This window comes from Galeopterus variegatus, unplaced genomic scaffold (genome assembly GCF_000696425.1).
Source record: "Galeopterus variegatus unplaced genomic scaffold, G_variegatus-3.0.2 Scaffold1819, whole genome shotgun sequence".
NCBI lineage: Eukaryota > Metazoa > Chordata > Mammalia > Dermoptera > Cynocephalidae > Galeopterus > Galeopterus variegatus.
In genome coordinates, this window is record NW_007727930.1 from 165,642 (window position 1) to 230,118 (window position 64,477).

The 64,477-nt window shown below is 48.7% G+C and overlaps 2 protein-coding genes across 3 annotated transcripts; one reads left to right on the forward strand and one right to left on the reverse strand.

Annotated features, from left to right (window-relative positions):
* Positions 1 to 16,969: 16,969 nt before the first annotated feature.
* On the forward strand, positions 16,970 to 27,126 carry PNOC (prepronociceptin). Of its 2 annotated transcripts, none has more exons than XM_008579131.1 (3): positions 16,970 to 17,095; positions 23,630 to 24,008; positions 26,731 to 27,126. In XM_008579131.1, exons 1-3 carry the CDS (start codon positions 16,970 to 16,972, stop codon positions 26,814 to 26,816), a joined length of 591 nt encoding a protein of 196 aa, XP_008577353.1. In that variant the 3' UTR covers positions 26,817 to 27,126. The 2 variants fall into 2 exon arrangements, with proteins under 2 accessions (XP_008577353.1, XP_008577355.1); XM_008579133.1 differs by having other exon boundaries at positions 23,630 to 24,063; positions 26,731 to 26,816.
* Positions 27,127 to 30,532: 3,406 nt separating this feature from the next.
* Positions 30,533 to 43,421, reverse strand: ZNF395 (zinc finger protein 395). Its single transcript, XM_008579134.1, has 9 exons — positions 43,123 to 43,421; positions 41,518 to 41,750; positions 39,425 to 39,534; positions 36,124 to 36,359; positions 35,525 to 35,625; positions 34,500 to 34,800; positions 33,117 to 33,209; positions 32,137 to 32,240; positions 30,533 to 31,856 (listed from the first exon to the last, which is right to left on the reverse strand). Exons 1-9 carry the CDS (start codon positions 43,372 to 43,374, stop codon positions 31,745 to 31,747), a joined length of 1,542 nt encoding a protein of 513 aa, XP_008577356.1. The 5' UTR covers positions 43,375 to 43,421; the 3' UTR covers positions 30,533 to 31,744.
* Positions 43,422 to 64,477: the final 21,056 nt, after the last annotated feature.

The window sequence follows — 64,477 nt, forward strand, 5'->3', positions numbered from 1 at the left end:
CTTTCACTGTAACTGCCTTATACACCTTTTCAAGTTCTTTTGGTTCATCTTCCAATCCAGACTGTAAGCTATTTGATGCAGAAATTTTATTATATTTGATTATATCTCCTGACTATGAATATGTGCTTTTGCATATTGACAAATACATGGTGTGCAACCAATGCACGTGAGATTGATTGACTTCAGCGTGCTTGGTGCTATGCCCAGTGCAGAGAAATAAGAGAGAATATAATTCACTTCCCTTCAGTAGTTTCCAGTCCTCCTGGACAGGCAAGATTTGAAACTAGCCAAGAGCAGTGGAGGTACGTTGCCATGCAAACTGCAGATCTGGAAACAAACAATTGTCCGGAGATTTCTTCCAGAAAAGTGCTGTAAGTTCAGGAAAGGAAACGGCCAGTTTTAATTAGTTATAATATGTGGTTGTGCTTGAGAAGGCCTTGAGGCACAATCATTTTATTTTGCACTTGTCTGGTACCTTATAGTTTTCAAAGCCCTTTCATTGACATGAACTGAATAAATTGTCATACTGCTGTCATTAGGTATTATTATGCCCATTTTAAAAAATAAGAATCCAAGACCCCCAAAGCAGGAGTGATTTGGCCAAAGTCACATGGCAGGCACGGGGCTAAGCTGGGACTCAAACACTGGTCTTTAGTGTTCAGGTCCAGTGGGCTACACGGGGCACCAAAGCTTCTTCCAATTCTATCCTCCTCGGCCTTTAAACTAAAATTTTGGAGCAAGGTATTAGAGCGAAATGAAAACACCATTTAAAAAATAGTAGGCAAGCTGCTGTATACAGGGTAGATTGAAGAGAACATGAGAGCTAGGAGCTCTGACGAATGACAATAAAGATGAATTGATTACATTTGATAACTCCTGAAGACAAAGGATGAGGGAAGGAACAAGGAGAGAAACACTCAGTCTGAAAAACTGAATGACTATGAGAACATTACTGCTGACCCCGGCAACGTGGACAGGGCTTAGCTAACAGGGTTATGACAACATTCTTGTGAGCATCAAGGTGACATCCAACTGAGAACTTTCCAAAGGCACTAGAAATATGGCATTGAAATCCAAGGGGAGACTTGGGCTGGAAGGAGACCTGAGACCCCGCAAGGAGTGGAGTTGTGGACACAAATGAGCTCACGTGCGAGACTCATGACTAGTGTAACAGAGGGACGTACTGAAGACATGGTTGTATCTATAATGTGAAGCACATGCATATTTCTGGAAACCTGTGGAACGTAAAGGATATCAGAGCCCCTTCCCCAGCGTCCACACCAACTGCACCATCCTACGAAACTTTTCGAAGACGGTGACCAGGTTTCAGAAGTGGACAGATGTCTTCTTCTGAGCATAGCACCTCTTATGTTTCTATGATCTTAACATTCGAGTGTCAGGACACAGCTCCCAGTAGAGACAGGACTCTTACAACGTAGCCGTGAGAACCACATGGCGTGACCCAGGCACACTATGACATGGCAAAGGGGGAACACTTTGTCAGCTTGGTTTCTGGGGATGCCCATGCCCGGTTTGGGGGCCTGAAGGGGAAGGAAGACACTGTGCACATCACTCACCCGATGTCCCACATGACCTGAGCTCCCTGACTGTGGTTGCACTCCATTATCTGGTGGGCACAGTTTCATTTTGCCCTGTTATGGGCTGAATTGTTTTCCTCTCCTTCAAATTCCTACGTTGAAGCCCTAACCTCCGGAACCTCAGAACGGGACTGTATCTGGAGACAGAGCCTTTAAAAGGGTAATTAAGGATAAAAGAGGTCTTTAGTGTGGGCCCTAATCCAATATGAATGATGGATGTCCTTATAAGAAGATCAGAACCTCAGAACAGGACTGTATCTGGAGACAGAGCCTTTAAAAGGGTAATTAAGGGTAAAAGAGGTCTTTAGTGTGGGCCCTAATCCAATATGAATGATGGATGTCCTTATAAGAAGAGGACATTAGGACACAGACATGCACAGAGGGACAACCAGGTGAGGACCCAGGGGAAGATGCCATGTACAAGCCAAGGAGAGAAGCCTCAGGAGACCAGCCCTGCCACGCCTCAATCTTGGACTTCTGCCCCCAGACTGAGAGAATAAACACCTGCTGTTGAAGCCACCCGTGTGTGGTGCTTTGTTAGGACAGCCTGAGAGGACTACCACAACCCGTGATGGTGACGCTTGCCCATGCTGAAACCCAGCTGCCACTCTGCTGCCCATTCAGAACCTGCAGTTTGTCCTCAGCATTTTAACATTTCACTCAAAAAATGTGATGAACATCATACCGTCTCTCCCTTCTTGCTCCAAGTTGTCTTTCATTTCCAGCCTGATCTACAATTAGCACCTTAGCAGGTGCTTCCTAATTCCCTAATTGTCTGAGCCCTGTAGTGCCTGCTGTGCTGGTCCCCATTCATTAGCATAGCTCTTGTCCCCAGGCTGGCTTCTGGAGGGTAAGAACACCTTTCTTTCTCACAACCTCCAGCACAGCTCTGGGTAGGTCGTCTGGGCAGTAAAACCTCCACTTGCAAAGGCAGTCAGTCACTGGCTGTTTGTGTTGAAATTGTTCTCACCTGACTCTTCATTTAAAACCTGTCTCTTACGAATCCCTGAGATTCAACTTGCCCTCAAGAGTTCAAAAGACCACCCAGATTTTGATGCAAAGTTGTGGAGAAACGTGTATGTCTCTTTATTTTTAAAATCCATTTGTGTTCTGACTTAAAGGTGTTTTAAAATGTGAAGAGGGTTTGCCCTCTGAAAATAAGAAGCAGTTTTTCCAACCAGGACCCTGTTCATGTGGTTACTAAGGAGACCAAACGGACGTAGGTGCCATCATTAATTGGTAAATTCCAAGCAGCTAAATACCTGGTGGGGAGCAGGTCTTTACTTGCGAGAGGTAAATTGCTGGGTGGGAGGAAGACCGTGGAGTTCCAGGTGGGAGCCCAGCCGCAGCTGCCTCCTTCTCCGGTCTTCTCTACTGAGACTGGCTGACGACTGTCTTCAGAGCTTTCTCAGGCTGCCCCAAAGCTTGCCCATCAGAACTGAATGGGGTCTGATTCTTGCAGCCCCCTAGCTCGGGCCTGTCTGTTGCAAGAGGATGATGAGTTGGTGTGGGCAGGTGTGAACTCTCACCACCCCAAAGGCAGGAGGAATAAGAATGGTGTGGCCGTTCCTCTCCAACTATTTTAGTAAACACTTCTTGTCCATCAGAAAAGCATAGAGCAGCATGCCACACTATGACTGGTTACCATGCTGGAGGGAAGTCCTGGGACCTCAAGGTGGCATTACAAATGCACTTTGCACCCTCTCTAGTTGGCTTCTGCTTTTCTGAGGGGTGAGGTTCTTACACCCCCACCCAGGAGTGGGTGCACCCTATCCTTCCCCACCATCTAGTATGGGAGACAGCCCGACAGACACGCAGCCTCATTCAACCAGAGAACTTCCAGGGCATTGGATTCGACTCTTCCATTTGGTAAATGACAAAAGAAGAGTTCAGAGAAGTTAAGTGACTTTTCACTCTTGCTTCTTCTTTCCCTCAACTGCAAGGAAAGAAAATCATTTAGCTACCCGGATGTTCTAGGAATGACTAGGTACTCAAAGGCAAGTATGTCATGTAAGGTGCTTTTCCACTGGATGTTACAGAAAATCCAAATAAGTGGCTTAAGCAAAACATGGAGAGTTAAAGTTTTTGATGGCTCTGATGAGTGGCCTCTGTAGAGCTGTCCCCTTTTGTCCTGTGGCTTTGCAATCTCCATCCAACCTGGCCCTGGGCAGTCTTGTGACTGGCTTCAGCCACCACATGCAGCAGAAACAGAGGGTGCTGGCTCCACACTTAGGCCTCGGGAGGCTCTGTCTGCTTGTGCTTGTTCCCTTGCAAGACTGTACTGGCTTACACGCACACTGTGGCCTTGCCATGAGACCATGCTAGGCTGGCATGCTGGAGGGACATGAGAGACACATGTAGGATAAGACACATGGTAGAGAACTAATGTGGCCCCCACTGACAGCCAGCCAACCTTCTGAGGCCAACCTGCAATGGACAGCAGACACATGGGACAGCCAAGCTGAGACCAGAAGAACTGCCTTGCCGAGGCCGAGCCTGCATTCCCAATCTGCAGAATCATGAGCCAAATGAGTGGTCTGTTGTTTTAATCCTCTAGCTTTGGTGTTGTGGTTTGTTATGCAGCAACATGTAACTGAACCTTGACTGACATCTAAAATAACGGTTCTGGGTTTTCTTTTAAAAAAGAAGTTGAAGGTTGAAGTCCAGGATTCATATGGGAGCTCCATAGTCATGGGAGACCCAGAATCTTTCTATCTTTATGCTCCATCATCTTTAGCCCATGGCTTCCATCCCGAAAGTTGTCTCATGATCCAAGATAGCTGCTAAAGCTCCAGCCATCACATTTGTGTTCCAGGCAGGAAGGGGGAATGGCAAAGAAGAGGCCTATTCTAGCTGAGTTGGCTCTCATTAAAAGAGCTTCCCTGTAAGCCCCACAAAAGGACTAGAAGCTTGATTCTCTTTGGCTCCCTTTGGCTCCCCAAGGAAGGCTGACAAATGTAGTTTTTTAGCTGAGCACACTGCCACCTAGAATAAAAATCAAGGGTAAGATTTTTAGAAGGGTAAGATGTTAGTAAAGAAGAACTGGGGAATGGGCATTGAATAATTGATGAGCAATATCTGCCACGACATGTGTGAATCAGACACCAGGCCTGGGACCCCAGAGTACATCAGGATGCAAAACTGACCCCATGTTATGCAGTGAACATGCTGATTTCCCAAAGAGTTCATTTCATAGTAGTGGCTTTGACCTGTAGTAACAAAGTGTAAGTTTGGACGAAAGAGATCTAAGTGAGAAATCATGAGTATGCTGGTCTCCTGGGCCCTTTGGCTGTGAACACAGATGGAAGGGGAATCTCATTCTCAAACTTGTTGCTCTTAACCTGGGCAGATGATTTCTTTCTTTTGCTTTCTTTTTATCTATTTTCTTTATATTGAGATAGAATTCACATAACATAAAATTCACCATGTTAAAGCATACAATTTGGTGGGCTTCAGTATGTCCACTATATTGTGCAACCATCTCCATGATCTACTTCCAGAACACTTCCATCACCCCAGAAAGAAACTCTGCACCCATTAGCAGTCAAGACAGACACATTCCTCATCCTTCTCCACCCAGTGCCAGGTGGCCAAGAGAGCCAGACAAGCCACTCGAGTGAGCGCTTGAGTTCCTTGGACAACAGAGACTCAAACCCAGGGATTCTGGAATAGTTTGGATCCTCTTGGGAAAACCAAGGTTGGTGTCATGGTGCGATCCACCCAGGACAAGGAAAGGAGGGACCCCTCAACAATGCTGCAGAATCTAAACTCTCGAGCCTGGGCTGACTTCCTGCAACCCACTCCCCACCTGAGCTTTAGAAGAAATGGAGGCTCTGCAGTGCGGGCAGGGCATCTTCCCCAGGTCCCGAGCCTCCCTCCAAGGTGCTTGGTGGTGACACCCTAAGGTACAGAGCAGCTTTAAAAGCTCTCTGTTGTGACACCAGATGCTGACATGGGATTTCTAGATTCAGGTGGTAGTAATTAGCGTGAAAAGGGGGTGAGGGGAGGGAAGACTACAATGCTAACATCTATTATAGGCCTTGTATGTTCCAGATACAAACAAGATTTCATTTTTCTCCTCACAACCATCCTGGGAGGGATTATACCCATTTTACATAAGGAGGACCTGAGGTTGGCAAAGAGAAGTAATTTGGTTGAGCCAGAATTCAGACATCTGAGTCTCAAGCCTCAGCGTTTTGCATCGTGTCCTGCTGTGGGCACCTGTGGAAATGCCTCCTGACCTGGCCCGTGGCAGATAGAGCCACCCCCTCACGTGGCGTAGTGGTTGCTGCCTGGGGGGCAGTGACATTCAGAGGGGGCTTAGCTTAGCTCAGCTCTGGGCTTCTCTGAGCCGGTGGGAGGCTGGTATGAGCTCCCCTCCCTTCTGCCTGCTTGCTATTCTTCACTCCTCAGCAAAAAGGTTGCTCAAGGAGACTCCAGGATTTGGGGTCTGCCTCGTCACTGTCACCAGGAGTCTTTTTTCTGGCTCACTTGCCAGAGCTCCCCGTCAGTCCTCGCAGCGCCTCTGGAAGCGAAGGGAAGGCAGCTGTGGGATCCTGGCTGAACAGAGCCCAGGTAAAGCAGGCTGCAGAATGATGGATGGGAAGGTTGGATGTCACAGGTCTGATAGCAGAGTGGAGGGGGTGGGAGAACGGCCAGGAAGGGTGGTAGGTTCTGCCGTTTGGTTGATTAAGGGGGCCAGCGTATGCATGTGTCATTGAGGTGGGCAGGGCAGGGGAGGGCTGTGCGTGGGGGGAGGATATATATGCTCATGTGGCTGATACGGCAGCACTGAGCCTCACATCTGAGGGAGCCCTGCCACTGTCAGCGCTCAGGTAGGCAACTGCATGCAGCCCCCGGCCCAGCCGCGGCCACTGGGAGCCCCGGGAGGTCAGGGCAGCAGGGCTGGCTCCTCAGCCTCTCTCCTTTGTCCAGTGTGGCTGCTGCTGGCCTCCTGTGAGATGATTTCTCCATCCGTCTTATGTTCAGCGCTCGGATGGTGGGGACGGGGGAGGGTTGAGTTCTTTTATCTTGAAGGGAGATGCAGAAGGAGAAAGAGCTGAACTTGGAAATGAAGAAAAGTTTTGCTTCACAGTGGTGGCCCCTCCTTGCTGCTGCTGTCTGTTGAGAAGAGGTGGCTGGAGGAGTGAGGTCAGGGGAGGGGCGGGCACGGGAAGGGGGCTTGCCTCTCGGGGCGGCCCCCCGGGAAGCCCCTGCACCCCTCATGAGGGTTTTCTCTCTGTGGCTTCCTTTCCTTCCCTGGTGTTGTGTGCAGGCTGGTTCTCCACGTATCGCCGAACTTGGTGCTGTTTGCATGTGAGTTTGCAATCCAGAGGGAACCTTTCTCTCTTCCGCCCAGAATAGACACTGTCCCTACTGATGTGGTGACGAGCCAGACCCCGCTGATGCGGCGGGTTGTGCTCCACCCATACACATTGCTGACTGCGGTGTGAACTGCACAGAGATTTCTGGGGCATGACCTTGGTCTGCCAGGTCCTGAGTCACTTTGAGGTCTCCTGTCTTTCTGGGCATCTCTTCCCCGCCTGCCTCCGTTTTTGCCCAGGTCGTGCGGGCTGCGCGCTCACGAGTCACAGCATCCAAAGTCTCTCTCCTCCTGGCTTTGTGCGCCCGGCTCCGCGTGTCCCGCTCCCCCTCCCCGCATCTCACTCTGAACATGGGCAAGTTCTGGGGAAATTTCAAGTAGGCAGGATGATTTGGGAAATGGACTATTTAAAGCAAGCTGCTTTGGACCTGAATATCCCGATCCTGGGCTTAAACATCTGTGTGTAGCTTCCTCGAGCAGCCGAAAATTGCTCCAATTATAACCAATAACGTTGTTCGGCAGACTAACAAAAGACGAGCTCTGCACGCCGGCGTTTGCCAGCAAGCCCAAGCCGGAGTTTTCAACACAGAGGGGAAAAGTGAGTGCCTGGCTCCTAATCAAAACCTCCCGAAGAAAATGCTGCTCCATCTCGCTGCCTGTGGGTGGCTGCCGCATGCACCCTCCTTTTTCCCGTGTGTCAAGTGTGGCAGGGAAATATTGTACAAGCTTCTGTTGATGTGCTACCTTTAACAAAAAAGGATGAGTGCTCCTTTGGGCTTGCGGAGTCTTCTGCAGGAAAGGTCCTTGGAAAGACTGTCCCCAACCACCACCTCAGTAAGAGCAGCAGCTTGTACCTTTCCATGTGTGCCTGTCAAGGGCACTGTGGTGCAGCTGGGGCTGGTTCAGAGGTACGGGTCTGTTCCCTGCCAGGTGACAGCCCCTGCTTTACCTGCTGAAAACTGAGGGGTACTTAAGGATTTAGAAAATGCGGGAGATTTTGCATTGTCAATGAAAGGAGTAATTGCAGGATCAGGCGCAAACCCCTGCTCCCTGGAGCTTATGACAGGTGCTATCACCAAGCTATTCCATATTCAATCGATCAGGTATTTATCGTCTACACTCCAGCAGGCAGGGGCGGCAGGCGGGGATGCAACAGAGGTGATAATAACAGCAGTTTATATTCACGTGATGATTTCCGGCACGTTCACACCCATTATCCCGGCACCAGCCCGTGAGGAGGTGTCATTATCTCCGCGTTGCAGCTGAGGCAGCTGAAGCTGAAAGATGAAATGACTCGTGCGGCGGCAGCAGCTGCAGGAACGAGCCCTGCCTTCCCGGCCCCAGTGCATCTCCCCAGTATGGTCGGGGGTGCTCATAAACTCACAGTGGAGGGTGGGGACACAACACGAAATCATGTGAAATAACGAAGTTGTCAATTGTGTGGTCCAGAGACCAAGTGCTGGAAGAATTGGCGGGGAAGAGCGCTTCTTGCAGGGGTTCTGGAAATTCGAGCTGGACGGGGAAGTGGGTTGAATTTGGATGGGTCAAGGGTTTTGAAGAGGGAGCAGCAGCCAGGAAAAATGCACAAAAGGAGGGCACAGGAATGAACATTTCTTGAAACCTACTAGGCACTAAGAGAGCTAAAGTTGTCTACATGCTTATTTCTTGCTATTACACACACATACATGAACGGCAGGAGTATGAGGTTTCAGGTGAGCAGTCTACGATTGCATTGACACGGATCATTGATCCTTCACTCGCCAGATCCACAGCCCCAAAAACCCAGGAAGGAACCCTTGAAATCTCATGCGTTCTGGGTCTGGTGGGGCTTTTCGTCAGGCATCTTATGAAAGCAATGAGCCCTTCTCAGAAAACAGGAGTCGTCGTGACAATAGCTTGTAGTGGCTTGAATTGCTGGTTATTCATTAGGCAAGTGGGATATTCTAAATGCTTTTATTTAAATGCCTACAGTTGCCCCCACTATCTAACATGAAGGTTTCTCCTAACCACAAACTAGCAGTGAGATTTTGCGCACACCAATTGTGGGGACAAGCCGATTTTCTGGGCATTTCTCTCAGAAGGCTATAATCACTTCCATTCTGGACTTTCCATGATCCTGTGGTTTTTCAAAATACTTGCAGCTGCTTTAGCATTGCAGAAGCAGAAAATTGCCATCCCTGAAGAGCCTGGCCGGGTGGGTGACGGGTAGTTTACCTCACCGGACAACCAGGGCACTGCCTTCCGGCAATGTCCAGAAGCCAAACTCCCCCCTTCTCGTACTGGTCCTGCAGTCTCCCCCACTCCCACACCCCATTCATCCTTCATTCATTCAGCCAAGAACATGTGTGCAGTTCCTGATAGCAGCCGCACAGCGCGAGTGCCAGGAACACAGAGCCATGAGACAGTCCCAGCTTCCTCTGCATGCAGGGTCAATGTCGTGAAACATTAATGAGCCTCAGCCGGAGGTCTCCAATGGGGCGCGCCTACCTGACTCTCCACTGGGCTCTGGGAAATTGAGACTTTTGTTTTTTCATCTTACCTTCTTAATTTGCACTTTAGTAAATGTTTTAAATAATGTCTCTAACTTACAAATAAATTAGGAATGTGTGCTCAAAACTGCTTGCTAGAAGTACAAAGTTAAAGAAGTTTGAGGATGATCGGTCTCTACTCATTGCTCTCTCCTTATCTGTGTCTCCCAATCTTTTAGAAAAGAACAGCGTCATTTTATTATAAAAGTAAATAAAAACTTTTCAAAATCTGTCTAAATGATCTGACAGTATATGTGGGAGCACGAGCCAGAGCCGGGAAGACGAGAGTTAGGAGTGCTCCCTGCCCGCTCAGTGGCAGCCCTGAAAGAACAGGTGCCTTTTGCCCCCTCAACCCCTTCCTGAGGCCCCAGCTGTGCTGCTCGGACACTGCTTCCCCAGGAAGTCCTCATCTCCTCTCCCCCTTCCCTACTTCCGTCTTGCTTCCGCTTACCAGGAGAGGACAAATACCTGGCCATTCTTAAAATCTAAGAATATTAACCATCTAATCCACTGCCTCTTTTTACAGCAGGAGAAACCAGGCCCAGAGAGAGAGAAAGGGCCTCGCTCGAGACAGCCAGATCCAGCCAGTGCAGTGCCCCAGCCCCGCACACCCTGCGTGTGTGGGGCAGCAGTGGTGCCCCGTCCTCTACCTCCCCTAGCCGTTCCCCTCTTTCCAGGTGGAAACTTAGAACAGAAGAGAGACCTTTCTGAGTGTACCAGTCAGAGGAGGAAACAGAAATAAAGAGGCCTCCCTCGGTAACAGCTTCTCAATGAGCACAAGCTCCACATAGGGGTCAAAGAAATGGGGTGTGTGGAAGACCCTTTCTTCCAACAGCTGGTGGCAAGCATCCTCTGTGCACTGGGGAGAGGTGGCAATAGAGAGGTCGTGATCAGAGAGGGGGAGCCCAGGGTTTAAGACAAGAGGAGGTCCTCAGAGTGCATTTCGTGCACAAAGACAGATGGAGAACTGCAGAGATTGCTGAGAGGTATGGCAGAGCATGAGTCCAGCACCGCCACGTCAAGTCATGTCTCCTCTTCAAGCCTCAGTCTGCTCACCTGTGAAATGGGCATAATGCCTGTGGGGGATGATTACCCCAGAGGGTGGATGCTTATGAAGCAATTATCAAAGTGCCTGGCACCTTGTACCCTGAATGTACTAGTGGTGTGATCACTACTAAATACAAATAGATTCTGTCCCAACAAGATGCCACCAGAATTTGTCAACCTTCCCAAAGCAGAAACAGTGTGTGGAGTTTACATTTTCCCAGAACACACGATTTGGAGTCAAAACACCTGAGCTTAAGTCCTGGCTCTGCTACTTATAAACTGGACGATCTTAGGCAAGTGGCTTAACCTCTATGAACTTATGTCCATCCTTTTTTTTTTTTTTTTTTTTTTTTTTTTTTGACCGGTAAGGGGATCGCAACCCTTGGCTTGGTGTCACCTGCACTGCGCTCAGCCAGTGAGTGCACCGGCCATCCCTATATAGGATCCGAACCCGTGACGGGAGCACCGCTCTCTCCCGAGTGCACCACGGGGTCAGCCCAACTTTTGTCCATCTTAAAGGGGGTAATATTAACCCTAGATTATAGGATTGTATGTGAATATGAAAATCTGCTCCGCCCCGTAAAGAACAACATTCTATAGATGTAGTTGAAAAGGGTGGGGACATACATGCTTCTATCTAGGGAGCTGCCCCTCTTTCCTTCCTCACTAGAAGCACCAAAATTACAGTAAGTCATAAGACAAAACTCAATTAGGGTTTAGCTTCAGCTAAAGCTGCGTACGTAATCCTCCAAACAGATAAACAACTAATTATACTGCCCTTGGAACCATGATTACATGCAAATAGATTAAGGCTAAACCATAGTGGTATTTTATCTTTATAGACAGTGAGACACAATTAAATTTATGAGGTGTCATTACCAAAATAAAAGGTAATTAAACATTTCTGTATTCAATACGAGATGTCTGGATTACAGTATTGCCACATAGAAGTATTCACTGAGCTTGGCTCTCCATGTACAAGCCATGTAAAATTCAAGTGTTCTCAGGTAACTTTTACTTAGTGATGGTCACCACTGTCATGTAATAAACAAAAAATAACAATCTTTACTATCCCCATTTTGCAGTTGAGAAGACTGAGGCTCTCAGAGGTAAAATATCGTGCCTGAAGGCACACAGTTACACAATATAAAGATTAAACACAAGTGTAACTCATGAACTAACTAATTACTCACCTTCATTTTAATTGACATTAATTTATACAGAGCTTCAAGACTTCTTACAGATGAAAAACCTCTGAGTTTTTAAAGTTTGAAATCTAATTTAACCTAGAACACAAATATACTAGGCGTTGGAGAAGTACCAACAAGGACAAAATGTTGTCCCCTTTATAATGGTTACAGTCTGAGCTTTCACTTGTGTTAATGTCATTTCAGTATTGCAAACCACCTGTGACGTGGGACTGTGTTATTCTCATTTTGCGGATTCTTTGAATTGCGGAAAAGAATGACTAGCATTAGTATGGATGGTTTCTAAATAACAGGTGGAGGTGCTTGTTAACGGTTAGGGTAGAACCTGGAGGGGAGGAAGGTTGGCACCTGGAGGACAGGTGTGCCACAGACCAGCAGGGACGAGGGCCTGGCTAGAGCCAGGAAGATTCGGTAAGGTCTCCCCAAGTGCCAACCCAAAGAGGCCCTGCAGTTTACATACTGGAAAGCATCCTATGGGACACATGCTAAACGTCCCGAGAGTTCGTCTTTCTTCACCTCACCCTTAAGTCCCATTTACCCAGAATTGGAGACAACGAATTTCAGTCAAACCACCAAACATTTCTTGAATGCATAGGTTGCCGCAGTTAATGAAGTTCATGAAAAGCCTCAGCCAGAGGACACTTCATCAATATCTGTCGCCACTGATCAGCTCACTCTAGGTGCACATCGCACATTGCAATCTTGTACTGGGAATGGAGGACACAGCCCCTTTCTTCTGTGGCATGCAGCCACTGCCATCATGTGGCCGAAGGGGGCACAGCCATGCCACTCTAGACAAATTCTTCTACAAAAATCTCCCTTGACTAGAAAGACGGAAACTTTGCTGGATACGAAATGTAAAGGCAATTCTCAAACAAAAGAAAGGTTCTGGCAGTCCTCAGTTTAAGACCGGCTCATGTTCTAAAATGTTTGCTGAGATAGTGGCTGTTTGGAACTCAAGATACATTTTCTCTTCAAAAGAAGAGCTCCCATCGATTGTCCACCAACACCTTTTTAACCTGCACAGGTCTGGCACCCAACACCATCCCAACCACGCCTGACAGCCGTTTGTAACCAGTCTTCCACCAGAACGTGCATCGGAGTTCCAGCTTAGGATGGCATCTTACCTCGCTCTGGGACAAAACAGGTTTCCACCTCTCCATCCTCAAACGAGAATTCCCTAATAGACATTTTCGGTGACATGGGTCCCAAAATGATCCCTATGACGTGAGCATCTTCAACCCTCAATGAAACAGATACTCCTAGATGCTCAACTCTCCATTTGCTAGAGAAGGAAGAGAGTTCCTGAAACTGTACTGTCATTTCTCAAACTTTTATTGAGCACCTTCTGTGTGTCATGCTCTGTACTAGGTGCTAGAAATACAGAGAAGCACAGGACATGATCTCTACCCCCCTCAAGAAGTCACAGTCCAGTGGGAGAAATAGATGCATAAGTGCAAGTTCACAGTATAGTGTGCTGAGGGCCATAAGGGAGACAATAATAGTGTTACAGAGTGAATGCTACATGCTGGGCTCTTTCTTTTGTAGGCTTTGGTATCATTCTTGTTACGTGCCAGGTGCTATTTTAGCAGCTTACAAGCATGAACCCACTAATCGTCGTATGCGATAGGTACTGTATGATCCCATTTTTGCAGATGAGGAGCTCAGAGGTGAAGTACTGCTACCCTAAGCTGCAGAGCTGGGATCTGAACTCAGGCAGTCCACAGTAACGAGCAGATGAAATGCACACCACAGCAGCTCTGCAGCGTGGGTCTGTGGCGCCGTCTGACAGAGGCGCCCAGGCTGGCTTGCTTTCTGCTGTGATGTGCTGCGTCGAGATGCCACAGCAGCCGAGAGCATTGATCTAACTCAGACCAGGGGTCGGAGAGGGCTTCCCAGAAGGGATCATTCTTGAGGTATGTATGCAGTGCGAGTTGCAGAGGGGATTCAGGGCAGAGCAAACAGCATGAGCCAAAATACAAAGACTTCAAGAGCCTGATGTGGTTGGGAGCTCCACATGATCTGCCAGGACTAGAGGAGATGCCGGGCTGAGTGGTAGGGAAGGAGACAGGAGCCAGTGCTGAGCTTGGAATCCCTCCTGACAGCAATGGGGGTTATAGAATTATTAAGTAGGAAGTGACATCGTCAGATTTGGAGATGGTGTGGCGGGAGGCCCAATCATTAGGTAGACTAATTAAGAGGCTATTAAAATAACCAAGGCAAAAAATTATAACTAAGGCACTGATGCTTGGGATAGAGAAGAGAAAACGCCACTTGTTGTGTATTGTATTTGTTAGCCCAGGCATCCGTCATCTGTGGGGTGAAGCTCAGACCCTTTAGGATGGCAAACCAGACCCTATTCCATCTGGACCTGGCCTCGCCTTCAGCAGGTGCTTTGGGGAATGTGGGCAGATGGCCCAGTATACCTGTCTGTTGGCCCTCCCTCCAGGCTATGATCCTGACTCTGTGTGCCTTGGAAACTGCTGTTTCCTGGCTCTCCCAGACGCCCTCTTCTCTGTCCTCTGGGCAAACTCACTGATCTTCACAACTCATCTCAAAATCAGCTCATTGATTCGACTGCTGTAACTCACTGATTTCATGAACATTTATTGAGCCCCTTAGAGTCGTCATCCTCTTGGTATGGAATGTTTTGCCAAGGCACCAGGGAGCTGAGGCGGTCTCCCAGCGTGGCTGCTGGGTGACTTGAGCTGCAGAATCCCCTCCTTTCCTCCCGCTGACTTGCTCCATCCCACATCCCTCTCATACCAGCATTTCTCAGATGTCGGTGTGTGTACGAATCACCAGGAATCTTGCTAAAAATGCAGATCCTGATTCAGCGGTTCTGGGCTGGGGCCCAAGATTCCGCATTTCTTACGAGACCCCAGCTGGTCTGCAGGCTATATTTGAGGCACAAGACCTTATACATTTTCTCAGTATGGTCTGATGAAAAGCAATAAAAGCGATTATTTTTGCTTTTCTACACTTAATTCTTTAATAAGAGGAAAGTTGCATACAATGAATGTGCAGAATTTAAATGTATAATTCAATGGTTTTTGGAAAATGCATAGCCCCTTGTGACCTCAGTCAAGAACTTTCACATTTCCAGATGCTGGCTGGTTGGCTCAGTTGGTTAGAAGACAGACTTGTAACACCAAGGTCAAGGGTTCAGATCCCCATACCGGCCAGCTGGAAAAAAAAGAAGACAGACTTGTAACACCAAGGTCAAGGGTTCAGATCCCCATACCGGCCAGCTGGAAAAAAAAAAAAAACTTTCACATTTCCAGAAAGTTGCATGGGGCAGGTGGGAGGAGGATGAGCATTGGATTAATGGGTACAAAACTGTGCTGACTACCTTGAGTGAATCATTGCGTAGCAGATGCATGTATTGAAACAACACTTTCACATTTCCAGAAAGTTGCATGGGGCAGGTGGGAGGAGGATGAGCATTGGATTAATGGGTGCAAAACTGTGCTGACTACCTTGAGTGAATCATTGCGTAGCAGATGCATGTATTGAAACAACACACTGTACCCCACAAATATGTACAAGTAAATGTTATTTTGGAATAAAAAAACATTTCCAGAAAGTTCCCTTGTTCCTTTTTCCATTTAATCCTCCAAATAAAGATGGTTCTACAGGGCCCCAAAGTGATGCGGTCCAAGGATTCAGGAGGCTTGATCAAAGGATAAGTTTTAGAGAGGAATGGGAAAACTACACATCTTTCAGGCAATCCTGCATAGATTGTAAACTACCAATTTAATTATTGGAGCGCCTGTCCTAGAATCGTGGCATTGTTCATTTCTCAATGAACAAGTCATCATGCCAGGTCCTGCACTTGGCATGGAACACCAGAGTGAATGCGATAGCCCCGTGCTAGGAAGCCAGCTGTCTTAGTCCATCCAGGCTGCGCTAACATTTTTGTGTTAAAACCTTAGACTGGGTGGTTCACAACAACAGAAATGTATTTCTCTCAGTTCTGCAGGCTGGAAGTCCAAGATCAAGGCACCAGCAATTTCAGTGTCTGGTGAGGGCCAGCTTCCTGGCTCACAGTCAAGGCCTTATCACCGCATCCTTACGTGGCAGAAGCGGCAAGGTAGCTCCCTCAGGCCTGCTTCGTAAGTCCTTGAGGGCTCTGCCATCATAGCCCAGTCACCTCCTAGAGGCCCCGAGTCCCACCACCATCACCTTGGGGGTTAGGATTTCAACATATGAATTTTCAAGAGACACAAACTTTCGGACCATAGCACTAGCTCGTGTCTAGCAGGGGAAACAGACATGGAACCCACAGAAGCTTCCTGGAAGAGACAACTTGGGGGCATGGGGCAATCCTGGCCCAGGAAGGGAAGGCTGGAGAGGATGAGACCAAGTCCACGAGTCATTGACATCTCATGTTTCACTCAACTCATTCTCCACAGCACTTGGCAAACCCCCTTACAGGTCCCATTTCATCTTCACAAGGCCTGCGACAAGGCAGGGGCCTCTGTTCGCCTTTTCTGGCTACGAAAACTGAGGCTTGGAGAGGTTGACTTAAGGGCACATGCTGGTAAGCTGCAACGCATTGCCGTCAGCGCCCAGGAAAGCTGCTCCTGGAAGTGCTTGTGTGGGGTCCAGCCAAGCGGCAGGAGTCCCAGGAGTACTCTCCCCAGAGGCCCTGAATCTATCCTGTGCGTGAACATTAGGCTTGGGTGACAATCCTCTCACTCCTGAGAGGTGCACTGCAGGCCCATGTGCTCTCCATGTGCTAAAGTGTGTCTTTCCTACAAGTCCACGAGTCATTGACATCTCATGTTTCACTCAACTCATTCTCCATAGCACTTGGCAAACCCCCTTACAGGTCCCATTTCATCTTCACAAGGCCTGCGACAAGGCAGGGGCCACCGTTCGCCTTTTCTGGCTACGAAAACTGAGGCTTGGAGAGGTTGACTTAAGGGCACATGCTGGTAAGCTGCAACGCATTGCCGTCAGCGCCCAGGAAAGCTGCTCCTGGAAGTGCTTGTGTGGGGTCCAGCCAAGTGGCAGGAGTCCCAGGAGTACTCTCCCCAGAGGCCCTGACTCTAGCCTGTGCGTGAACATTAGGCTTGGGTGACAATCCTTTCACTCCTGAGAGGTGCACTGCAGGCCCATGTGCTCTCCATGTGCTAAAGTGTGTCTTTCCTTCATCCCCAGCGTTGGGGTCTCCAGCCCTGAGAAGCCCCCCAAGAATGGCCGCGCTAATTGAATGCACCTTCATATGTATTCTAGTGCCAGATGTCCTGCTTCTTCTTGATGAAGAGCCTGCTCTGCAGCCTGCTGCTGCTCAGCCTCCTCCCCAGTGTGGCCAGCAGTTGTCAGAGGGACTGTCTCACCTGCTGGGAGAAGCTCCGCCCAGCCCTGCCCAGCTTCAACCTGGAGGTAGGTCCTGGAGGCGGGAGGAGCCACCTCGCCCAGTGCTGCTTCTCCCTCCTCATCCAGAGCAGACTCAGAAACTGAGGCCTCTCCCAGAGGGCACAGGCCTTGCCTCGTGTCATCTGCCGCAGGAAACAGCTGCAGACTTGAGCTGCATCTTCCAATGGGGAACCCTGTGATCTTCCCCCTTTCCCACCTTCAAGTGAAGACCTGCCCACGCTGCCATGTGGTTCCCAGTATTAAAATAATGCATACTTGTTTTAGAGAATTTGGCAAATTCTAAGAAGCATTTTTAAAAATCACAATCACCTTTAATCCCACCAACCAGAGAAAGAATCCTACTTTTATGTCACTTACTATAGTATACCAGGATAATTTTCCCATGTTATTAAACACTACTTTAGGTTATTTCTTTCCGTGTATATAGTGTAATTTGTTTAACCATTCCCCTCCTGTTGAACACATACATTACGCCCCATTTTTGATATTGCAGGTAATTCTATAATGAACAGTCCGGTACCAAAATACTCTCTTGTATTTTAAACTTCCAATTTGAGGTGCAAATTTGGCGTCCAGTACTTGATCATTAAATAAATTGCTTTCTCGGCTACATGAATTTCAGTCTAGGCAGTTATTCCTCTCCTGTGGAATCCAGTATAACTCAACTATTTTTTCCTTTGTAGTCAAATAAACTTTCAAAAGATGCCATGTTTCAAACTCCTCAGCCTCTTAGAGCAGCCGAAAGTAACCACTGTTCTTTATGTCAAATGTACAAATACAGAGCCAAGCACTGGAGTTGGTCTATTGTACCCTGGCGTCTCCCAGCTCAGGATGGACAGACGCAGCCCTGGCAGACCCAGCACCCAGCTCTTCCCCACCCGGCTCAGTGGTTTTCCTGCCTGTTTTCTGACCAGTAACAACCATGCCATCGTGAAGCACGTCCCCAGACAACCCATTCAGATTTATCCATTCCTCTTATTCATCTTCGTGATTTGGTCCTACCTGCCCGTTACTCTCTCCTTTGGGAAGCCCCGTCCTCTCCTGGTCCTCTCGCCTCTTCCCCCTCTGCCTACTCTTTTTATGCCTCCTGTGTTGAATCCTGTTCCTCTCCCTCCCCCCAAACATAAGGGGTTGCCTGGAGTCTGTCCTCCTACCTCCTGTCCTCTCTCCCTCTGAGATCCCAACCACACATCCAGGCCTTCGCCTCTCCCCTGGCTGCAGGTGACTCCCAAAGGTGCGCTCCCGACCCACACTCCCAATCACTTTCTATAGTTCCCAGGAACTGCCACCTTGCCTTCCTGCCCTGCCTTCTAGCACGTGCCTCTGCCCCTCCCCATGCCATAAATCCCACTCACACTTTAAAGCCCAGATTGGGTCTCATCTCGTAAGAGAACACTTTGCTGATTCTCCACCTGCCCCCGGTAGAGCTGGCCCCTCCTTTAGGTCTCTCTCACCATAAATTCCCTTTGCTGATGGATCTGGGTTTCTCAGCACACGGCATGTGAGGTACAGAGCAGTGCTCCATAAACATGTCCCGTGGAAAATAAGATTCTTAGACCTTTATTTAGTTTCCTAATAGGCATATCGCTGCAGCCGCTGTAGAGTTTTTCACACTTGCGTCTTTCAGAGACAATACAGAATTTGGAGCACGTTCCCATCTCTCCATAGCATCTTAAATCTCTGGGGTCCAGACAACATTCTTAGCTTTATTTCTTTGAAAAAAGTCAGAAAATGGACCTGTAAAAGCCTCCTAATCAGGAATAAACCCTTCACAGCCTGTTGACCCCCCAGAGGACCTGGCTGTCTGCTTGTTCTTGTTTCTAGCTTGTATTCATCCTTAATTTATTTATAGGTGTAATGAATGCCTGGAATGTAGGCAGTCACATCTCGTTTCCAAGTCTGACAACCTTTGAGTATGTCCATTCTGTGAATGACAGCAGGGACTCATATTTCAGCAAGGGTCACCTCCCCGAAGTCTCTACCAAACTATGTAATCCCAAGCTATTCCCAGGATCCTCTGGACCCTTGGCTTCATCAAGAATTTGTCTATTTCTACTCCTGGTAGAAGATCCAAGCATGGCTGGCTTTTGTTAGACTATAATTTTGGTTGGTAAATGACTCACATACCCAAACCCATGGCAATGTCCTCGCCTTACTTACCCTATCAGCTCAAGTAGAAAAAAACTAGTTCACCAAGTTGTTTTAGAGACAAAGACAACCAAACCCCAAGCAAGAGTCTGGGGAAATTTATTTAAAACTACCTAAAGCTCTTTTGCAAATGAAGCTACCTTCTAGTAGATCTTTCTGTCTTTGTTAAATGAAAACTCTTATGGGGTAATTTGTTGCAGGAGTTCCTTTTATGTTTTCCTTCTGTGCTGTTCATCTGCTGGCCTACTAGTGTTAGCCTCCGGATATTCTAGCAGGACCTCCTAAAGCAAATAGCTCCCAAATGTCTCTTGGTCACAAGTGATTTGACTTTTTAGTGACAGAAACTAGACCATCTCAGTGAGCTGCTTCTTTTCCTTCCAGTGGGCTCATGAAACTGTTTCCCACTTTGTGCCCTAATCATTGATCCCAGACATCCAAATGGCTCCTTGCTCAGTTTCCCCATAAGCCCAGCTTTACAGACCAATTTGGCACCAATCTAAGACTCCAGATGCTCATGCACACTCTGGCTTCATATAACAATGTCATCAGCACAGGCTGCAAAACTGTGTCCAGCTCCCTTAATAGGCCACTAATTCATCTCTGGAAAGAGGCTGGTGGGCCCCACAGACCAGAGGGTTAGGCATGACGCTCATATATCTATCTGGTGCTACAAATGCTGTTGTGAATCTGGATTCCTCATGTTTGCCCAAAACCTTCTCCTAAATCAAGACTTAAATGATTTTGTTAGTATCTAATTTATCTAACAGTATGAAAAGTCTGGGTATGGACTGTGGCATCTGGTTTGATCACAGAATTTCATTTTCTCTGATTGACACAAAATCTAATTACCATATGGGCTTAGAAACTCAGGGGCTCACAGAAGATCTAATAGCCTCTAGGTTTAACAATGCTTCCACCTGCTGCTGTAGACTGAAAGAGCAGCACAATTCCACAAGCATTTTGAGTTTCTATGCTGTGAGTATTGAACCAAGTGTGCTCAAAGGTGCATTTCAGCTCCAACCCCTGTGTTCCTGTTGACTCTGTAGAGCAAGGTTTCTTAAACTTGTCACTATGGACATTTTTGGGCTAGATAATTATTTGTTGTGGGGGGCTGCCCTGTGCATTATAGGATGTTAACTAGCATCCCTGGCCTCTGGGGCCATTAGCATGGACACACATACATACACCAGTTATGACAACCAAAAACATCTCCAGACATTGCCAAATGTCCCCTAGGAGGCAAAATCTCTGCTAGTTGAAATCCACTGCTGTAGAGTGATAACTCAATAGGATTATAGTCTGAAAGACTGTACTATAAATTGGTTCTACCTAGTTTTCTTCAAAGTATCTCGGGAACAGGCAGAGTACAGACCCCAGTGACTTTTTCTCTAAGAGAGTCACTGTGTTGCGTGGTGGCTCCTTCCTCCTTAGGGCAAGCTCCGGAGTGGGATTCCTCAAAGGGTAGTCCAGCCTAAGAATCACCTGGGGTGCTTGCTAACAGTGCAAGTCCTGGGCCCCTCCCTTGACTGGCCAGAATCTCCCGGGGTGTGGGCTAAGAACGTGCATTCTAACAAACTCCTGACAGCGATTCTTGTAGCACACTCAAGAAGTTTACCACTCTGTTGTATTAAATCAGCCCTCTCCATCTACGGAAGTAGCCCATCATTTTTTTATACCGGTGACATTGTGGGTGTGAAAATGTAGTCTCTGCTGAGTTTGTACTGTGGCTGTGTTAGGTCTGTCAGAACTATGTGGGAAAGGCATGCTTGGAAAAACCATGTGTGATATCAGCAGAGGCTGGCCTCACCAGCTGTGCCTAACAGCGGGGCTTGGGACACGTTGCTCGTTGGAAACCTTCGCAGGGAAGGAGAGAAGACTCCTGCTGGACGCTGTCTTGCTAGTCCAGTGGGAAAATGAGCATCATTCCCATCAGAACCTTAACTCTTGGTCTCATAGGATCTTATTCTCGCGTTAATTTCCACCAATCAGTACTGTGAGCACACAGAGGTCATTGAGTAGATGTCCTGGATTGGGCCTCGAGATGTTTTTGAGTTCTCGCTCAGGTTATACAGTTATCTAAAAGTGTCGTTTGGGGCACATTACTGAACCTCATCATAACATGCAAGGACTGGATTACATCAGTGATTTCCAACCCAGGCAAATATCAGAATTACCTGAGCTTTGTAAAAATAAGATTTAATCCCTGGTTCTACTCTTCAGGGATTTAATCGAGTCTTGAACTTTGGTGTTTTTCAAAGCTCTGCAGATGGTTTGGACTCACACCCAAGTATGGGACCTGTTGGACCAGGTGTTGCCTAAGGTCCCTGTAAAGCTACACAACTATGCCAGTTGTCGGGCTGAGGCAATAGCTACGCTAATTGTATGGCTAGACATTTCATAACTAAAGCCAAAACGTTTCATTATTTTAGTTATACTGTTTCCATTTGTATTGTCAGGGCTAGGGCTCAGACCCTTCAAACCCATTGTACAGACTGGGTCCCCAGACCCCTCACACACAGGTCCATGCTAGGTAATTGGAAAAGATCCCAGGAGCCATTGTCAGATGACACAAGCCCAGTCCTCAGCAGCAATAGCAGCGGCAGTGGTCTCTTGGAGGTTCCCTGGGGCCCTGGCAGCAACAGCTGGCAGCAATAGCCTCCAGCAGCAGTTGTGGCCTCCCCATGGACCCCCTGGGGCCATCCCCGGGGGTGGGGGCGCCGTGGATCACAGCCGCTCGTCCTTTATACTTAAGTCATAACCCAGGACACCTGGGTGCACGTGGGTAATTACATTAGACAATAACCAAGGAACACCTGGGCACATGTGCATATTTACATCAAATGCTCAGCAAGATTCTGAACATCTGAGGGGCCCTGGCCATTTTCCTTCACTTTCCCTACAGTCCCACCTAGTGCTAGCATTCCACGAAATGCTGTGTTGATGCACAGGAAGAGTGCAGCTCCCAGCGTGGCAGGGGATGACTTCAGCAGAGATCCCCTCCTTCTCCCATGGACTCATTCTCACAGCAACCTCACGGTTGAGCTCCACTTCGTCCTCCAGGTGTTAGATGCCTGGAAGGCAGACGTACTCTTCCTACAGGACAGTTTACAGCCAAGCAAAGTGGTCCTTGGCCAGGTCCACAGGTGCCTGCCTGGTCCATAGATAGGCTTCTGAAGATCTACAAACCGTGTAAAAGTGTATGCAAATTTGACATGTGTGTGTTTACATGGTGAAAGGGTGGCTCCAAAGCTTTCATTAGATTCTCCAAAGAGTCCATGACCGAAAAAAGGTTAAGAGTCCTGGTCTAATGGGACAGACAAGTACTCAGGTAAACAAAGAGGCAGCAGGTGACGAGAACTGCCACAGAAGCATGTGCTCAGGGCCAGGGGAGTGGAATGGGTACCCGACAGGCAGTTGGCAGCCTGTGCCCCGGAAGGTGCCCAGAAGCCAGGCAAGAGCTCCATAGTTTAAAGGAGGACTCTGCAGCTGCCTGCTGACTCATGACACCAGGTGAAAGGGGGGTTTCCATCTGGCTAAGGCCAGAAATGTAAAGAGGAGAATTGGGAGGTGAAGCCAAAATAGCAAATAGGAAGAAAAGTTGAAGGCAGAAGGCTTCCAGGAGACCCGACCAGACACAGGAACACCAGAGTGTAGAGCCAAGGTCAGGGTCAGTCAGGAGGGGTGGAGAAAAGTCACGGTCAGGCTGGTGGTCTCAACTGGAACTCGGGGGTGCCCGGAAAGGCAGGGCAGTGGCAGAGAGCTCCCAGAGGCCTGACTGGTCTGTGTGGCTCGCATCTGATGGTGGTATCTCTCCCCACACTTGGGAATGGTCTCAGGTTTCCCTCATTTGCTATAAATGATGCACAGATAGTGATCACTGGTGTGTGCAGGATGAAAAATTCACAGCACCAGTGACCTTCAAATAAATGCACAGATTTAACTACATACTTTCATATCCCAATTTCTTTAACCAATCTGACTGTGCCCACACCTATGAGAGAATAAAATAAAATTTTTCTTTATGGGTGACGCTCACAGGCTGTGCTTAGCTCCAGAAACTCGACTAAGGACGTAACAGGGTGCAGTGTGGCATGCATCTGTTCTGTGTTAACTTGCACCGGGGGGTAGGTTAACCTCACCTCTCTGAGCCCTGGTTTCTTTGTTTGTAAAATGATGGAGCTGGGCCAGACGATTCTGCTTATTTCCAACTCTGGAATTCTATAAACCTAAAAACTACATGTAACACTGTCGCACAGCACTCGACAATAGAAGCTTCGGAAGCACTTGCTTTGGTTCAGGTACAGATAGCAGAGGGGCTTATTCCTCCTTTGCCTAGACTAACAGAGGTCCCTATGCCTTTTCCTGTCCCCCCCTCCACCTGTGACTTTGCAGGTGTGCATCCTCGAGTGCGAGGAGAAGGTCTTCCCCAGCCCTCTCTGGACTCCATGCACCCAGGTCATGGCCAGGGACTCCTGGCAGCTCAGCCCCACTGAACCCGAGCACGTGCCAGCTGCTCTTCACCAGCCGGGAGCCTCCGAGATGCAGCATCTGAAGCGAATTCCCCGAGTCAGGAGCCTGTTGCGGGCACAGGAAGAGACGGAGCCCGGCGTGGAGGAGCAGAAGCAGCTGCAGAAGAGGTTCGGGGGCTTCACCGGGGCGCGAAAGTCGGCCCGGAAACTGGCCAACCAGAAGCGGTTCAGTGAGTTCGTGCGGCAGTACCTGGTCCTCAGCATGCAGTCCAGCCAGCGCCGGCGCACCCTGCGGCAGAACGGTAATGTGTAGCCGGAGGGGACCCCTCCCAGCGGCACCAGCACTGCAACCCATGAGTGAGTTGGGCACTGGCCAGCTGGGGGCGAGGAGAGACTCATACACCCACCCACCACGCAGCCCCCCTCCCAGGCCAGGGCCACCTACCCCAAAAGGCACACACTGCCTGGAGGAGCCTGGCTCCTGGGCGGCCTGGGGGAGATGCACCTGCCTGCCTGCTGCCCACCTCCCACCTGCCCACCTTCCTCTAGGCAGTCAAGGTTCTCCCAGCATAGCTCCTCGAGGCTGACCACTCTCGTTTAGAGACTGGTTTCCATGGGGATAATAGTAACGTGTTAGGATAACTAATTCCTCTGTAGCTCTCCAGGAGCTTAGTTACTATGGGGACAGTTAAGTGGACCAAGTCTCCTCTCTGGTTACCATAGTAACCATTCAGCTCACCTTTCCTCAGAGACTTTAAACACCAATAGCTGGACCGACTCTTAGCCATTTGCAAAGAGTCTGGCCACTGTGGCTGTGATGCTGCTGTCACCTCCCCTCTCCCCTTCCCCTGGGTCTCAAGGTGACCCGACTCCATGGAAACCACTTAAACTTTCTCATTTCTCCCAGCCAAGGGTTCTTGTTAGGACCAGGAAATGATTCTTTCTGCTTTTCTTTCCTCCACAAGCCACTTGTCCATCCTACCACCTTGCCAGAGAAGGACCGATTCCTTGTGATCGGTGGCACCATCACTGAGCAGGACTTGGAGACTGACCTACCCGACCTAGCAGCTCTTAGAAAGTGGACTAAGGGATTCTTCTTCCCAGGGAGCCATTTCTGCTTTGTTTGTGTCTCCATTCTTCTCTCCTTTCTTCCGGGCTCTCCCCTTTTCTGCTGTCCCCTCCCCCACGGGCGTGCTTGCACAAGCACATATACTACGTAGCAGATAATGAGTGTACATCAAAGACCCTAGCTCATCGCCCAGCTGTTCCAAACTCAATTTTCCTTGAAAATTTCCCATCAGCCAATGCATAACTTAGAGTGGCACTGGGAACAAGCACAGTGAAAATTTCTGAAAATTTTTAAAATTCCCAACTGTTAAGTATATGTGCCTTATTGGTATATAGGAATATGATAATCTGTAGGATCCCATACATCTCTTAAACAGCCTAGAAACTTGCCCTAATACAAAGAACTAGTCAATTTGTCAAAATCAGAGACCTGAGAGAAAAATGTCGCACGTGCTGTTGCATGTTGCTTCCCACATGTCAAAAGCAGCCATATCACTAATGATCTTCCTTCAAGGCATATTAACACGAGTCGATCTTTGGCACCCACACTTCAGCAGGGAAGCAGCCCACGTAGTCTTTGCAGGTAGGCCAGCTTGCTTGCAACAGGACCCAATATGGACACAAGTATTAAGTTGCGAGGAGAAGGCTGCTGTGTTTATTTTAGCAGAATGACTAATCCCCGAAGGCCCTGAATTAACCTGCAGTGTTTTTGAAGTCATACTCTTGGATTCTTCACAAGCATTCTATTTCTTTCCAAGCCACATCTGCACAGTGCCTATTGGTAAATCTTTCACAAGTAGCATGGATTGAATTCTTTCACATCTTAGACGTTCCTCTTTAAAATGACTCTTAAGGGACATTGAAGCTCATGTCTACCTCTGAACTACAATTTCCTTTACCTAAAGACAGTTTAAAATCAATCCCATTAGCAGGAATCAACTTATTTTGAAAAAAACTATTGGAGCCCCTATCCCAGGCAGTTGGTTTTTCTAATTTCCTATTATGCTTCTAACCAAGTGGCACTGAAACAAAGCTGCTAACTAGCTTCTGTCTGCTGCTTTGCTCGAGATAGGACGTTGTGATGGTAACACTAACCAGCTCGTCTGGGTAGTGTTGATGGCTTTCCTCTCTCCTTCTGCAGCCACCTCCCTGTTTCTGTCCCCACGCATGTGTGCTTGCTGAGACCTACTATGGGTATGTGTTGGAGTCTTCAACAAGAAACTTAAGGCTTCCTTCTATTTCATACCCAACCTGCCCTACATATGATTGAGATTTCTCCACCTTGCAGGACTCCTCTTGCCAACGCTGTTCTTGACTTCTAAGAGTGCCAGTGCCAATCTGCACTTAGAAGGCCAGGAGAACATGAGGCCCCCTAACGCTGGAATGGGATAAAGAACCCTATTCAGAAAGTGTAATGATGCCCTAGGAAGCAGGGGCACTGGGGTGTAGACCAGCCCTAGACCAGACTGTGAACAGGGCCCAACTGGTCTCGGCATCTACCTTTGCTTTCCCTGACCCTATTCTGCCTTCCTCTTTTCTGTGGCCCCAGGCCTTGACCCTTCCAGATAGTGGAGAATGAGCAGACTCATTCATGGTCGGGTATTAGTGGCAACAGGCTGAAAGAGCATTTGCAGTATGAGAGAACTATGAAAGAGAATGCTGTTTAGCGTGGACTCCAAATACCAGCAAGAAGAAACTGTTTCTGGGGAGGGGGCTTGCTGCTATGCCTTTCATGCCAAAACCACCGACCTCCCCTTTCAACCTCCCCTTTACACTAGTCCTGCCCGTAGACCCGGCCAGCCGGGAAGAGAACTCTTCTGGCTACTTTAGGAGCTATTTATCGGGCTGACAGCTTTTCTTTCCTGCTTTCAGTTGCTTCAATCACTTGGGTGGACAGGATCAAAGAGTCAGAAAATCCACCGGGTTTGCCATTTTTAATCATTTCTGTCTCCCCAGGCGTCCATGTGATCCCCCGAACAGCATGTGTCCAGCCCCAGGCCTGCCAGCTGGGAATCAGGATTCCTCCTTCTCCGAGGCACTGAGCACCTGCAGGCCGCAAGCTCTGCCTCCAGAACTGCCCCGTCTGGTGTCTCCTCCTACCCTTGGCATGTTCCCCCACAACCCTGTTGCTACATCAGAGTGTATTTTTGTAATCCCTCCAGCTAACATTTCAATGGCCCCATCTTCCCTGCTCACCCGCCGCTCCCCTCTTCCGGGCGGGTGACAGGAACGTGAAGTCACGCTGGGGTTTTGACTCGTCGCTGCCGTAACTCGTTTGTACAAGAGCTGTTCTTTTGGACTGATTGTTTTAAACAACTATTTCTCCATTAAACTTCTACTGAGCAAATGGTTTATCAGTTGATCTGCTGTGTTGAAGTGTCCGAGCAGCACAGACTGCCAATCACCGGGCCAGAGTCACCTCTCCCGGGAGTCCCTGATGCACAGGATGTGTGAGGACAAGAGCCCAGGCTGTGTGGTGGCTGGACAGGGACAAAGCCATGGTGAGCTCCAGATCTCTCCCTGTGCATCTGCACCACAGCAGGGTGGGCTGCTGGGCCCCACCCCCAGGGGTGGTAGAAAATGTGCATTTTTAACTAGCTCCAGGGGACACTGATCCTGCTGGGACCCATGGATTGGGACACAGGGGCAGAGCGGAGACAAACCTGCTCTGTGGGATGTCACTTTCACCTCTAGCTTCACTCAACACCTTAAGGTGCGTAGCTGCCAGAGTCCAGCCACGAAACATTCAGCGAACCCACAAGGAGCAATGAGGAGGGTTAAACAAACATCCGCAAGAGCAGACGTGGTTATGGGAAGTCAGACAGGGATGGCAGGCGCTCTGCTGGGAAGCTGGGGCCCTGGAAGGGACAAGGGAGTTGCTGGAACTCAAATGGAGCCATTCACACTGTCGGAGCAGGGATTTGACACCCCCACTTCCCCCCCTTCAAACTCCAGCCTGGTGTCTCCTGTTGGCCAAACACCAGCAGAAGCTGGAAAAGTAGGGGGTCTGCTGACGCAGCCACCCAGGGAAGTCCCGGGGGGCCCAAGCCAATGGAGAATGCAGGTAACTCACTTGGGGGGACTCTGGCAAACGGCAGTAGAGTAGGCGACTCAATTTGGGACTTTCTTAGAGGGAGGGGGTGGGGCAAGGACAAAGAAGAGGGGGAGAGAGGAATGCCCCTTTGTGCCCCAAGGGCAGGAGAAAAGTGAAGACGAAGTAAAAAGACAAACCGCTTCACAGGCACTGGGCTTGACCCACCCCTAAAATAATCAAGTCCCCGCATTTCTCAGAGTGGCAGTGCCCTCACCTGGGAGCAATGTCAGGGAGCCCTAGAGCCCACCGCCAGGAGGCCTCCTGGTCCCCAAAGCTCGCCACGCCTCTCCGCTGCCCATCCAGCCCCCACTCCCCCTCGCACGCCCCTGCCATGCCCATGGGCCAGGCAGACACCGCCAATGGTAGAGCCACTGCCTGTCCACCACCTTAAATTCCCACCAGGGCGACACATACCCCTTTGTAAATATTTTTTTTAACATTCTTTGAACGTTTAGCACATTTCCACAACTCCCCCAGCCCAGTTTATTTGACTGGGTCTTCTTGGAATCCAAAAGTCCAGCAACTAAAACCGCGTGAACAAGGCTGGAGATGCCGCATTCTGCTCTCCCACCTGCGCCAGCTCTACTAGCCACCTGGGCCACCACGGCACGCAGAATCGGTGTCTTCAGGGAGCAGACCCTGCTCAGAACCCACCCTGTGAGCACAGTATGGCTTACCTTCTCCTAAATCACTCGCCGCCTCCCCAGGAGACTCAGGCATACTCAGCTTATGACCCTGGGCAGGTTATGTAACCTCTGTGCCTTACTCTCCTCATCTGTAAAATGGGAATAAGAATAGTAATTCCCTCACGGGGCTATTCAGGTAATCCATGTAATCACTCGGCCTCATCCCTGGTAAATGTTACCTACTGTCATAAGCAAATGGATGTGTACGCTTATCATTTGTAGAACAGCAAGGACGATGATTATCTTATGGTTTGCAGGGGGAGAGCTAGAGGGACAGGCACACATTAAATGAGACAATGTACCATTTTATTCCTTATAAAATATATTTCATATTGTTGCTGTAAAAACATTACATTTCACATTTTTTTAAAAAAATTTTTAACAGTAAAAATAATACTTGGAAGACAGCTGGGGGAAAGGCGCCAATAAGACAAATTCACAAATGGGATCTATCTCCCTCATCTTTTTTTTTTTTTTTGCCTTTTTTTTTTGCCCCTGTAAAGTCAGAACCTGGGATGACCAGAAAGTAACAGGACAGATTTCTTCCAACAAGCTGGTTTCCACATCCAAATTCATATAGTCCTCCAAGGAGTCAAGCTATAGACTCACCACAACGATTTGGCCATTGCTCAAAACACTTGGAAATTACAAAGTTGCTTTCAGAGCCAGTTTAAAAGCCATGTAATTAAATCCAAGCCATTTTACTTGATAGTCCTTCTGCTCTGCACCTGAGACCTCACCTGACCAGACATCATTCGCTGGACTCTCTCCGCACTGCGCACACATGGGCGTGCACCCAGCATCGTTAAGGCTGTTCAAGACACAACACCACAGGCTTGAAGGATAATTCCAAGAATTACTCTGGAGAAAGGGAACATCACTGGAACAAACTGTTTCCCAAGATAACTGCTTTGGAAATCAAGTCCTGTTAGTTTCAGGAGCACACCTGTGGCACCCCCGGCAGACAGATGCCGCTGCCCGGGGGGCTGGGCAGGAGGGATGTACGGAGATGAAGACAGGCATGACTGTGTGTGGATTCACAGCCACCCCCACCCTCCAGAAAGAAACAAATGGAGCAACCCCAAGCCAGACCATGTGTAACCAGCAGACAGCAACAGGATGCGAGAGCAGGTGGCAGGAAGGCGCAGGGAGCCCCTGCAGACGGAGAAGGCTGTGCCAGCACAGAGCAACACAACCACCTCAGCTGCGACGCTGTCCCACTGATTCCTGCCTTCTCGCTTCCTTTTCAGCCCTGCATACCAATGGCACGAGAAGCCTGCCCCACATCGAGGAAATCTTTGTATCCAGTTATATCCTCAGGGTACAAACTGGCGGCAGGGGGGAGATTAACAGCTTTTCTAAAGACGAGACTCAGCAAGAGCTCTGGTTAAGGGAAGGGAAGGGAAAGGAAGGGAAGACCCTCCTGGGCAGTCCCCACGGGCCAGCGGTAAGGTCTGAGGATGGGAAGGGAGGAGGATCGGGAAAAGCCCCTCACCTGCTGCCCACTCTTAATTCTCAAGGGACGTAAAGGGGCAGGGAAAGCCCTGGGCCACTCCTGGCTGGCCTGCTTTCGAGCTCTAGGAAGAGACAGAATTCCACATACATTTTTTTTTACTATGTTATAAAAATATACCCCATTACCACCAAAGACACCCGTGCATAAGTGCCTGTCCCTTCTGTCACCAACCCAGGTCATTACACCCTCCACAACATCACGCCCCTATTCTCAGGTCTGCAGGTTTTATAAGGCTGTTTTGGACCAACAAGCGTATGTGTGTTTCCCATGTGAAGCTGGCCCACGGGCCCTCAGTGGCCAGGTGTTTTCATTTGGGACTAAGAGGACGTCCTCATTGACAACCAAGGAGTGGATGCTGCCAAGCAGTCCCAGGAGAGCTGGCTCGGCAGGATTCCCTGAGCCCAACACATGGGACACAGGGCCAGGACTCATTCGTATCCAGATGGCGGGGCACCAGGTGGCCACATTCAAGGCCCTGAGGAATCCCCACACAAGTGACACTTAGAGGAAGGGGACTCCACCACAGAAACGTGCTGTGCTGTCAGGCTGGTTTGCTCAGTCTTCACGCATCACCAGCGGGCAGGGTGCGTAGCTCTTAGATCTCCCTCCTTCTCAACAAGAACAGCTTTGCTTATTAACCTCAGCACAGCCCAGTCTCCCCTAAATTCCTGTGGTCTCCAGAAACACCAGCGTCTTCCTCACAAGGTGTCCTCCATGTGAATCGCACGCCCACAAGGACCCTCTCCGAGGGAAACCCTTGGAGAAGCCCAGAGACAAAAAGGAGCCTCCAGGGTCTCAGGGCCACCCAAGTAAGGGAAGCTTTAATCCGTAAAGCCTTCCGGATACACATAAAAGAAAACAAAGTGTTTTAGGAGGTCCTTTCCATAACTGGAGGAGGAGATGTCTGGAGGGAGTTTCTTCAGGTAAGAAGAGGGTTTCCTCAGATACTGAAACCCTCCAGTAGTTCCTCAAGGAAAGAGGAAAGAATGATCAAGGTAGTGTTTAACTGCCACATTTCAAAAAGTGAATTCTTAGTAGCCTTTTGGCTATTTGGGGACAGTCTTTAAAAATCTGTTAGTCTGAGCTTTGAAAAGAAGCCATATAAGATTTGTTGGGATGCAACCCAACGTTGGAGGGAACCCAGATTCAAACAGCTGTCACCAAGAAGGGGTTTTCCTTTTACTTCCGTAGAAGCTGCCTGGACGGGGAAGTGGGGCCCCACCTGAAAAGCGCACAGACCCCCCCGCCTCCCGCCCCATCCAGGCAGTCCTGCTCTGAGTCAGCCAACAGCCAGAAACTTGGGTCTTTTTTAAAGAAAAGTAAAGAAAAATCTTGCTCACAGTCCTTTCTAGAAGAGTTGAGAGAGCAAAGAATTCACCAACTCAGCAGGAAAGAGCATGGGCTGTTCCTTCTTGATAGGAACAAGCTGATCCCCTGGAGACGGGGGCGTGGGGAAGGGACGGTCATTCATTCTTTGGTCTCCGGTTCGCTGCAGAATACCCTTGGTCAGTTTTGGCTCTCTCCTACTTTAGGGGAAAAAAAATTTTTTCATTTCTTTTAAAAAATAAAACATTCCCTCTTATAAGGGGAAAAACGTTTCGAGTGTTACACTTTAGCCAGCAGAGCCCACACCCCACACTCCTGCACTCTATCTTTCTGGTGTCAGCAGTGGGCTCAGTCCAGGAACCGCTGGCAGGCTTTCTTCCAGCGGCAGGCCGTGCACCACTGGTCCCGGTGCTCGATGCCATACACCTTGCGGCACTTCTTGGCCTCCCCACGGGCTTTCCTGCCAAGAGAGTCAGGGGAATATGGGAGTCACATGCTGGTGGCCAGACCTGGAGGACCAACAGGCAGAGTGAACAAGCAGACTGGAAGGGGTGGCTCCCCACGGAAGCCAGCGACCCAGGGGCTCAGAGGACCGAAGCCACCCTACTGGTGTGTCCTCCAACCAGGCTCCCCTCTGGGGACGAACCCTGGCGACCATAGTCGGGTGGACTCAGCGTCCATGCCACCAGTGCAGGCAGAGGACAGACACCAGAAGTCAGGACATGACAAAAGAGTCTCACCTGGCGCTGCTCTGGGCCCGAGGGGGAGACGTGACGATCAGGTGAGATTTCACTGCAGGTGGTGGCTGTGGGGGCTCACTGAAGCTGAGCGACCGGCTCCGGACCTGGACACGGGGAGAGGAGCCATCAGTGTACGCCGTGAGCATGAGGGCCATCCTGAGGACAGTGGGCCACGTTCTCCAGCCCCTCCCTGTGCTGCTGGGACCCAGAGCCTGCCCAGATACAGGGGTCCTCAGGGAGGACACTCCAGGGGGGGTGCTCTGGCAGCAGGGCCAGGTGTGGGGGAGGCTGGAGAGTGAGGGGCAGGCCTCTAAGCCACACTCAGGATCAAGCAGAGGCCAAGGGCAGGGTAGCCACCTGACCTGGCCACCTTCAGGGCTGCTCCCTGCAGGGCATTTAGACAGCTACTAAACATGGAACAAAGGCAGGCATCCCACTACCTCAGTGGTACCTTCTTGCAACTAGGTTTTAGAATGTGTTGCACCTCCCTGCAGGAGATACTGCTACCTAAGGTGCTCGTCCACAGTGGCCTGGAGATCCCCGGCCCAGCCTGCACAGCCTCTGCACACTCCTGTCGCCTGACACCCTCTTCCCCTCTGACTTCCCCACACTCTCTCCCTTCCTCTCCTCTCAGCATTAAAACCAGAACAAGCACCACAGACATTCAGGGCTAAATAGGTCACTGACACCCCAGCCTTGCCCAGTGATTTTGTTGGCAGGAAACCTGCTTGATCTGGGCACTCCTCTGGAAGCACCCTCCTTCCACCTTCTGAGAGGGGCCATGACTACCAGGGGAGGGGAGGGCAGGGCAAGGGAAGGGAAGGCACACGCAGACCTTCAGAAGTCTGGGGGCCAGGGACATGGCAGCAACCCCCGCCATGGCCAGGGGGGCGGCCTCCAGGCCTGACAGTGTGTGGAAGAGCCCTCAGCTTGTTCCAGGCCCCAGGAGAGCTGGTGGGCAGAGAGATGGGCACACTCACCGTAGAGAGGGAGCAGGCGGCAGAGGGGGTGGCAGCCCAGCTGACACTGGTGTAGATGTGCGGAGAGACGGGGATCTGAAAGGACGGCAGCGCCTGCGGGAGACAAGGGGGGAGTTGACCTGGGTTCCAGCTCAGGCAGTGGCCAGAGCCTGCCCGTGAGCCCTGTGATTTCCACAGCGGGAGGCACCTCGACATGGAAGGGAGATGACCGGGACATATCGGGACACACCAGATTAATGTTCCCGAGAGCAAAGTCAGAGTAGCCAACTCTTTGAAGTAGTCTCTTAGTGCAAGGCTACATCCTTGTTCTGGAACCCTCTGAGAGCGGGCTTACGAGCTAGCCTCATGACGTAAACTACTACAGCAGATTCACTTCTCAGCTGGATCACCCACCAAAAACATGCTACGGGCAGTTGCCAAAAGAAGTCCACAAGCCCTCTGAGTCTGGGATGAGAGATGGCATCCCCGGGCACCTACCTGAAGTTGCAACATCGTCATGAATACCCAGGTTTAAGTCTCCTTCTGAAAACCCAGCCACTGCCTGGGCCCCTCAAGGCCCGCTAGGCTGGAAGGTGGCCCAACACGACGTAGCTAAGTGGCCACTCATTCTAACGAGGAGAGCTGGCTCGTTTAGTAAAGGCTTTCTGATGGTGGGCACTGCTTCTTAATTACTAACTTGCAAGTCGGCCCAAAGTCCGATAAAACCAAGCTATTCAAAGGATTTTACGAGACACTAGCAGACAGCAAGCCACACGTTCATTGAGTAGCTACCATGTGCAGTGAAGCCCATCCTAAACATCGCCCCCTCTGTGACAACTTTCCCAACCACGTGGCAAAATAGCCCGGTCCCTCCTGTACCCACAACACTTTCTCGTGCCTGTAGGAAGTAGTATTTTGACTACTTGCTATAATCAATCATAATTACATGTGATTTCTCCCTCCAGCTAAACCATGCACTCCACAAGGGCTGGGACTTGTCTTACTCTATCTGAAAAGCTTACTTAGCCCAGTCCTGACACACAGCAGGTATTCAAAACACACGTGCTGGACTGTTTGCTACTGTGACACAGGGAGATTTGCTCTGGGAAGCCCAGCTACACTATTCCATCCCCTCCTGTAAGCAGCAATGTGATGATTCCCGAGCCCAAATCCATCTACCTGGCTACATAGGGGTTCAGCGAGATTCCTAGTGACCACTCACGACAGTTACTGATGTAGAACTCTGGGAATTCCCACATTTACTGAGAGTGAAATCAGTTTTCTTTTCCTTCTTTGTAGGGGAGATTAGCAATGTAGCCAAAGGGCCCAGCCTCTGTCAGGGTGGTCAGTGGCCTGTGATCGGGCTGACCAGCAACCAGTCAGACAACAGCCTGCACCCCATACCTGGTAGGCATGGTCAGCCTGAATGTGCCAGAAGGAGCCAGGAGCCGACTTGCTGAGAGCACCCGAGGGCAGGGAGGACTCCAGGCCAGGGTGCTCCGGGCCGGAGGACTGGGCTTTGGGCGGAGCTGGTGGAAGAGTGGCCGGGGGCAGGCTGGTCACACTGGGGGTGGGAGGTGGCTCAGCAGTGGGAGTCCTGGGGGCAGAGATGCCCACGGTGGCAGCAGCAGATTCCTCCTTCATCTGCACCTCTGTGTAGTAGAAGTCCTCCTCCCGCTTGAACTGGTCAGAGTCCACAGTGTCCCTGCATGGCAGGCAGATGTGGTCAGTATAGGGACCCCAGGGAAACTGAGTCACAGGAGGGAAGTGATTGTTGGGGCCACCTGGCGAGTCAGGGAAGGAGCCTGAGAGAACATCCAGGAGCCCCACTCCTGATGGGTGTTGCAGGGGATTATGTGCCGCACATCAGGAGATGGTTTCTCCTGGCACCTACAGCCTGTCCTCTCACAGGACACACACCAGCCTCTCCTCTGAGTGCTGTCATGAGCCCTCTCAGGCCTCGCCCTCTGCAGACGTGCTCTCCCCTGGGGTGCGAGGCAGTTCTCGCCACGAGTGGAGGTGCGCTAGGCCCTGCTCTGCAAAGAAACGAGGAGGCCCTGGTGCCAGAGTGGGCACTGAAGGAGACCCGTCTCCCGGGGGCAGCAAGTATGGTTCTTGGCCACTGCACATCTTGGCCACAGGGTCTCGCCAGTGAGTGAACCAAATTACCCTGTTTCTACCCAGGACTGTCTTGCTTCCCACAGTGAGGCAAGAAGACACATGCACAAGACGCACTGAGCATCCCTCCCATCAAGAGCACCACCGCAGACCAGGAAAGGCCTCCCACCCCCGAGCAAGGACAGTTCCCCGACAGCACGACAGCGGCCAGGGACAGACCCCAGGTGGTGTTCTTGGCAAGATTTCCTTGAAGCGTGCGGAGCTGTGGGTGGTGGGGAGTTAGCGGGGTGGAGGAACCAGACAGCACCTACCCCAGGTGGAGGGCTTTCACATGTCGTTTGATGCCCACGATGGAGCGAAGGACTTTGCCACAGCTTGGCCACAGGCACTTGTACATCACCTTCACGGAGTTCTAGGGGAAAAGGAAGACCAGGTAACTGGGAGAAATGCTCCCTCACCCCTCTCTCATCCTTATCTAGCTGGATGCCATCTTCTGTCCAACCCAACAAAAGCCTCCAGGGAACGGTTCTCTGGGACCAGAGAAACTGACAACCAGGGCCCAGAAAGCCCGGTACTAAGAGATGGTCCTAGCAGCCAACAGCAGTGCTTGGTGCTGTGGCTAAGACCCCGAAGAGGCCTCCCATGCACAGGCCTCCACCGGAATGCAAGAAAGAAGGCAGGAACTGGGATGGGGGCCAAAAAGGAAAAGGACCCAGCATTAAAGAGGAGGAGTAGGCTCCTGGGAATATCACAAGGTCACAGAAGCAGCCACAATAAGCTGAAATAGGAGGATGCCCGAGGACATCGAGGACCCAGGGGTTCCCCTCCCTTTCCCTCCACGCTGGCCATCCCCATGGACATCAGCCCCCGCCCGGGCTCACACCCACACCACAGTCGCACCATCGCGTACCCTCCTCTTCCGTGGGGCTGGTTCATCCAACAGGAAAGGGTCAGGATCAGTCTCAAAGCCGTGATCAGTCTGGGGAGAACCAAAGGCGTCCCCCAAATACTTGGGGCTGGCCTGGGGGTGGGGGGGCGAAGGCGTGGAGATGCCGCTGCCCCCGCTCCAGTGCCCGCTGGTGGTGCTGCTGCCACTGTCCGACACGTCGCCACCCTCCCTCCACGGGTCGCAGGCCCCACGGGAAGCTGGCCGGGAAAGAAGATGAGAGGACACTCAAGGGCTTGTCCCCAGGCAAAAAAAAGAAAAAAGAAAAAAACACACCAAAAGCCTCTCCTTTCTGAGCTTCAGCAGACACGGGGAGGGTCCACTCATCACAGCAACTTCTATTGGAAGAAGTGCCCAGCCCTAGTGGATGTTTCTGCACGGCCTGCCTGGGCATCACAGACCAACACATGCACACTGCCACTTCGTTGTGCACAGTATTGACAGGAGGAGAGCCTAGTTAATTATATGTTAAAAAAGCAGGGGAGGGGAGAGCCTCTCCTGCCTCTGGGCCCAAGTGAGAACACTCAGCAGCACAGGGACGGCTTGAAGCGCTTTCCTGCAGCTGAGAGGGGATGGACAGCCGATTTAAAGAGCATCTTGCCCAGCTTTCTTGAAGAGTGCCTTTCGATCCTTTAAACCCAGGCAAGTCCATGGAAACCTGCGAGTGGAAAGAAGCCACTCAGCTCTCAGAGCTCCAGGAGGGTGCAACGTTTCCCAAAGCTAGCTGCGGCCCAGGTGGCCCCTGCTTTTATCCAGAAGTAACACGTCTGGAGCAGGAAAGGCGAGCTCCGAGAGCAATTCCAAAAATCCCACGGGGACAGGAGGCTGTTGTGCCTGGCATGGCCCGGAAGCAGCTGCCTGCTCCCTGGGTGCATCTGACTGGAAGGACGGACACAGGTGTGCAGAATTTTCTGTTCTTAAACTGCCCATCCACAGGCTGCTTCAGGCCCAATCCAGACTCTCATTCCTAGGCCATAAATCTGGATTAATTTATAGGATAGGAGAAACTGCAATTCTGATACACAGAGACACCGAGAGGAAAAAACTACGCATCTCTGAAAGCCCCAACTCCCAACAGAGCCTCCTCCTCTGGATTCCAAGATTGACTAATGGCAGTCCTTGTGGCCAGAATAAAACCCCACTGCCTTTCTCTCCTCCTGCTCTATATTCCAAACTGCATCTGTGCGAACCGAGACACCTGGAACAGACCTCCGCTTCCCATGTGTCCAATCCAGGCCCTCCCAGCAGAAGCCCACCCAAAAGGAATGGGCTAGAGAAAGCACCCTCCCCTCCCCAAATATCACTGCAATGTCTCAAAGCTATCACTTTCCCTTCCTGGAAACTAAGAGGTTGTGACCTCTACACGTGGGCTTAAAACAAGGGAGACTTCAGGGCAGAAGTCCACAACCAACAACAATACAAGGGGCCACGCACATCCACACAGGAGACCTATCAGGGAGACAGAGCCAGGAGCAGGACACTACGTCCAGGTGAACGGGACTCGGGACAAAGGGCAGGTCAGCCAGCAGGCAAACCCGCAAAGACAGCAGCCCTTTCCCCGAGGAGCCACCTCGAATGGCTCAAATGCTAAAACAAGCAGATTGGCTACAAAGGAAGCAAATATATACAACAAAGCAGAGTCATCACAAATTGACCTTGCAAGTTACACGGTGAACATGTGCGATTCCTCCTCTGGTCATAAGTTTTCTCAGGACAGACACAACATAAAATATTCTATGCCACGAAAACACCAAAGTACTCCACTGCAATCACACAGCACTGAGAGTTAAGAAATATTTACAACCCCTCTGTTCTTTGCACGCATGCGCGCGCGCGCGCTCACACACACACACACACACACACACACTAACTACATGATCCTAAAACAGACACCAAAGAGAGTAGGTGACTTCTGTGTAAATAGTATCCATGATTAGAGAAAGGTTTTTGGTTGTTGTGTACACCTCACTTGGCAGAATTACTTTCAGAAAATCAGCTGCCAAGGAACCCTTATTTTTCCACTGACTTCAACTATAAAATCAGAAATGTATTGTAATGGACAAAAATCTTCAACAGACATAAAAAATTTCTTTCAGAAAGGGATGTAAGATGTCAGGATTATGGCATAGTATCAGTGAGATCCATATTGTTGGTGTGTGTGCGTATATGTGTACACATGTATCATACATGCACACATAAACACACACTCCTGATGGAAACTGGCCTCATGATCTTCTTTCTTTTTAGGACACTTTCCTGGATCTTCCTCCTGTTGACCAACATCCTGGATCTCCTAAGCCTGCAGAATTTCCTGAGGACTTACATTGAACCCTCTTGTTTTGCGGGTGCTGACAGCAGGCATGTCCTCCTGGGCGTCACAGCCAGGAGCCCTCACAGCACAGTGACTTCTACTAGCAGCCTCGTCACCGACCACAGGCTTTGGGTGAAGTACATAAGTTCGCTTTCTCTGTCCTTTTATTTACTTTCTATCTAGGGAGATTACTCATGAGGGACACTTGTAAAGGTGACTTTCCTCCTGGTATGTGCGCAAAACTAATTCCATATTTTCCTACAAGCTTTTAAGTAGCTTGCAATTCAGTCAGATCTCCCCACTGGAAAAGTTCTTCACTGGGAGTAAGGTAGGCCAGCCCTATAACAAATTTCCAAAGCCAATGCAGGTTACTACCAGTGCCGTCAAACTACTGATACCCAGCAACCCTTCTTCCCCCAGTATTACAGATAAAGTTATTTTGGGGTGACAACTAGAAAATTTTTGTTTTAATTTATAAATTTGCCTTGAAGTCATAGTATTGGTCCTTGGCCTGGAGGCCCACACTAAATTTACAAAGCTGAATTAGGCACTTGGAACAGGGGCATGAATCTTCTGAGGCCACTAGGGGACCATTTAAGTATATCTCTACCTTTGTGAACTAAATATTCCTCTACTGGCCCCGTTCAGGCCCCCACCAAAGTGCCACATCCCTCACTCCCATAGAAGAACTTACTCCAATGGCCACTGTGGCTCAGTCCCGTGCTCAATCATCTTCACAACACACCAGGAAGCCTCTCCCCAGATTAGGAAACTGAGGAAGAAGAATGGAAGCATCTGACTCGATGGTACTCAGCCAGTCCAAGGTGCCAGTGAGAAGAGCCTTGGAAATCCTATTGCCAGGCCGGTAATTCCAGCAATCAGCTGCTCAAAGCAGAGGATGTCATTTATGGGCCTCTGTCACACCCAGAACCCAGTGAAGCCCCGCCTGCTCACCAGAGAAGTTGGCCTCGGCCCCAGGAGGACTCTGCACGATGGGGCTGCAGGACAGGGACGTCAGCACCATGGCGGCCATCATCTCGTCCATTTCCACCGCGTCCGACTTCCTGGATGCAAGAGGGTGAGTGGGGAAGCTTACTTTCTGGGAAGGCTGGCCGTGGTCCCCGCAGAACGAGACCCCACTTCCAGTTATTTTCATGCCGTCATCTCGCATTTCTGGACTGTCCCCGCTGAGACCCCACTCCAGTCAACCAGTGAGAGCCCAAGTAGCATGAGGTGAGTGACACGTGAAGGTCTCTCCTCATTCCTCACGGACAATACTCATTCTGCACAACCTTTACGACAACAGTCAACCCCAGGACGAGCAGGTCGCTGCTGACACCCTGAGGCAGCTCATTCTCCTATGACTTCACTCCTAACTCTGCGGCTTAAAATGGAGAATTTGGCCAGCTTGTTAGCTCAGTTGGTTAGAGAGCAGCCTTATAACACCAAAGTCATGGGTTCAGATCCTACTACCAGCCAGTCACCAAAAAAAAAAAAAAAAAAATGGAGAGTTTTATTTGAGGGGAAAGAGAGAAGGGTCAGAACTATGAAATAAAGCATGGGGCTAACACACGGCCACCAGAATTCAAAAGCACTTGAGTCACCTCCTTTCCCCATCTCATATTTAAATTTAAGAGGTAACGATTAACCAATTTCTTCCTCCCCTCCTTCAAGAACAAGGCATTCTGACAGCTTCCGAATGTCAACAGAACCTGTTTCATAAGCCAATGAGCAAATAAACCAGAAACACCAAGATAAATCTCCCACTGCAAGTCTCAGTGCTTTATACAGTAGAGTTCTATAACATTTTCCATATAATTTTTTAAAAATCCATATACCGGTACACCACCTGGAAGTAATAAAATTAAAACTGTAAGTTGATGCTAAAGTATTGGAAAAAGTCTGAAATAAACTTCTAGGTGGTCCATTTCAAAGGATTAGATTAATTCATTTTTACAGTTCAGGTCCACTAAAATATGTGACTGGGTCTGAAGCAGCTATACCAAAACTATTCATATATTAAACATATTAGCACCTCTATTTTTGTATGATATTTGAATTTTCATTTGCATAGAACAGAAGAACAAATTCTTTGCTGGCATTCCACTGAATACACAATCGTGAATATTGTTGCTGTGATCTGGTCTCACGGGGTCTCCTGTCAATAACAGCGGCAGCCACAGGCAAACACAGAGAGAGAGAGACGGACAAGGGCTTAGCAGCCTGCACATCTTGTCCATAAAACAATCTCGGTTGGCAGATTTTCTTTTTAAATCTTAAAAGATCAATGTACACAGAGCATACAAAATAGAAATTAGGATATATATTCTCAGAGAAAAGGCATATCATAAAATTCTATAGCAAAAGATACACCCTTCATTCAATACTGATGGTCCAAATATCTAAGCCAGCGGTCAGTGTTCTATGGGCCGGGGGCCAAACACAGCCTGCTGCCTGTTTTTGTATGGCTTGTGAGTTAAGGATGGTTTTACATTTTTAAATGGCTTAAAAAAAATCAAAGAAGAATATATTTTTTGACACGCCATTCATGAAAATCATACAAAATCAAAATTTTATAGAGGATCCATAAATAAAGCTTTACTGGAGCACAACCGTGTCCATTTCTTTACATATTGTCTGTGGCTGGGTGGACCCCATTGTAGCAGAGCTGAGTAGCTGGACACATATTGTTTGGCCCACAAAGCCTAAATTATTTACTACCTGGCCCATTCAGGACAAATTTGCTGACTCCCTATCTAAGCTGACTTCCCCATCTCTCATGAAGAACTATGTGCTGACTTTACTGTAAGCATAAATGTGGGAGAAAACAGCCCTTCACCAAACCAGAGATACAGCACCCATAATAGAGTTATGGGGAAGAAAAGACCCAATTCTGGCTTTCTTAAAAGGGTGCTCCTCCCTGTAACCCATTTGTCCAATACCTTGGTGACCAGACGCCTCGGAATCCCACATCCCTTCCCCCATTACAAGGCAGCCCACACCTCGCCACCCACACGCCTCCCCAGCCCAGGGTCTCCCACACAGACCTCTTTGGGACGTCAATGTTCCTGGAGACAGGCCTGTAGGCCGGCGCCTGGGCTCCGGGCTCCAGGGGTGGTGCCTGTGGGCCGGGGCCCTGCAGCCCTGCCAGCCACGCTTCCTCTGCCCTGCAGCAGATCTGCAGCTTCTGGTCCAACAGCCAGACGGTCACCTTGTCCTCTGCCCAGCTGTGTTGCTCCACCAGCCCTGCGCACTCTTGACCCCCATACCACACGTAAACCTGGGGGTGAGGGACAGCAATCAGGGTCAGCACTCAGAGTTCTCACCCCAAAGTTCTCAAGCGCCCCACATTCCAGGAGTCAGGATCCACCTGCCACAAACTGCATCCTCTGACTCACTTATCTTTAATCCAGGCAGATGTTTCAGGCACCTGCCACCCACCTGAGCACCCAGACTAGCAGGTCTGCTGTGGGTTGACTGAATTGTGCCCCCCACGGTTCAAGTACTGGAAGCTTAATCCCCACTGTGACTGTTAAGAGGGTGGGAAATCCTATTACAGTCATTGAAAGGTGAGGCCTTGAAGAGGTGATTGGATTGTAGGACCATGGAGTAGAGAATGGATTAATAATGGTGGTCACGGGCATGGTTCTGAGGGCTTTAAAAGGAGAGCACATAAAGAACTCTCTCCCATTTTTTCGCAATTGTGATACCCTGCCGTCACTGTTGCCACCACCAAGGCCTTCACCAAATATGTTCCCTGGACTCTGGACTTCCCAGCTTCCAAAAATGTAAGCAATAAATTTCATTTTCTTTACAAAGTACCCAGTTCCAGGTATTTTGTTATAAGCAACAAAAAAAGACTAATAAAGGGCCCTTATAAACTCCTTAGACTGAAGGACGGTGGACATGTCGGTTTCTGGGATCTTCTGTGGATTCTGCATCCTCTCCGCCTGTCCTCTGCAGCCCTGCATGTCTGCGGGTGCCCGGCTGCTGCCCTGAGTTACTCCTACCCTGCACTCTTCCCTTCAGAGAAGCTGCGTCAAGCTGGGGACAAGCTAGAGGCAGGGGGAGGATGACCTCTCGCGAAGGGTACCTGGAAGTTGGCGAGTCGCCTCATCTTGCGGGAAAAGAGGCCTGCAGGACACAAACCTTGTCAGGGAGACATATGGAGTCTCTATTTATGGGCCTTTGAGAAGGCAGCGAAAGAGAAACCCTCGCACCTGGGTCTAGTGATCAATCAGACCCAGGGGACAACTGGGCCCTGCCACAAGGGGAGGGACACTGGAAAAGGAAATTGAACTTGAATTCCAAATAAACATCTTCATCTCTTTAAACCACCTAAAGGTCACTGAAAAATGCAACTTTCTCTGACTCTTAAACCTGAGGTCCTTTCTCCTGTGGTGTAAAGTTGCAGACTGATGCAGACAAAGAGAAACCGTGGTAAGGCCATGCTCCACACTGAGATCCTGCACACCCCAGAACACTGTGCCACCTGCTCCTCCTGCATCTGCACATCCTCTCAGGCAGCCCGAGAGCCCATGTGCCTGGAGGACAAACGTCTGCACTCAAACTCCAGAGAATTTCTGGCCCATCACTTGGGTCACCCCTGGCATCAGGAGATCAGATGCCTGCCCATGTTGGGATCCACCTACCTTCTGCCCAGGCTGGAAGACCACCTGTTGGAGGCCTGAGGTGCCGGGAGCCTTGAGGACCTCCTTGGGCTGCTCTTGGCAGGGAGGGTCCTTAGAGGCGAGGAAGGGCTGGGGAGCGGCACCGTCCAGCAGCTCCACCTGCAGCTCCGAGGGCAGGGCAGCCCCTGATGGCCCATCTGAGGCACTGGGTCCCAACACTCGGGCTCCTAGGAGGGACCGCTTACCAAGGCGCCGGGACAGCACGCTGGCCATGCTGCTGCTCCCCTGGGGAGACAAAGGAGACACAGAGTCCTTTATCCATCATCTGTAGGAATTAGGAAGCTTTCAGCACGGAGCCCTGTGCCCAGCACAAGCAAGCAAGTGTCCATTAAAATGAATGAAACATTTTTAAATAACTGTCACCATTTTTCCTTTTTACAAAGGTAATATACCCTTTCCTAGTAGGATGTTTAGAAAATGCTGAGAAACACAAAGAAAAACCCTTCACAAACCTGACTCCCAAAGATGCCCGCTTTTCCCATACAACAGTCCACGTTCCTTCTATACACATATTTACATACTTTTATTTCTGTAAAAATGGGATCATCGGTAAAGTGAATGTTCACTTAACTGTGTAAGTTTTACTGTATCGTTAAATGTTATTCTATCAAACCACATTGAGAAGCCACATGGTATTTTCTTAGACGGATGGGTTAGGGCTAATTTAACATGTCCCCTGTTACTGCACCTGAAGGCTGTCTGCAGTGTCCTGCTGTCCAGCTGCTCTGCCTGCACTGAGCGTCCTCTGAGCTGAACCTCAGCACACACGCACCAATAGCTGCTTGCTCAGGTGAAGTTCCCAGATATACTATCACTAGGTCAAAGCTTGAGGACACATGTTGGCTACACACAGATACTCAAGCTCACTTAGCTTCAGAACTGCAAAGACCCACAGAAACGAACCATGCTACTCTCCTCATCTCACACCTGAGGACACTAACTGAGAGCTAAGTGACTGGTTCATGGTGACAGAGGTAGCTGGTGCCAGGGCCTGAGGGGCAGATCCCTCCCAGAGGACCCAGCTCCCCTGCCCCTGCTCCCAGGCCTGGCTGGGCCGCCCTCCTTCTCCAGAGCATTCTGGGCACCTCAGCCGTCCTCACTGCATCTACTCAGTCCCCAAGCACATGCCTAATCTCTGCTGTTCCAGTCCTCTGTTCCGTCCCATTCATTTATTCTGTTAGAATTTAGTTGAGAAGTGGATATGTGCAGTGCACATCGCAGGTGCTGTGGCAGATAGGAAATACCAGGGTTTCCATGAGCCTCGACACCAGCGCTGCTTCCCCAGGGCAGACCGACCTCCCAGGCTGATGCCACCATCCTCTCAGGCTCGGCATCTCAAGAGACCTTTGGCCACATTCTTCCTCCCTCCCACCCCTCCCCTGGCCACGCTCACATCAAGAAGAAACCTGTACCCACTGCTCTCAGCTCACACTTCCTTTGAACAGTTCTATAAACTTCCTTTACTATTTGCCCTCACCCAAAAGTACCTCGGGGCTTCGTTTGGGTCCCACATCATGTCCACAGTTCCCGAATCCTGGCCTCCACCCCAACCATTCCAGCAAGTCATGCTAGCGAACATTTCCATAATAACAAACACGAGTGGCAAGAATAATTTCAAAAGATAACAATTAAGTTGCAATTTTCAGGGGAGGTGGTGGGCAGCTGGCCAGTACAGGGATCCAAACCCTTGACCTTGGTGTTACCAACACCATGCTCTACCAAGTGAGCTAACCAGCCAGCCCTAAAGTTGGAAATACTGAGCAAAGGGATTTGGCTGGTTTTCACGAGCATTCCACTCAGAGCCTCTGTGGCTGGAATCTGACAGCATGGTATCCCCACCTGAATTCCCCAGAAAGCAAGGAAAAGATAAGGAAAAAGTCGGAGTGTCACAGCATGCAGAATTCTGTGTAGGTGGCTGGTGACTTTACATCCAATAACACGCTCTCAGAAAGCTTCACCATAACAATAAAAAGGGAACAAAATGTAAGGAGTAAATTCTTTGCTGCTACTACTACAAAAAAATCTATACTTAAGCTAAGTGAGTTTTAAAAACTTAGTCACCTCCCTGCATCCTGGAAGCCTGGGGTTAGATCCAGACCCTCTAATTCTAGTTTAATTTGAGCTCACAATGCAGAGGCACAGACGCAACGCCACGTGGAGACATCAGATGGCAGCATCGACCCAAAGAAAGAAATGGCACTTTTCCTGGCAAAAAATAAAACCCAGTGGCCACCCCCACTTTCCAGAGCAGGAAGTTTGGGGTTTCTACCACTGAAAATCAAGAAGGGTAGTATTTCCAAAATTCCTGGGCTTCCAGTCCTCTGCCGGCGCCTGAAATGTTTGGCCAACAAACTGACCATGTTTTTGTAAGCTTTTATTTTTTTTCTTTTAAATATAAATACTTTTCACTTTCCTCGTGAGCCTGCACCGTCCCCCCCACAGCCGTGGATCTGCCCACAGCTGGCAAACCCCCCGTGTCCGGCCTGCTCCCCTAGCCTTTGCCATCAGTCTCTGGCCTCTCTCCTTTGACTGGCTGAATTCAACACTGAAAATGCACTTTATTAGCTGTTTTATTTATAGTACTCCCAAATCTTAATTTTTAAAAGCGGAAGAGAAAGAAGGAAGAGAAACTGCCTTTGTTAAGTGCCTACTAGGCACTAGCTTTCATAAAGTATATCAGTTTAATCCTCCGAACTTGAGATAAACATATGGTCTTTTATTTTGGACAGGGCAGCTGAGCCACAGAAAGGTGAGAACGGAGAGGCTACGGAACTCCAACACGTAGCCCAGGGGCTGAAGTCACATGCACCTGGTGTCAATGGCCAAGAGCCTGCCACCCTTCCAGTAGGTGCGGGATCTCTCAAAACAAAACACTCGATTATGATGCTTTTCATCTATATGTTTTTTCCCCCTGTGTTGGTAAAAGAAAAGCTCCCAATCCTGCCAGTCTATACAGGCACTTTCATTTCCTTATGCACCTTCATTCCTTGGACATCTCTTCTCTACCTGCATCTTAGCCTCTCACCTACAAAATAAATGTCAATGCTTTCATCTGACCTTGCTCAACGGTCCACATCACTGTTAATCATTTAGAGGTTCAGGTTTGGAAAGACCTTTCTGCACATATTGCCCTCTGAGAGGGTGCAAAGGGATAATGGGATCAACCCAAAAAGACAAAGAAAACTTTAGCCAAGTTTATACTGGAGTTTAACGGCACAGAAGTGAAAAGCACAAATCTAGGCTAACCTGAGCTGGGCAGCATCACCAGGTGTCATTCAATGCCGCACCTGTGCTAATCAGCATAATCATTACACCATTATGGACGTGGCTCTCCAGATAACGCAACCAAGAATCCGTCGGGGGTTCAGCAGTGAAGCAGAGTGCCAAGGCAGGCCTACCTCCCTCCCTCCTACTTGCCTCCACCAGTCAACGGCAGCCGCCTTCAAATCGCTCTTCCCTGATCTCTACTTCTAACTTCTCCCCTTTTGGTTTCTTTCTTGGGAGCTATCAATGGTCCACATAAACCAGCCATCCCCTAATTTGCCATATGGTTCTGGAACAGCCAAGAGAAACCAAGGAACATCTATTTCAGGGTAACAATAACTGTATTTCGACACGTAGCCAAATCCCACTTACAATTTTGTACTCTCAACTCATGGAATTCTTTGAGCCTAACCCCACGCTAAAGACAACTTGGTATAGTTTTAAGGGGCTCCCAAGCACTCTGGAGGTGCTAGCTACCCTAGAATATGTATTTTGATCATTGTCCAAAAGAGGTTAGCCCTTTTCCAGGTTTGGTAAACATATTCTAATGTGCTAATAGCCCTAAATGAGAACATCTGCCATCAGTTAAATAACTGGAACAGACAGAATAGTAAAACAAACCCTCTCTGTGGTTCTGAGTTGCAAATTGCTATTTGCCATGTGACGCTTCTGGACAACTGCATGTCTCAGCACACGTACACGCATGCATGTGCTCACGCATGACGGCTGCTCTCTCCTGCCATCCAGGGACGCTGCAGCAACCTTAGACCTCACCTAACTGCATTTCTAGGACACAGGTCATATGGCGAAGTGATTCATTGCACAACTAATGGGTTTTCTTTTTAAAGTTAACAAGGGTGAAGTTTGTCTGCTACCTCTCTGATGAATAATTTATGGCTCAAGGTGAAGGATATCAACCCTCTGCCAAGGGTTTCTGCTCAACCTCAGCTTTCTGTATTTTTTTAATCTCTGTTGGGTATCATTGCACAGAACAACAGTTTAAATTTTCAGTTCTTGAGTTACTATTTTGCATATCATTGCTAATCTTTCATCAGAAAGTTACCAGTTTTTTCTTTTAAATCTATAATGTTTTAACTTAGATTTAAACTCATCCAAAGGCAAAATATTTGCAGCAAACCACATCCCTTATTTTACCGCAGAACTCCATGGAGAACAGGATCCCTAAACAATTCATTTTCACAATTCTTAGCAGCATCTCTGTTGACAGATGTGATGAGCACTTGCAAGCGTATTGATCATTATAAGCAAATGTGTCTGAGATCCTCCTGGTTTGCAGGTCACCATATGAACCCTGGCAGAAGCAAGTTGTCACAGGCATTGTCACCACCCACCTGCTACGTGGCGGTTCTCAAGCCTTGTTTTTTCCCTGAGATGTCTTCCCCAAAGGAAGTTAAAAAAAAAAAAAAAAAAAAAAAGGCTCACTTTGCAAAGCACGAATGGACCTTTTCCTCACAGAGAAGAAAGCCCCACCTGGCTTTGAATAGAAACCCTACCAAGAGTATCCAAGGCCCTGAGTTAAAACTTCTAGATTTCTCAAATTATTTGTCAGGTCCCGTTATGCCATTTTTTTTTTCTTTTTTTGTCTTTTTCCGTGTCCGGCAACGGATTGCAACCCTCAGTGTTGCCCCCGTACCGGACCGGGACCGGCAACGGGATCGCAACCCTTGGTGTTGCTCCCGCGCCTCGCTCAGCCAGTGAGCGGGAACCGGTCTGTATGTGGGATCCGAACCCTCGGCGGGAGCGCCACCACGCTCCCAAGTGGCGCACTATAGCAGTGTGCCACTGGGCCGGCCCCCGTTATGCCATTTTTAAAAAATAGGTGTGATGTGTACCTAAGATTTTCACAGTATTAGTGAGCATATTACTGATCAATTCAATAGTTCTAAATCAGAGGGTCAGAGAGTGACAATTTGGAATCTCAGGGCATTCTACTTATTGTCTTTTTCTGAAGGTTTTTAAAACTGGATTACACTGCATCAGTGTATAATAGTTTAGACTACCAGTAAAATTAAAGTGACAGAATACCAGGATTGACAGGAACTTGAAAAACTGTCCAACTCCCTTTCAGGGCTGGAATCCTCTCTCCAGCATCCCCTGTAAGTGAGAGTCCAGACTTCCCATTATTGTGAGTAACAGATGAAACAGAATAATGGAAGGGAACAGAAGGGCCCCAAATAACTGCTGTTTTCATATTCTAGCAGATGGACCATAGAAATAGGTCATCTGATCTGGTTACAGTGAATTCTCTCCAGCAAATAATAAATGATCCTGATCAACGAATACTTTCGTTGGTCTGACTGCAAACAGCCATTCAATCAAGTAAAAGAGATTTCTGTTCACACCGCCGGCAGGAATGGAAAGCATTTTCACAGTGCGACCCGGGAACAAATGCACCTGCCCTTCCTTCCTTCACACCTGCCTCCGCATTTACTCTCAAAAATGCAGTGCCCTCTGTTTGTCACTATTGTGCTCATGCTATTCTGTATTAAACAAGACAATTCTTAGCACGGTGCTTGGCACATAGTTAGGGCTTGGGAATCTATAACTATTTCTTCTAGTGCCCACAGGATGGTGTTTCCCTTAGACTATAAGCTCTTTGAGGGCAGCGACCACATCTTGCTTATCCCATCAAGATTTACGATTGTGAACAGATGACCTTCCCAGGGGTGAGGACTGCTCCAGATTCAAGAATAATGTGCTGTAAGAAAGAACACCTGCTGCTTGTCTAAAACGAAGCCGGAGGTATCAAAAGCAAGGAGAGAATTTTAAACAGCATTCAAACTCGGTTCTAAGAGAGTGTTTCCTTAAAAACAGGTGGAGGACACACTATAAGGAAGCAGGTGTAACTAACGCCATGCTTACAAATGAGCGTGTGAGGTGCAGAGGTGGGCAGCACTGAGTTCATATATGCGTGGGGACTGGGGGTTAATCCTGATTTAAAACTACATGAGAATTCCAGAAGGAGGCGGGGAGATGGATGATTGCTGACTTGGCATTTTACCCAGAACCAGGACGAGAGGGAGGGAACCAGGAACTGAGTTTCCCCGGGAGAGCAGCCTCAGGGAAGTAACAGTCCTCTCTAGCAGTTTTCAGGGTAAGATTTTTCATGTTTTTTTTTTCTTGGGTGACTGGTCAGTATGGGGATCCGAACCCTTGATGTTGGTGTTATAACACCGTGCACTAACCAACTGAGCCAACTGGCCAGCCCTAGGGTAAGTCTGTAAGAGCCCTGCACATGAACTCAAGTGAATTCACCACTGTCACCAGCCCTTGGGTTTATACTCACTTTGATACACATGACTGGGGGCTTCTTTTCTTTCCTGACCTCCCAGCAACTCGATAAAACACAGAGGGACATTATAGCTCCCTTTTACAGCTAAGGAAACTAAGGTTCCTCAGGTCCCCTATTTGCCAAAAATCACAAAGCTGTGACATTTGCAGCTTTCTCAGGTCCTCCCTGGTCCAGTTCTCTCTTCACAAGTGGAGACCTGGCAGCAGGATGGGGCTCAGGGTTGGGGTAGGGGTGGGGGGCTCTGGAGGAAGGAAGTGGGAGTTTCACTGGGAAGAAGGGATCTATTGGAGGCACTTAACAGTGACAAGCAAAGATGGCAAGAAAAGACTGCCACCCCAAAAATATGAAGCACAGACACGAGAATGTTAAAAGCCTAACAGTCAAGGATGTGAGCATAAGGCCCTTGGTGGGCACTGGCCTGCTGGGTGACAGTGCCCGAGGTGCCAATCCTGAGACTTGACAGCAAGCATTCCTACGTTCTTGTTCCTTGAAGAAGGCAGAGGAATACAGGCTCTACTTTATATATTTTTTTCATTTAAGTAGTTAAAGTAGAAACACTATCAGGAACTCAACAATCATTTGAAAGAATAACCACATTTCCTGATGATGCCAAACAGACAGACAGTGGGGCTTGAAGGTAGGGGAGAGCTCCTGGCTGCAGTCAATAGGTCACAGAAAGGCAGCTGCCCTCTCCTCCTGGTGGATAATCGGGGCTGCAGGTACCCAAAAAAGGTGTCGCCCGGTCTGGGGGCCAGGAGTGCGAGAGCCAAAATTAAAGAAACCATTCACACACAGATGAGATCAGTCAACCAGAGACAACTAACAAGAAAAGGTAATAAACAGGTGAGGGAAAGAGATCAAGGTGCCACCCCAAAACATCCCAGGATGCCAAGCATCCTCCAGGAGCCACCCGTCCAAAATGCAAACTAATGGGAAATGAGCTGCAGTCTTGGAAGCTGTAAGTTACAAGATGTGAAACACGTGCTGTTGGGATAGCAGAATGTTCTCGTAACTGATAATGTTTTAAAACCCGAAGAGGTGGGTACCGGAAGTGGGGTGTTCCAAGACCAGAATGGCTGACCGGCCAGTGAGAAAGGAAAGGGAGGTACCAGGCTGCAGCAGATAAACTTTTAATCCAATTTCTTTTATTCTGACTCCCCCATCAACCACACATGCCGTCTGTTTCAGGAAGGGGCAGCATCCCACCCCATCCCTCTATCCCCCTCTCCTGGGGGACTCTGCTCTGCTCTCCCAGGAGAGTGTGTCCCCCACCTCCAACACCAATGGGAATGCTCCTGATCCTCCAGGAGTGCTGTGGCTGTGAGGGGAAAGGCCAGACACCACAGAGGCACTAGAACTAACCCATCAGAATGGACACCCACCACGGCCAGGAGTGGCTGAGCACAGGCACCGTGCACAGCGTGCTTCTCCAGGAGACAGCAGGCCATGCAGCCAGAGGTGGGGCCATTCACCTCCACTGGCGTCATGTGGGACATCAGCCACCCTCTCTGGGCCTCAGTTTCCCCACCTCAACTGTGAAGATGAGCACAGCCCCCACCTCACAGACCTGCTGTGAGAATAAACCTGTGCAGTGCCCAGCATCTAGGAGGAGCTCAACAGATGTGCTTCTGTCCCCGTTCCCTACTTTAGACCAGTGACAGCTAAATAACATCATGAACAGCTCAATGTCTACAGCCACTGCGTAGCTGACATCTAGGAACGGGGAGGTTGTACAAAGATATCCCACCAGAAACAGTAATACCACTACCAGCTCTAAAGTAAATCAAGAAGTTGACCATGGATGAGCCACTAATTAACTGAAATCACAACAAAGCCAATTTCAGCAAGACAGAGGAACCAAGAGATCCAATCTAGTCCATCAGAGGCCTATTGCTCAAAATGAACTAACGCAAGCATTCGGTGCTCAACACCAGTCAAACAGCTTTGCTACTGGAGCCCAGAGCCAGTGACCAGGCCCCTGCCCATGTCCCATGTGACCAGGCGCCTGCTCACCTCACTTTTAGCAGCGGGTCCCACTCTGCTCTCCTCCCTTGGCCTAAATTGTAGGCTTGGTGCCCTGCCCAGGGTGGTTCAAGTCCTGCTGCCAAACCTCCCAAGGCAGGGCCTGGCCAGCCTCTGGGAGCCGATCCGGCCCACACTGGTGCAGACCCACAGCAAGGCACTTCAGCGCTGACTCCCCAGAAACCCAAGAAAAGGCACCACAGAGCAAAACCCTGGCACCTTTAAACATCTGCTGATAGGCAACACATGGGCCCAGCTCTTGACAATACACTGAGCAGAATATTAAGAAGCCTAAGATTCAATTTTGGGCCTAACTGAGCTTCCACCTGGTTCACATAGCCAGCACTTATACATAAAACACTTAACGTGCTCCAGAGCTACATTCACATACTTGTGTCTTATAATGAGATGAATGAATGAGCATTTGCTTCTTTCAGGAAAATGCAAAGAACATTCAGCAATCTGACACCGAAGTTGATAAAAAAAAGATGGTTTTTAGAATTAAGCTCATCAAGTTAGATGAATATCCATTTTAAGTTTTTGACATGTCACAATAAAATGTGTTAGGAATCTAAAAAAAAAAATCTGAGTAACTGGAGGTTGAGGGAGACACACGTTTCCCCTAAAAAATAGAAAGTCAGCCTAAAGTAAAGAGAATCTAGACACCAAGAAGAAAGATCATTTAAATACACAGTGGAAAATGAGCAGAGTGGGGGACGGGCTTGCCCAGGGCACAGACCACTAAGGAAGTGCCTTAACCGAACCTTTCTCTGGAGGAAGCCATGCAAGGAATCTTCATGCACCAATAATTGTGAGTCTAAGAATGAACTCAAAGACGAAAACAGAGATGGCTCTATACACAGGCTGTCCACCCTCAGATGCTTTTCCCGGCAGGGGGGCAGCATTAATCAGACAGTGCTTGCTGGCGAGGACATTCTGAGCCCGAGTGACAAAATAAATGGGGATCGATCACAGAGAGCAGGTGGCCCACCTGCTCTCTGAGAGATGTGAGGGATGAAATCAGCACCCACCTGGGCCATGGTGGCCGGCCTGGCCAGCCCCTGCTGGCCCTGGGACGAGGCTGAGGCCGCAGCAGGTCTCCCTCCTGGAGCAGGCTAGCAGGTGGGCTGTACTTAGTTCGGCTCCCCAGAAGATGAGAATCTTTTGCAGAAAAGGCAGAGGGATGTTCACAAGGAATCCAACCTCATCTGACTACTTCATTTGAACTATTACAGAACAAACAGGCAAGAGAATAATAGGAAAACTTCTATGTAATCTGCAGCCTCTTGAAGACTGATGTTCCTTCAGGAATGTTCTAACAACTACATTTATTAAAGTTACGTGCCAGTCACTTTCTAAGCATTTCACAGACTGTATCGCATTTAATCCCCCACAAATAATCCACAAGATAGGTACCATCATCGTCCCCATTTTTCAGATGAGCAAACTGAGATTGAGGGAGGTTGATTAATTTTCCCAAGGCTACAGAGCTAGAAAGTGACAGAACTCAGATGTGAACTCAAATACATCTGATTCTTAAAGCTGTGCTCTTTCTACTACGTGGGACAGCCAAGAAAATTATGCACCACATAGAGGTCAGACTAGACAACCTATTAAGATTCCTTGTTAATAAAATCTTGGGGGCCAGCCCGGTGGTGCACCGCTACAGTGCGCTGCTTGGGAGAACGGCGGCGCTCCCACCGAGGGTTCGGATCCCACGTACAGACCGGCCGCTCACTGGCTGAGCGAGGTGCGGGCACAACACCAAGGGTTGCGATCCCATTGCCGGTCCCGGTCCGGTACGGGCGCGACACTGAGGGTTGCGATCCGTTGCTGGTCACGAAAAAAGACAAAAAGGAAAAAAAAAAATCTTGGGCTACAGGGAGGTCAATTTGGTGTGGGTGGCCGTGGCCCGAAAGGGAAATGGCTTAAGACAGCATAGTATCAAGCCCAGTCTTCACCTTTTACGAACATCAGAGAGGAGGCACAGGGAAACCGTTGGGGTTGCGAAGGAGCACAAACTTCCCAATTACGTGACCTTGGACAAATGACCTCGCCTCTCTGTGCCTCAGTTTCCTCACCTGTAAAATTAGAAAAACATGGGCTCCAACCCCAAAGGATAATTTGGGACTACTGGAGCCTCAAATAAATTTGAGGCAACAAAATTTTTTTTCAAAAGTGCCTTGGTTTTTAAGAGGCACCAAGCTCTTCCTCCTAGAAATTATGATTCCCCAGGTCTGAGAGAGGAAAGAGTGAGAAAGGAATGATGAGAAAAGGCAGATGAAATGCTGACCACCCCCAAGGGTTCGGATCCCCGTACCAGCCAGCCACCAAAAAAAATAAAAATACTGAGCACGGTGCCTGGCACAAGTGTACAAAAAATATTAATCTTACAAAAAAATAGACACCAGACTCCAGGTGGTGAGGAGTCAAACTTACAAGAAGATTATATGGAAGATTGTAGTACAAATAAGAGGAAAACAGTCAATTTTTACATCATCTAGAGCATTTAAGAAAAAAATCAAAACCATGCAAGAGCTCTGTGGTGACAGTCACGCCCAGTGAAGGGACTTCTATGTCACCGTGAACCGAACTGTCATCCTACAATGGTCAGAAAGAAAAGACATTTTGTCCAGCACCAAAAGTACTCAAAACAGAAAGAAACATACTGCCCACCTTGCCCAACCTCCTGCAAAATTAGGAACTTGTCCACTCTGGAAACACTAGTCACAGCCTATCAAGAAGGATGACCTGCAAAGCCAGAGGACTAGCAAGCTACACATGCAGGTGACAGGGGCAAGCAAGGAGACCATGCCCCTTGGTCCAGAAAGACCACGGCCAGGCCGGCCCTGGGAGAATCTACCATGTAGAAGAGAGGGGGTGGGGCGCCCACGTGCTCCCCGAATCCTGAAAGCCAGAAACAGGGAGCCCTGCTCACATCGCAGAGACCAGAGGAGGAGGTACCCGAGCACCCCAGAGAAGGAAGGACAGGAGCGTCGCTGGGTTTGGACAAGCGCGTGAATGAGGGTCGCACACTGGGGTCAGGACCCGTGCGTGAGGTCTAAGTCTGCCAAGGGGCTCTCCTTTTCCTGGCTGGGGAGCACCTGTCTGTAACCGGCCTGGGTGCTGTCATCAAGAGGGACACAGCCATGCCCTCTCTTACCACACCGGCTCCCAAGTGCGTGGTTTGACCTGACACGATCAACTTTCCAGGAGTTCTGCAGAGAGCTAGAGGCGATGGCCAGAAGTGTAAATAACAGAGAGGCACACACCATTCTTCTCTAATTAACATCAACTATTAATAACAGCAACATGGCCGTGTTCTGGATGTTTTTAAAGAACACTAAAATGCTTCCAAATGCCTCAGCTCTGGCTGGGGTGTTTAAGCCAGACTTTATATTCTAAAGATGGCCTGGAGAGGAACCACAGACACGTGATGTTCTCCAGAGGGTGAACGGGTTTGGAATGTGCCATCCAGGGTCCAGGATGGGCTGCTCATCCATCCTGTGATCCTTCTCCCCACAACCACCATGAGTCCAAGGGGGTAAAGAGTCCTCAGGGGGTCCGCAAGGGGTAGGGGGCAGGAACCAGACAGAACTACAGGGCCCAGAAGAGGCCTTGCCAACACCAACCCTTCTTGCCAACTGGCACTGGCATGTGTGACACTGAGGGCTGGTGAGCACACAACTAGCACACTCTACACCCTGCCCAAGTCTTAAAATAACTGCTTGATGTCTGCACACACTGCCAACATCCCCTGGCCTGCATCAGCCCTAAGTGAAGGACCCACCCTACCCTGTGTCTGTATTAGAATGCACAGAGTACCCTACCGCCCAGCAATTCCACATTCTCATTACCCAACCTGAGAAAAGTCCCAGGTGTTGCCAAGAGGCCCAGTGCAATGTTTTTTGTAACAGTAAAGGATTTGGAAACAACTTACAAGTCCATCAGTGAGGGAAAGGCTGAATAACTGTTTAGCCTCCTAATTCTAAAAAAGGCCAGGAGGGAGTTAACACAATCAAGAAGATCTGTACAAACTGGTAAGGGAACAGACACCAAGACACACTGTTGAGTGGGGTTAAAAAGCAGCAGCTCAACACATGCAGCGCAGTGCACTCAACTTTTTGTAAGCCCTACAGGCATAAATGAAAGTATGTAAAGCATCCGAAGAATACCAACAAGCCCAGGACAGCGGCTAACCTCTGGGGAAGGGATGGGATTAGGAGCAGTCGGTCAAGGAAGATTTTTTCGCTTGCTCTGTACGGTTTGCCTTTTTTTTTTTTTTTTTTTTTTTTTACAGAAAATGTGTTCCTGTATTATTTGTGTCATGAAAATTTCATTTAATCATTTAATTAAAAAAAGAAAAGACACAGACCCTGTTTAATACATTTCAGTAGCATGTCTGGGGGTGATTTCTACTGGAATCTGGTCCAGGCTTCCCAGGAAGGTGGTCTCAGGAGTGCTGAGCTGCACATCCGCTGAACGAGGTGCTTTGCTGCACAGATCTTGCTTCAACATTACAGGCCCAGCTCTGTGACTCTGAGGATTGCTACATTTATCTAGCTCAAGGAATAGGCAGGGAAAAAGGGAATGTCAAGGGGACTTCTGGCAAGCCATTGGGACATCCTACAAGTAATTCCAGTTCTTCCAACCCAGCACTGCAGCTCTCCAACACCACAAACTAAAACACACACGTGCACACATGCATGCACACGCGCGCACACACTCACACACACACTCACCAATAAGACAGCCCTTGTCCAAGCACACTTCCTCCACAACAGGCCCGGCTGTCTGTACCCCAGGTTCTTCCATCGGGGTACCAGGATTCCCAACATAAATCCAGACCCCTTAATGAGAAGGAAGAATCTGAACAACCAATTAGACAAATTTACTGGGGCTACCTAACCAGACAGCATACTGATTTTTAAACACACACACACAGCACTCAACCTCTTCAAAGCTCTACAAATAAAGTCCTCAGAAACACAAAATTATATCAAGGACCTACTGGGCAAAACTAACCTATGGGAATAGAAATCAGATGTGTGGGTCCTTCTGGAGGTGGGGATTATCTGGAAACAGTCACAAGGAATATTTCCGGGGTGACAGAAATGTTCTGTCTGGATATGCGTTTGTCAAAACTGATTAAACAGCACACTTAAGATCTGAGCATTCCACTGTATGTAAATTACACCTCAATTTAAAAAAAAAAAAACAACTAGTTGAACTACTCAGAGTTTCCCTCCCAGCTGCAGCAGAACTTTGAGCCGTCCTATCAGACATCAGAAATCTCTGTTATGCTATGTAAGGAGCATGAGTACCATGGCGACAGTCATCATAAAAATAGATAACAAGATTAAAATGGATAGAGGACACATGCATTTAAGAACTGCACACCAAGAGCAATTCATTTTCAGCAGCAGAAGAAAAATAGATAGAGGGGAATGAGTTTTTAATTGCTCCTGCACTTTGAAAAATAGCCACTGAATGTGGTTGTTTCTACTAATAGAGTTCTATGGCTTCCCGAAACCCAAAGGACAATAAAGGCTGAAAACTGTTATTTCTTATCATACTTTGCTTTAAAAAACTAAAACAGAAATAAGTAGGGGCAGGCCAGTCAGCTCACTTGGGAGAGCGTGGCACCGGTAACATCAAGGTCACAGGTTCAGATCCCTGTACCAGCCAGCTGTCACCAAAAAAAATAAATATAAACATTTTTTAAAGAGCTTACACAATGATACTGACTCAAATACTATGCCACTGGAGGTATATCCTCTATTCCACGTCATCCTTCACCTTCAAGTCACATAATAACTCACCCTAGGAACTGTAGGGACTTTGGACGGATGCCTAATTCCTGCCCTTCTCATCTACAGCATCCCTAACCAACAGCAATCAGCCCTACTTGAATACCTCCAACAACAGGGGGCTCACCACGCAACGGGCAAACATTTTCATTGCTGGACAGATGTGCTGACATTTTATAGATGAGGAAGCACGTAATGTAACCATTCTAGAGATGAGGAATCTAAAGCTACATAAGATAAAGCAATTGTTCCATCCACTGATCATGTTCCATCACGAGGAGCAAAAACGAGCAAGTCTACTCTCTCCTGTACCTGATGACCACGATCATGTCTGAAGTTGCTACTGTACACCCACCCCATCAGTGCACTCCAGTCACTCCTGATCCCACATTGTTCTAGTCTCCTTTAATGGATCAAGTCTCACTTGGTCATATTCTCTTTAAATTACGACTACCCAGTGGTCCAAATGTCACATGACCTACCCAAGTCATAAAGACTAGATCCTGTGATTAGATCCTGAATTCCTGATCTAGCTATGAACTGGATTTGATTTCGTATAACTTCGTATAATGTATGCTATACGAAGTTATTACGGATAAAAGTAAAATAAACTACGAAAGTGACTTTATTAATAATCTGAATTCACGACAGTTGAGACCCAACACTATAGCAGTGCGCCACCGGGCCAGCCCCTGGATTTGATTTTTTAAAAGCCTCATCCCACTCAAGGCTCACATTGAACTCATGAACAACAGAAAAGTCCCAAAACATTCCACATGACCTGCCCCTCTTCAGCAGGCCTGCACCAACCTTGGGTCAGGGACTGAGTTTTATTTTGTGCCCCCTGGACCTAAGCCAGTGCTGGATACACAGCAGGTAATCACTCAAGATTAATCACTGAATGAATCATCTGCTTCACTTCATCCTGTCCTTGAACAACAAAATGTTTTGAAAACAGCAGTATTCTTCCCACTGTGAAATATATACACATTATTGAAAATACAAATAATAAATTAAAAGTGTAAAAAAAAAAGTCACCTCAACCTATCTAGAAGTATTCATATCTTGGTATTAGTATTATTTCCTTCCAGTCAAATACTAATTTTCTATGCACATTGTTTTTCTAACATTGAAATCATATTGCAGGTGCACCTTAATTTTTAGCAGAAATATTTTTTCCTGTTATTTTAAAACTGTTCCTAAACATTATCTTTCGTGACTTCAAAACGTTCCATTATAAAGACACATCCATCAGAACTCACTTATCCATCACCTCCAATCCACACCACTAGACATTTAGGGTGTTTCTAATTTTTCACTACAGTTTTTTTTAAATTTCTGAATAATCTCTGTGCATAAAACATCAATTATATTTTGGATATGGTCTCAACTATGTCCCCAGAAATGAAATTACTTAGCCGAATGTATGAACATCTCAACATATTACAATGCACATTTTTAAAACTAAATCACGCTTTTACATTTATCCCTTACTGAATTTCTTTCTTTTTAAAAAATATTTGACCCTCATTTTAATGACTTCGAACCTTGATTTGTGGGCTAAATAAGCAATCAAAAACTAAATCACGCTTTTACATTTATCCCTTACTGAATTTCTTTCTTTTTTAAAAATATTTGACCCTCATTTTAATGACTTCGAACCTTGATTTGTGGGCTAAATAAGCAATCTTTCCCACTTCTGCAGCACCTACAAATCTGATAAACATACCTTCTGTACCTTCATACACAACACTAGAAAAATGTTGAACAGATCAAGGCCAAGACTAGAACCCTATGACACTCATTTTCAGATCTCCTTGCAGGCTGGCTCAGTGCCAGTAATGAACCGTTTTTGCACATGACTGTCAAATTAAACTAATAACACCATCCAGTCCCCACATTTTACCACCTACGATTTACTATGGACCATCATATCTTAAGAAAACTGTTGAATACGTCACTAAAGCCAAAATATACCCTGGCTGCTGCATCATTCCTCTGGTCTAGCAACCAATCACATTAAACAAAAAACAGATTTAATTTGATATAATTCAGCTAACTTCTGGTTACCCTTGCATCCTACTGCCACACATTTTTAAGAAAAATGCACTTCAGTTCCAACTTTATTTAATGTTAGAAAAGCAATATTTTTAAATAATTGAATTTTGTCCTACCTGTAAAAAGCAGGGTAACTACTGGTCAGTCCCTCTCACCTGTAGCTCACCTGGGAAGAGCTCTGTATCACGATGGATGCAGACCTCTCAGCGTAAACCAGGCTGTTCTAGACCACAGAGACCTGAACTTGTTCACATCAGCTGGCCCCCAAATCAGCCTAGTTTCCTAGGAGTCATTTGCATTAACACCTGGGCTTGAAGCAGCTCTTCTGCAGTTGTTATGAATCTCTCCAGATCCTGGCTGTCCACCTCCTGAGGCCACCCTAGGTGTAAAAAAAATGAGAAGAAACGGCAAGGCCCTTTCCTGGCCCCTCCTTTATTACTGGCTCACAGAACCAAAGCTCCTGAGCATCTAATGTCATATGGCATCTGACTGCCCTGACTCACATCTCACCAAGTTATTACCCCAACAACTTTCTCAGAGATACACACCAGCCAGCAGTGGAAAACGGGAAGGCTTGAGAGATGCCAGGGTCACTAGAAAACTGCCTCTTGTATAGAATACAGGGCAGAGCCCTCTCTAACTCCACTCCAGTCATCATATATAATACTTCAAAGTCCCAGCCAGCAGCTCCTCAGAAAGGGCTGTTGACTTGCCTAAAACAAATCTGTTGCCCACAGATATCTCAGATTCCATAATGTCACACTCCTACCTGGAATACTCCAGTGGCCGCCCAGAGCCCATGTCAGCCATCCCAAATTCCCTGGCTTGGCGCTCAAGTCTCTTGAAAACTGACTGTCACAAAGCCAAACGTCTCCAGGACTAAGCAGACAATGTACAGCAACTGGACTGAGGCAACAGGGAGGGAGCATTGGGACCATGACAACTGTCCACAGGTGACAGCCACTACTCAGCTCTAGAAGACTGCCAGATCTGAGGCTTTATGGACTGTTCCCAATTTTTTAAAACTTGTGTAGTCCAGGCTATAACACATCCATAGGCTTAAAACATTCCGTGGGCTACCCATTTAAAATTCCTACTCGGGGCCGGCCCGGTGGCGCACTGCTACAGTGCGCTGCTTGGGAGCGCGGTGGCGCTCCTGCCGAGGGTTCGGATCCCACATACAGACCGGTTCCCGCTCACTGGCTGAGCGAGGTGTGGGAGCAACACCGAGGGTTGCGATCCCGTTGCCGGTCCCGGTCCGGTACGGGCGCGACACGGAGGGTTGCGATCCATTGCCGGACATGAAAAAAAGACAAAAAGGAAAAAAAACCAAAAAACAAAAAAACTCCTACTCTACATTTGACCCTAAGCCACCTTTCCAACCTGCTGTCTCCCTAATTCTTGCACAAGAATCGTCTGTTCCTCACCTTTTTTTTTTTTTTTTTTTTGCAGCTGGCCGGTACAGGGATCCGAACCCGTGACCTTGGTGTTATAAGGCTGCACTCTAACCAACTGAGCTAACCGGCCAGCCTGTTCCTCACTCTTACACAAGCACACTGTACACATTCCTAACCCCAAGCCTTTGCTTGCTCTATGAGCCCATACACTCTCCCACCTATGTGGCACCATGAGACACCCCAAACAGTCCATCCCAGACTTCTTTATTCCAAGCCACACCAGCACAGACTGCGCCTCCCTTCTCTGCACCCTACAGGTGCTTATTTTTCAATCATCTTTCCTTGCTCCTTAATAAAGGCATATCTTATCTCTGCAACTACACTGCAAACACCCCCTCTCTTCCTCAGGCTTCCTTTCTCCTTCAGCACTAGTAAGGGTAGCTCTGCACACGAGCAGCTTAATAATAATAATAAGCAGCTTGATAAACACTTGTTGAATGTAAAAATACTGTTTTTCAAACTGTGGGTTTTGCTCCAAGAGTGGTTAGAACAACTCTGTGGTAGATAACAGCATTTTTAAATGAGAAATAATACAACAGAAAATAAAAATGTCAGGGCTGGCTGGTTAGCTCAGTTGGTTAGACTGCAGTGTTGATAACATCAAGGTCAAGGGTCTGGATCCCCATACTGGACAGCCACAAAAAAAAAGAAAGAGAATAAAAGAAAAATGTCAGAAGAGGCAGTGCCAAGCAAAGAGAGGCAGTACTTCATGAACTTAAATTTTTACATACATGATTATGTGTACCAGGTCATGATGTAAATTTTATTTCTTAATGCAGGTCAAAACAGTACATACAACACTGCTCTACAATGAGTAAGTTAGCTCAACCACTCCTCCATGCAGTTATTTTACCAGCAGTCAGATATTCCCTATAAAAAAAAAAAATCTAACCCCCCCGAAGTCCTCTTCCCCTGTTAACTTCACTGATCTTGCATCTCAGAGAAACAAGGAGGCTAGGTAACCATAATTACATTCTCAGCTCATTCTGCAACTTTTTGCAATCACCTTCCAAATTCAGATGTTGCAAGTTGAAGCTTGGGGAATTTGTTCAGCAAATCACCCTAAGTCACCCTTGCAACAAGAAAGCAGAATTTAGAGCTCAGGAAAAATAGCACCAGCTCGCCCCTGCTTGCAGGTTGCTGAAATCCTGGGAAGGGACAATTGGCTCAAGTTGGGGTGGACCAGGTGCTGGAAAAGGCAATATCCCTAGGCTCACAATTCCCTTACCACCCCTTTAGATCATCTTGATGCCCCGCCTCCTCTACCTCCTACCTCCAGGAGTGGAATCCCGGGACTAGCCTGGAGATCTCAGCCAGGGCAAAGTACAACGTGTTTCAAAGCCCAACTATTTTCATCTTTAGCAAACCCACCCTACTTCCTTCCAACCTTCCATCCTCCCTGGAACTCCAGTTCCCCAAAGCCACTCCTCCAGCTTCAGGCTCAGGACCAAGCAATGTCATGTGAATGGCAATACAGGTGGACAACACCGAAGCCCCCCCCCCCCATCCAGACCCTGAGTCTCACTCAGCAGCACTCTCGATTGCTCCCCCATCATCAAGAAGACTCCCACTTATCCTCAGAGTGCTTTCCCTTTCCCATACCAGACTCCCTGGGTTCTCACCAATCTCAGAGCCACAGCTGCTCTCAGGACACCTACATTCGAATGTCTCCGCAAACAGGAACTCCCCTACAGCCTGAGTGTCAATTACTTTTCTCCAAAACATGCATTTCCGATTTCTCCAGTTACCAACTACAACAACTCCAAGGCCTTGGCGTATAATCAATTCCCACAAAGAATTAATTTCCATTCATCTCTTCCCTTCACCCTGCCCCTGTCAAGTTTATTTCAACAGTAATGTTTCCAAACCCCCCCCCTTCCATTTTCAATTATCCCAACCCAAACCCTGGCATTCCACAATTGCAACAGCCTACTAACTGATTTGTCTCCTAACATCACTTTCAAAAATCTTTCCAAATACTGTTTCGTTACACCACTCCCTGGCTCAGAAACCTTTAATGCCTTCCCAGTACACACAGAGTAAAGGGCAACTCCCCCGTCTGGCTTTCTAGGACTTTCACAATCTCCACCACTGTCCCTCTCCTCTATCTCCTACTGCTCAGAAGGGCCAGGGCCACCTCCTTGTCTCTCGGGAAAGGCATGTTCATTCCCACCTGGTGGGCCATTTCAAGGGTCTCACCCTGCAGGAATATGGTGCCGGTGGTTCTTACCATAGCTCCATTCTCTGACCTCCAGTAGCACCTATTTCTAGACCTTGCATTTTGACAGTTAACCGTGCCCCTCTTGAGCTCTTATTCTGTAGCTCGTCCTTCAGGCCTGTCCATGGGATTACAAACCCTAGAGGGAATCATCTTCTGTATCCCCCTCACTGAGATAATTTATGAACCTGAACCTCCACTCCTCTGCTTTCCCACTGGTTACTTCTTCTCTGCCTTTGGGCCTTGCCGGTGAATTATTCTCCACATGCACAATTTATTGCAAAACTTAGTACTCCAGGTTGCTCCCCTAACTCCAACCGTCGCTTTATCTGGTATGCCCCCCGTCCCCCAGCATCTGCACTGACTTAGGCAGCCAAAGCGCATTAATTTGGACTTGAGCTATCCTTCCACCTTGGATTTCTTGCACGCCTCTTACCCTCTCCCAAGGAGCCTGGCACGGTACTGAGAACACATCAGCTCCTCAAAAGGACCTGTGGGGCTGAACTCAATTGCTATGTTTTCTTGTGTTTCTAATTTCTTAAGACCAGGAACCTCTGTTTACACAACACCTTAGGGTGTCAGAAAGGCCTTCAAATACCTGTTGATCACTCACTTTGAAGCAAACTGCCCTAGTAACACCTTTCTGTGACGGGAGTAAAGAAAGGGGAGACGCCTGTGGGCACCCCCCCAACCCCCCCCCCACGCTGACTCCACACCCCCACGCCTGGCGCTCTGGCTTCACGGGAATGCCCGCCTGGTGGAAGTCGTCCAGAGCCACCGGGAATTGGCCAGGGCTGCCTGAAAACAAGGAGGCAGTGACACCTTGGCAGGTGGGCTTCTTTCGATATCTGAGTGGGTCCCAAAGTGAAGGTGCTGAGCCCTGAACTCCAAAGCAAGGAAGAAAACTCTGCCTTTGAAGTTGTTTGCACATGACAAACTCCCCGTCCAGGCCCCCACCCGGGCACCCCATATGCCCACAGTGCCACCTCCAGGGAGGGCCCTGGAGAGCGGCGAGGCGGGATGAGAGCGCGCGGGGCGGGGTGTGGAGGTGGCCAGCAGAGGACAGAGAGGCAGCGGGACAGCCCGCGTGTGTGGACGTGTCGCGCCGCCTGTCCCGCAGCACGGCGTCGCAGGAGCGGGCAGGGACGCACGGGCGGCCCAGCCGGAAAGGGCC

Bases quoted from the DNA above. Each gene is read 5' to 3' on its own strand.
- PNOC (XM_008579131.1), top strand. From the start codon at position 16,970: ATGAAGAGCCTGCTCTGCAGCCTGCTGCTGCTCAGCCTCCTCCCCAGT. The intron at 17,096-23,629 runs GTAGGTCCTGGA...GTGACTTTGCAG, and splicing joins TGCCCAGCTTCAACCTGGAG to GTGTGCATCCTCGAGTGCGA. The intron at 24,009-26,730 runs GTAATGTGTAGC...CTGTCTCCCCAG, and splicing joins GCGCACCCTGCGGCAGAACG to GCGTCCATGTGATCCCCCGA.
- ZNF395 (XM_008579134.1), bottom strand. From the start codon at position 43,374: ATGGCCAGCGTGCTGTCCCGGCGCCTTGGTAAGCGGTCCCTCCTAGGA. The intron at 41,751-43,122 runs GTAGGTGGATCC...CCTCACCCCCAG, and splicing joins TCTTCCAGCCTGGGCAGAAG to GTTTACGTGTGGTATGGGGG. The intron at 31,857-32,136 runs GTGAGACTCTTT...CTCTCTTGGCAG, and splicing joins CGGGCCCAGAGCAGCGCCAG to GAAAGCCCGTGGGGAGGCCA.